This window comes from Oryctolagus cuniculus, chromosome 11 (genome assembly GCF_051225735.1).
Source record: "Oryctolagus cuniculus isolate XC-2025 breed Fujian yellow rabbit chromosome 11, ASM5122573v1, whole genome shotgun sequence".
In the NCBI taxonomy this organism is placed as follows: domain Eukaryota; kingdom Metazoa; phylum Chordata; class Mammalia; order Lagomorpha; family Leporidae; genus Oryctolagus; species Oryctolagus cuniculus.
The window spans coordinates 60388674-60458713 of NC_142877.1; the positions used below are offsets into that span (position 1 = coordinate 60388674).

General features: G+C 53.9%; 2 long non-coding RNA genes and 1 pseudogene across 2 annotated transcripts; all 3 read left to right on the top strand.

The window, feature by feature from the left end:
- Window positions 1-18138: 18138 nt before the first annotated feature.
- On the top strand, window positions 18139-20917 carry LOC149123496 (uncharacterized). Its single transcript, XR_016216834.1, has 2 exons — window positions 18139-18268; window positions 20709-20917. It is a non-coding gene; the product is annotated as an uncharacterized LOC149123496 (long non-coding RNA).
- Window positions 20918-40352: 19435 nt separating this feature from the next.
- On the top strand, window positions 40353-53983 carry LOC138844373 (uncharacterized). The gene is made up of 3 exons (XR_016216833.1): window positions 40353-40596; window positions 44439-44561; window positions 53847-53983. It is a non-coding gene; the product is annotated as an uncharacterized LOC138844373 (long non-coding RNA).
- A 3-nt stretch (window positions 53984-53986) lies between these two features.
- On the top strand, window positions 53987-54861 carry LOC149123497 (small ribosomal subunit protein eS4-like; annotated as a pseudogene).
- The last annotated feature ends 15179 nt before the right edge of the window (window positions 54862-70040 follow it).

Sequence of the window (70040 nt, forward strand, 5' to 3'; positions counted from 1 at the left end):
TAACTGCTACAGCAAAAGCCCGCCTCTCAGCTCAGGGTGAGTGAACGGGGCCCCTAAGGGAGGCGCTTCAACTCTGAGGACGGTCAGGCTGCCCTCCCTCCCTGGGCAGTCTCCCAGCACACCCTCCTGGACCCCAGACTCCCACTGACAGGACTGCCCTGCTCACGGCTGCAGGTGAGGGCTTCGTGTTCGTTACTGGAGGGGATAGCCCCACAAAGGCAAGCTTCGCGTCCGCATCGGGTCTGTTTCTTTTCTTTTCTTTCTTTCTTTCTTTTCTTTTTTTAAGATTTATTTATTTGAAAGAGTTACAGAGAGAGGTAGATCCAGAGAGAGAGAGAGAGGAGGGAGGTCAAAAAAAAAAAAAAAAAAAAAAGGAGAGGAGGGAGATCTTCCATTCAGTGGTTCATTCCCCAGTTGGCCGCAACGGCTGGAGCTGTACTGATCCAAAGCCAGGACCCAGGAACTTCTTCTGGGTCTCCCACGCGGGTGCAGGGGCCCAAGGTCTTGGGCCATCTTCTACTGCTTTCCCAGGCCATAGCAGAGAGCTGGATCAGAAGAGGAGCAGTTGGGACTTGAACTGGCACCCCTATGGGATACTGGTGCTGCAGGCTGGGGCTTTAACCCGCTGTGCCACAGCGCCAGCTGGGTCTGTTTCAATCAGCTGGTTATTGTCCACAGGTGACATGTGCTGTCTTGCAACCAAGGAGGCTGTCCAGGTGTCGGCTGGCAAGAGCGACAGGGAGTGACATTGTACCGGGTGACTTCTGAGCCACCTCCAGACCCAGGAACCCAGTCTGCCAAGGAAGGGGCTTTCAGCAAGGTAGGGGGCCCAGGGGGCAGGGGTGTAGAGGCTGCTGGTGGCCTTCCTGCTGCGGTTCCCATGGCCCGGCGTGCATCGGGTCTTCCCAGTGGTCACAGGACACGCAGGTCACAGCTTAGCTCACCGCGTACGACCAAAGCCGTCCTCCAGTGGATACTCCCTCCCGAGGACAGGTGAGGTCAGGGAACACACGTGCCTCTGTGCCTCAAAGTGCCACGTCTGCCTATCCCTGCTCTTCCTGCATCCATCCACAAAGCCTTTTTATATAACACCATTTTAATGGAAATGTGTTTTCCAAAATGAAAGTGGCTGTTACAGAAGATCTGAATGAGGCTTACATAACTCTAAACACTGAGTTTGCGTAGATCCTAACTCATTAACAGAAGGGCGGATGGAGGAGTTCTGACATATTTACCTCCCATTATTACAACAATAGGATCGGCCTGTGCCGCAGCTCACTAGGCTAATCCTCCGCCTGTGGCGCCAGCACCCCGGGTTCTAGTCCCAGTTGGGGCACTGGATTCTGTCCCAGTTGCTCCTCTTCCAGGCCAGCTCTCTGCTGTGGCCTGGGAGGGCAGTGGAGGATGGCCCAAGTCCTTGGGCCCTGCACCCGCATGGGAGACCAGGAGGAAGCACCTGGCTCCTGGCTTCGGATCGGTGCAGTGCGCCGGCCATAGCAGCCATTTGGGGAGTGAACCAACGGAAAAGGAAGACCTTTCTGTCTCTCTCTATCATTGTCTAACTCTGCCTGTCAAAAAACAAAACAAAACCACAATAGGATCCTTCAGCTAAATAGTTAATAGTCGGTTCGCTTCGGGGGTCTTTCTGGACCCTGCCCCTGCCTTCTTGAGTTGCAGCAGGAGGAGCGTGGACAGGGACAAAGGGCTGCAGACTGAGATGGACATGCTGCCCAGTGCACCCCATCCAGGGACACCCCTGCCCTTTTCTAGTTTACAACATACTTTCAGTCTCATGTGATCTCTCACTTCTGTGAGGTTAACCAGGTAGATATTATGTCCATTTTGTAGATGAGTAAAGAGAGTCTGGAACGATTAACTGTGGTGCAGCGGGGTAAGCCACTGCCTGTGATGCCAGCATCCCATATGAGCAACGATTTGAGTCATGGCTGCTCCACTTCCAATCTAGCTCCCTGCTAATGCGCTTGGGGAAGCAGTGGAAGATGGCCAAGTGCTTGGGCCCCTGCCACCCATAGGTCCTTATAAGAGGAGGAGGCAGGGCCAGATCTCATTTTTAGACTCTGGACTAGGGCTCTTGACACCTTAGCATATTTCCCTTGCTGTCTATAGGATGGAGGAGATGCTACAACCTACTCAGTGTCTTTTCTTGCTAAAAACAAACAAACATGAAAAACTATGACTGCATCACCTCCTCTGGGGAGTCCTCCCGGGTACCCACTCTCACATCAGATTTTTAGCACCTCCCACATATTCTCTCCAAGTGGTTGGCACCTTGTCTTGGAACTGTTTGCTTACTGGCTTGCCAACCAGAAGATAGATGGTAACTAGGGCTGTCTTAGTTATCATTGGGTCTCTTGAACCTAACGTGTGCCTGACTTGGAAGAGGTGGCCTTTATATGTTTGCTGCATGCATCTGGATTTTATGTCTTAGCCACTGTTCTTTCTATCCCCATAGCAAGAAACATTATATTGTAAGATAACTGAAACAAAAGGTTCATGGGGATTGTCCTTGCTATGTGTATGCACTCTAATGGTTTCTTTCTTTCTTTTTTAAAAGATCTATTTATTTAAAAGCCATAGTGATAGAGACAGAGATACCGAGAAACAGACACACACACACCCACGCACACACACACACATGCATGTACATGTACACATCTTCCATCCTCTGGTTTACTCCCCCAGATGCTTCCAACAGCCAGGGCTGGGCCAAGCCAAAGCCAGGAGGCCAGAACTCCATTCGTGTATCTTACTCAGGTGGCCCAAGTCCTTGGACTATCCTCTGCTGCCTTCCCAGGCACATTAGCAGGAAGCTGGATCAGAAGCAGAGTAGGAGCCGGCGCCGTGGTGTAGTGGGTAAAGCCACCTCCTCCTGCAGTGCTGGCATCCCATATGGGCACCAGTCTGAGTCCTGTATTTCCAATCCAGCTCCCTGCTAATGTGACTGGGAGAGCAGTAGAAGGTGGACAACCTTGAGCCCCTGCAGCCATGTGGGAGACCTGGAAGAAGCTCCTGGCTCCTGACTTTGGATCGGCTCAACTCTCGACAGTGCAGCCATTTGGGGAATGAACCAGTGGATGGAAGACCTCTCTTTCTCTCTCTGCCTTTCTGTAGCACTGCCTTTCAAATAAAAAACAATTTTAAAAATTAAAAAAAGAGGCAGAATAGCCAAAACTAGGGGATTTGGGAACTGGAGACAGGTCCTGAACTCAGGTGCTGCAATCAGAAATGGAGCATCTTGACTGCTACTCGAAATATTCACCCCTCTATGGACTTTTTGAAGACCCTTTGTATGTATGGATTTAATTTTTTCCTTTTGCACCAAAATAAACTTACCTTTAGTTCTATTTTCCAGAAACTTCTTGAAGTGCCCTCATATTCCAGTTCATTTTTTTTAAGGTGCTGACCATGACACGCTAAGTTGATTTTGTGACCACCACTGGGCTGGGATCTCCTGTGTGCTGTGGGTGGCATCTGTGTATAGAATTCTGGTTCATCCTTGGAAGACGCAGAGAATTGACCCTCTTGTTCTGAGGTCAGAGAAAGATTTGTGTGTCCCAGCAGAACCCTTCCAAAGCCAGACGCACAGGGCGTGAAGAGTATCAGCAACAGTGTGTGAAAGAGGGAGGTGGAGGTGCGGATGAGGGATGGTCCCCAAGAGGGCAGGGAAGGACCCGTGGGTCTGTAAACACAAAGGCAGTGGTGGCTTTATTGGAACCTGGAACCCCCAAAACACAGGCAGGCAGCTTGATGCCATGGGCTTCTCACTGCCTGGCTCCCAGATCACTGGTGGGAGCAGATCTTCATTACGGAAGGCTCTCTGGGATCCTACTGGGCCTCTTTACAACACTTAAGGTGTCCAGGGAGGTGGGAGGCAAATGGATATTCTTTTTTTTTTTTTTTTTTTTTTTTGAAAGACAGAGTTACAGAGAGAAAGGTCTTCCATCTACTGGTTCACTCCCCAGGTAGCTGCAATGGCCAGAGCTGTGCTGATCCGGAGCCAGGAGCCAGGAGCCAGGAGCCAGGAGATTCCTCCAGGTCTCCCACGCAGGTGCAGGGGCCCAAGGAGTTGAGCCATTTTCTACTGCTTTCCCAGGCCATAACAGAGAGCTGGATTGGAAGAGGAGCAGCCGGGACTAGAACCTGCACCCATATGGGATGCCAACGCCTCAGGCCAGGACTTTAACCCACTGCACCACAGCTCCTGCAACGACAAATGGATATTCTAACTTCTGCCTGCAACAGCTCCCTAGTTAACTTCCAGTCTGCAGACCCATTTTATTCACTTCAGGGGTGATGGTTGAAGGCAGGTTTCTCTAGGCCCAAACTCTCAAGAGAAAGCCCCCTGACTCTCTCCTGGTCACTCATCTGCCCCCCCCCCCCCCCCCCCCCCCCCCCGGCCTATGTGTCTCCAGGGCTGGTGGGAGGCCTTTTGAAAACAGCAGCACTGCCCATATCCCCAGGTGCTGGACAGGGGGCTGGTGGAGACAGGGTCGCCCGGAGTGGCTGTGCCTTCCTGTCTGCAGGGCCACCTGATGCAAGGCTGGGCAAAGTGCAACAGAGCTGGAGGGATTGACTCCAGGAGAGACGTGTGCCTGCTCCAAGACCCTGCCCCATAGGGCCTGCCCTTCCCCCTAGACCTTTCCGGACCTTCTCTGATGTCACTGAAGTGTTAGATTGCAGGGGGTTAACCAAATTCTAAGTGGGACACACCTACTTTCTTGGTTTATCTGATTGTCCCAGTAGCCTCAGTTCCCCTTTGTACTGTCACAGAGAAGGTGGGGTCTCATTGCCAGGGTTCCGGAGCCCTGTACCCTCTTGTCACAGTGAACTCCTGTCCTGGCTTCCCAGGGCAAGGTCCTGGACAGAGGTGGGCTGGGCTGAGGGCTGGGGAGGGGGAGGGGCTTCTCTGTAGAGAGTCCTGGGAAACCTCAGCCAAGCTTCAGAGCATGTGTTCACCATCCCAACGGTACGCTTTTAGGCACATGACCTCTCCACTCTGCTTCCGTGTTAAAGTGCAGGTAACAACAGTATCTATGGAGCAGGTTACTTACTGCGAGGACTCAGTGAGGTATTGCGCAGTGTTCGGTGCCTGAAACAAGGGGAGCACCCAGTAAATTTCACTCTGACCGTCATCAACCTGTCCTCCAAACCTGTGCATCCGTCAGCCTCTGCAACCCCAGCTGGAAACCTGGGGTCCCCACACCTCTTCCTCCCCATCGTGGGCCCCTCCCTCCATCCTGAGGGCCCATGGCTCCGCCCCTCCCAAGTATTTGTTAGCCTTTTTTTTCCCTCTCTCTCTATTCCTGCTGCTGTCTCTGGGCAAGCTGGGGACTGGCTCCTCTCAGCCTCTCTCACTGTATAGCCCCCCAATCCACACCACACCCAGCTCCCCTAGAAAACGCGGATTTGATTCTGTCTCATCCCTATCCTGTCTCCAAGGAATGATTCATTCAGGGGTTTCCCCCGACCCCTGCCTGCCTGCCCGTCCTAGCTGGGCACACACAGGACTTGAGACTGGCTCCTGTCGGTCCTCTACGCTCTCCACTCTCACCAGCGCTGCTGCCAGGAGGCACCGAGTGCCTGGGAGCCGGCCCGTGCCTTTGCAGTCTTTGCACGAGCAGTGCCCGCAGGCTGGCCTGGCTTGGCAGGGCACCTCCTGGGCCCCCCAGACACAGCTCAAGCACTGCTCCTCCTCTGAGCCTCCCAGGCCCCGTTCGGGTGTAGCTGCTTCTCCGGCTGTTCCCCGTTGCAGTGTAAGCCCCTCCAGGGCAGGCGCCGTCTTGTTTTCTGTGCACCCCCGATGCCACTCACAGAGCCTGGCACACAGCCTGCCCACAGGAGCCAGGCCCTGCGCATGCCTGCCCTGGGCAATTTCTCTACCACCCAGGGTGCCGGCATTCCAGACCTGGAGTGGGGCCTGCTCTGTGCCCTGCCTGCCACCCCCCAAGAGTCAGATCTACAAGAAAACAGGACGGAAGCCAACCAAGGCTTGGTAAAACACATCTCGCCCAGGGAATCCTGCGGTAGCCCACCAAGCCGGCAAGGGCTGCTGGGCGGGGGAACCCACGCCTTCCCACCCCGACAGTGAAGGCAGGGGAGTGGGCCAGGATGCCCACGCATCTCCCCCAAGGTCCTGGGTGGCCACGTGACCCGCGTCTCCCGGGGGCCACCTAGCCCAGGCACCAGCCCTTCTCCTAAATAGGGAAGCGACAGGGACAGATCGGGTTTCGCCGTCGATATTTACAGGTTCCCTGGCCGAAGCCAAACCTCTCTCCTCCTCCCTCGCTCCTCCCTGTCTCCGGGCCCCAGGAAAGGAAAGAAGGGGCCCCTTCTGCGCCCTATTCCCAGTTCTCCGGACGCTGGCTGCAGCCCCTCCCACCGCCGCCACCGCCCCTCTGGGGCGCTCGGAGGTCACAGCATTCCGAAGCCCAGGAGGCCCTCGGAGATCTGGGGCCGCTGTCGGGGCGGGGAGGCAAGGCACCCCTGACTCGGGGCTGGAGACCTTGAGGCCTTGCAGCCATGAAAACTCTGGTTCCTCCCGGGACCTGCCGGGGTCCGGCTTCGTTTTGGCCTTGCTAACTCTGGAGGGAGGCCCTGCAGTGCCTACTGCGTGTAGGGGCCGGCCCTGGGGCTGGGTGCCCAGGCTCCTTGTCCCCAGTCCTCCCTGCCCCTCGGGCCCAGGCCACATCCCTTTGCCGCTGGAAGTCGCTGGCTGGGAGTCAGCAGGGCATGCCGGCCTGAAGGGCTTGGACTCCCAGCTCTTGGCCTGTGAAATGAGCAGGGCAGTGAGAAGACTGGGCAGGGCAATCCAGGGCCAAGTCCACAGCTAAGGGAGTCCCCTCTGAAGCCTGGATCCCTGACCTCTGAAAGCTGTGCTTTGGCTGGGCCCCAGGACAGGGAACCTGATGGAGGGGACTGGTCTCCTTCCAGGCTGGGCAGACAGACACTCCCCAAGCAGCTCATTCCGGTCCAGTGCAAACTCAGTTAGAAAGCCCTGTCTGGACGGGAGCTGGCCCTGGTCAGCGGAAGGAGCCCTGGCTCCTTTCTGGGGTTCAGGCAGGAGTGAAAGGGTTGGAAACTGAGCCACAGCTGGCTTGCCTTGTGAGGAACAAGGGTGCGTAGACAGCAGAATGGAGAAACCAGAGGTTGGCCAAGACTTGTAATATTTAGGATGGAGGGGTGTCTGCATGTTTTGTGGAATGCGATTCACTCATTTGCGTATTTATTGAGCTCATCCTAAGGAAATACACGCACCATTTGCATCAGACCCTGTCCTGAGACTCCAGTGGATAAGAGGGTCCTAGCCCTCATGGAGGCGACCGTCCAGTGGCTGAGCCCAAGTGCGGGACAGTGACAATGCAGTGCGTGCACTAAAGGCTACAGTGGGGGGAATTAAGAGGCACACCCAGATTAGGTGGGGAGGAAGTGTTACCTAACCCGAGTTCATCAGCTGTGGGGAGAGTGGAGAAGGGGAAGGCAGCTTTCCAGGGAGACCGTAGGTTCTGGAAATGTACAGTTCAGCACGTCCACCTGCATGATGGCTGCTGCAGGAACAGGAGATGGAGAAACTGCACTGGAGGGAGAAAGCGGGGTGAGCTGAGAAATACTGCCCATCCCGGGGGGCTGGGGCTGGGGCGTCCCCTGCTCCTTTGAGCCCACACAGTAGACCCTGCAGGCACGCTGTAGCGGAGGATGTGGCTCCCGAGTCAGAGCTGCCATACAGAATCAATATTTACTTTATCCAGATCATGTGTACACATAGCTGAAAAATCAAATGGTGCTAAAAGGCTTGTAACAAAAACAGAAGTCCCTGGGCCTTTCTCCCAACCCTTATCCAAGTCCCCCGGGGCAACTGCTTTCAACTCTGAGCTGTTTCTTCTGGCATTTCCTTCCTGATTTCTAAATAATACATGCACTCCCATTCTGGACTCATCTATCTAGTGTGTTGACTTCTAGTTTGGGTCCTGGAGGATTCTAATTCTCGGCTCACCTCTTCCCCTCCTCCAGCCCGTCATCGTTAAGTCCATGTCCAGCGATTTCACCATCGCATTTGTAAATACTGTTTGTTCTGGGGGCAAGTGCTGTGGTTACATTTTTTTTCCTAATACGATTTTTCTCTTGTATATTCTGTTTACATTTCCTTTATTGAACAACTTCAAAAAAATTTTTTTCCTGGAGTAATCGCCTCGCTTTTGTATATGCTTGGTTTCCTTTGCATCTCTGGATTCCTCTTCCCACACCCTTCCAAGGTTCTGTAAAAGGCCTTTAAGTGCGATTTTGCATATGGCCAAACCTGTCATAAAATCTTTTTTTTTTTTTTGGACAGGCAGAGTTAGACAGTGAGAGAGAGATAGGTAGAGAAAGGTCTTCCTTCCATTGGTTCACCCCCCAAATGGCTGCTATGGCCGGCACACTGCGTTGATCCGAAGCCAGGGTACTTATCCTGGTCTCCCATGCAGGTGCAGGGCCCAAGGACTTGGGCCATCCTCCACTGCCTTCCTGGGCCACAGCAGAGAGCTGGACTGGAAGAGGAGCAACTGGGACAGAATCCGGCACCCTGACTGGGACTAGAACCCAGTGTGCCTGCGCCGCAAGGCGGAGAATTAGCCAAGTGAGCCTCAGTGCCGGCCTGAAATAAAATCTTATGAGTTCCTTTTTTTCTTTTTTCTTTTTTTGCCTCGGAGGCATGTGTCCTGGGCTGCTCCATCCTGGCACTGTACCCTGGATACACTGCACACTGTGCACCTGTCATTGAGGGCTTCTCATTCTCAATAGTCAACATTTCCCTTTGCCTTTTTCCTGTCTCCTTGAGCCAGTGTTTTCTTCTTTCTTGGTTTACTCCCTTGTTTTGCTGAAGTGCATTTGCCAGTAGCTCCCTGCGCAAGAATGTTAGCAGAGAATGTTCTAGAAGCATCTGTGGGCTTACAGTGGCTTTATTCCACCCTCACATTTGATTGATAGTGTTGGCTGGGTATGGAATTTTTACTTGAAATTGCGTCCCTTCAGACTTTTGAAGACTTTGCTCCTTTGTTGGCTGGCTTTTAATTTTGCCTTTGAGAAGAGTGTGTTCTTCCCATTTTGGTTCTGAATTCATCTCCATGCCCACTTTCAGGCGTGTTTTCTTTTGTCCCTGATAAATTGAAATGTCACAGTGTATTGGCATGGGTCATTTCTTTATTCCTTTTTCTGGGCACTTGATAGGTCCTTTGTAATTTTTTAAAAAGATTTATTTATTTATTTGAAAGTCAGAGTTACACAGAAAGGGAGGAGGAGAGGCAGAGAAAGAGAGAGAGAGAGAGATCTTCCTTCTGCTGGTTCACTCCCCAACGGCTGGAGCTGTGCTTATCTGAAGCCAGGAGCCTCCTCCAGGTCTCCCAAGCAGGTGCAGGGGCCCAAGGACTTGGGTCATCTTCTGCTGCTATCCCAGGCCATAGCAGAGAGCTGGATCAGAAATGGAGCAGCCAGGACTCAAACCAGCACCCATATGGGATGCTAGCACTGAAGAAGGCGCTTTACCTGCTACCTCACCACGCCAGCCCAGTCCTTTGTAATTTTTTTTTTTTTGACAGGTAGAGTGGACAGTGAGAGAGAGACAGAGAGAAAGGTCTTCCTTTGCTGTTGGTTCACCCTCTAATGGCTGCCGCGGCTGGTGCACTGTGGCCGGCGCACCGCGCTGATCCAATGGCAGGAGCCAGGAGCCAGGTGCTTTTCCTGGTCTCCCATGGGGTGCAGGGCCCAAGCACTTGGGCCATCCTCCACTGCACTCCCTGGCCACAGCAGAGAGCTGGCCTGGAAGAGAGGCAACCGGGACAGAATCCGGTGCCCCGACCGGGACTAGAACCTGGTATGCTGGCGCCGCAAGGCGGAGGATTAGCCTAGTGAGCCGCGGCGCCGGCTCCTTTGTAATTTAAGATAGTGGTTCTCAAGTGTGGGCCCCAGACCAGTGGCATTGGTATCACCTGTGGGCACATTTTGGGGATGCAGATTCGGAGGGTGGGCATTTGCACTTGAGGCACCTGAACCCCAAATGGCAGAGCCACAGCATCTGAGTCCCAGCCCTGCTCCGCACTCCGGCCACCTGCTGACGAACACCTGGGAGGCAGCAGGGGATGACGGCTCTAGGAGCTGGGGTCCTCACATCCATGTGGGAGACCTGGATTGAGTTTTGGGCTACTGGCTTCAGCCTGGTCCAGCCCTGGCTGTTGTGGGCATTTGAGGGGTGAGTCAGCAGATGGGAAATATCTTCCTGTGGACCTTTTTTAAAAAAAAATTCATTAAAATTTACAATCTTTAAAAAATGCAAATTCTGGGGTCCCACTTGATACTTACTCTGGTGCTAAGTCCCAGCAATCTGCACTTAAACAAGCCCTCCGTGCAGTTGAGACATCCACGCCTGGGCTTGTGTCCTGGGTCTGCCTCCACTTCTGCTTCTAGCTTCCTGCTAGTGTGCACCAGGAGGGCGATAGGGATGGCTCAAGTACCTGAGTCCCCGCCACCCATGTGGGAGATTCAGGTTAGCTTCTGGGCTCTTGACTTTGGCTTGTGCCAGCTCCGGATGTTGCAGGCATTTGAAGAATTAAATAGTTGATTGAATATCTCTGCCTGTCAGTCTTTCTTGGTCTCTCTGCAAATAAAATAAAACTAAAAAACAAAACAAAAAACCCCACAGCCTCCAGGCCTTCTGACGTGTGCCATAGCTTCAGCACCTGTGTCCTAGCAATGTATGACCCTTAGTCTGGGAATTTCTTTGCGATTTCTCCCCAGCCATTTTCTCTGTTCATTCTTTCTGCAGCTCCTATTGTTTGGATACTGGGCTCCTTACACTGATCTTCTAAAAATTTTTTTAATCATTTCTCTTTTATTAATCATTTCTTTGTTCCATTTTCTGGGAAATATCTTCTATGTTGTATCCTAATAACAGAACCATTTTCTTTCTTTGATTTCTAAAATTTTCAAGGTTGCTTTTTATAGTCTCGGTTTTTCCTTGTTTTTAACAATTTTTACATATTTTTGTATATTTGAGGGGTAGAGAGAGAGAGGGAGGGACAGACAGAAAGAAAGAAAGCTCTCATTTGCTGATTCAGCCCCCCAAATGCCTGCAACTGAGCATCTGTGGGACTTAGCTGGGCTGACCCCAGGAGCTGGGAACTCAGTCCAAGTCTCCCAGGTGGGTGGTAGAAACCCGATGACCTGAGCCACCACTGCTGCCTCCCAGGGTCTGCACTGGCAGGAAGCTGGAGACAGGAGTCGGAGCTGGAAGCCAAATGCAGGCACTCTGAGATGGGACACAGGTGTCTTACTTTAACTAGGTGAAGTGCTCACGCCTCCTTTCTTTTTAAAAGTGGTTTCGTAGTCTCTGGATGCAGGCCGTGTCTTGCCTCTCTGAGGCTATTAATCAGAAAGTTCCCTCTCCCTGCATTGTCTCTGTTTCTTCTGGTCTCGTGTCTTCTGCACTCGTCAGCTGTCTGGTGATCTGTGGCTGTGCCCCATACTTGAGAGGGAGGCACTTGAGAGCCAGTTGGAAGCTCCCAGTGCAGGCTCATGGTAGGTAGGGCGTTTGGTGGACTGGACTCTTCACTGAGACACCAATGATCAGGGTCAATAGGCCTTTTGCTCTTGCAATGTTAGATTTTTCCAGAATAAGACCCTCTATCACACCCCCTCGGAAGTCCAGAATCTGTGTCGTATCCCAGACCCATCTTCCTGTCTTCTGCACGAGCAGGGACGAAGCACAGTACAGCTCCCAGCTGTGCTGGGTCTGGCGGGCCCTGATGGCGTAATTGCTCTTTAAACAGATCTCCCAGCCATTTCCCAGGCCTGAGCCCCCGCCTCTGACTTAATTGCTACTTCCAGTTGCTGAGCTTTTCTGGGCTGTGGGAGAAGAATCAGCTCACTCCTGTAGGAATGTGCCCTGGGGTGCTTCTGTCTCCCCTTTCCAGGTCGCGGGTCATGTTCCACCACTGACCCCGGTGAGAGGGGTCAGGATTCTTTTTTTTTTTTTTAATATTAATTTTACTTAATTGAAAGACAGAGTTATAGACAGAGAGGGGGAGAGAGAGAGAGAGAGAGAGAGAGAGAGAGAGAGAGAGAGAGAGGTCCTGCATCTGCTGGTTCAATCCCCAAATGGCTGCCATGGCCAGAGCTGAGCCAATCCAAAGCCAGCAGCCAGGAGCTTCTTCCAGGTCTCCCAGCTGGGCGCAGGGGCCCAAGACTCAGGCCACCTTCTACTGCTTTCCCAGGCCATAGTAACAAGCTGGATCGGAAAAGAAGCAGCCAGGACTCGAACCAGTGCCCATATGGGATGCTGGCGCTGCAGGCCAGGGCTTTAACCCACCGTGCCACAGCGCCGGCCCCAGGGGTCAGGATTCTAGATGGACCCCGAGTGTAGGTAAAGATGGAATTTGGGTTTGGTTTCTTATTTTCCTTGTTGTTTGGAGGATGCTTTTTGAGAAAGAAGTGTGGGGGATTTATGCCACCATCTTGTGACCCCAAGTCAGAGCTGCGTCTGGGAGGTAGAAATACTGATGCCTCTGTCAGACTCCCTTGCTCCTGCTGTTAGGAGGAAGGGGGAGGGAGCAGAACTTCTGGAGCTTAGAGAAGCCACTGCGGGGGGCTGGCATTTGGTTGAGCTGTCAAGCCCTCCACCCAGACACCTGCATCCCACATCAGAGAACTAGTCTGGTCCCCGGCTCTGACTCCTGGGACTGCATCTTCCTGCCAGTGCAGAACCTGGGAGGCAGCAGTGAGAGCGCAAGTCATCGGGCTCACGCCAACTACGTGGGAGACCTGGACCGAGTTCATGGCTCCCCTGTGGGCATCTGGGGAGTGAACCAGCAGATGGGTGTGCTCATTCGCGGGATCTCTCCCCCCGCACCCCATCTCTAAACTAAATGCATAAATTTGGAGGTCCCCCAAAGAAGGAAAGGATAACTGGGCCTGAGAGACGCCTGTGAGGGGAGACAGTGAGATACAGTGGTGCCAGCGGCAGCAGGGAGAGTGGGAGGGAATGGGATGTTTCGGAGGCAGAGGGAGGGGCAGTGAAGTATCGGGCTTTGGAGCAGGCCTTTCACCTTGAGGCAGAAGATGATCAGACAGTAAGGTTGCTGATCAGATGTGCCTTCCGTGCAGGCACTGCAGGCTTGGGCGTGTGGGGAGCTAGGAGAAAGAAGGAAAGGCCTGCTGGTCAGAGACAGGAGGCCTTGAGCCATCGACTCAGTACCTCCTAGGGTGCATGTTAACCAGAAGCTGCAGTCAGAAGTGGAGCCAGGACCTGAACTCAGCACTTCCACATTCCAAACTGCTTCTTAACCAATGCCCAAACCAGAGCCGGTCATCTAGGTGAGCAGCTGTTTTGGCACCAAGCAAAGGTAAAATTTTAACAAGGGAAGGGGGGGGGGTGCTGGTGGCACAGAAAGTTAAACCGCTACAGGCGACACTGGCCCTAGCAGCCGCTGTGGCCATCTGCAAAGTGAACCAGTCATGGAATCTCTCTCTGTCTCTCCTCTCTCTTTCACTCTGCCTTTCAAGTAAATAAATAAATCTTTAAAGCAAATAAATAAATAAAAAGGGAGGATGGTTCCTTTAGCCCAGGTCAATATTTCCTGAACCGACCTCCAGATTATACAGAATCACTGTTCAGTCACCTGGAATATGAAATGCACAGTTTGGCGCCCAATAACCCAGCTCTCAAAACCTCACCTGCTGTCCCCGAGGTCCGTGGGCTGTTTCACGTCTGCCTCTGTATGGCTATTTTACTGTGGGATGTGTGCTGTCGTGCCCTGCTCTGGCCGTGCACGACAGGAGTGGCTGCCGCAGAGTGTGTGTGGATCAGCCAGGGGTCCGTGGTTATAGGCCACAGAAACCACCTCTCGCTACCTAAGCACAGAGGCAATTTATTGGAACGTTATTGGGCCACTCACGGATTCAATGGCTGCTTTCTACAATTTTCCATGCTGGTAAAGCCTTGGTTTCATTCTGGAATTTACCCACCCTGTACTTCAGGAAGCAGACCCTCTCCTCAGCCAGGGGGCCCCGTGGTGCTGCGTCTCAGCCTGCCAGGGTGCTTCTTGGCTCCTTGCCAGTGACTGGTTAGGTATAGGCGTGTGACGCACCCTGGAAGAAGCCTGCCCAGGCCAGGGAATCTGGACTCACAGGGGAGCTGATTTGGAGCTCTGATTTTGGCATATATGCTGCCAAAGCCAGCACAGCTCTGATTTTACTGAAGGCAGAGTTAAGCCCCTCTGCCTCTGAAAAGTGATAGACTCGCTTATTGTTTAAACTGCTTTGCCAAGAACTGGCGTTGTGCTGTAGCATATGGGTGCTGGTTCATGTCCCGGCTGCTCCACTTCGAATCCAGCTCCCTGCTAATGGCCTGGGAAAAGTAGCAGAAGGTGGCCCAAGTACTTGGGTCCCTGTACCCATGTGGGAGACCCGGATGAAACTCCTGGCTCCTGGCCTCGGCTTAGTTCAGCCCTGGCTGTTGTGGCCATCTGGGGAGTGAACCAGATGAAAGATCTCTCTTTCTGTTTCTCCCTCTCTCTTCATAACACTTTCAAATGAACAAATAAATCTTGAAAAACAACAAAAACCATTTTGCCTTGATCTTCCGTGCTCTCAATGGAAAAGTTCTAACTGCCACATCAAAGATATCTGTGGCTGGCGCCGTGGCTCAATAGGCTAATCCTCCGCCTTGCGGCGCCGGCACACCGGGTTCTAGTCCCGGTCAGGGCGCCAGATTCTGTCCTGGTTACCCCCCTTCCAGGCCAGCTCTCTGCTATGGCCCGGGAGTGCAGTGGAGGATGGCCCAAGTGCTTGGGCCCTGCACCCCATGGGAGACCAGGAGAAGCACCTGGCTCCTGCCTTTGGATCAGCGCGGTGCGCCGGCCATGGCGGCCATTAGAGGGTGAACCAACGGCAAAAGGAAGACCTTTCTCTCTGTCTCTCTCTCTCTCACTGTCCACTCTGCCTATCAAAAAAAAAAAAAAAAAAAAAAGCTATCTGTGTCCTGGGTAGTTGGGGGTTGGGTGGGGGAAGCACAAGAAAATAAGCTGATGGCTAAAGGATGGAACCAATGAAAGAATTTACAAAATAAAGGAGGCTGATGCACTTTTTATTTTTAGAGACAAAGAATTGATCGGAAGTGCTAGTGGGATGGGAACTAACTCAGGGAGAAGGCAGCCACTGCTCATTAAGCAGACGCCTACTATATACCAGGCACCATGGAAGTGGCTGGGGAACAGCGATGGACAGCGATGGGTGGGTGCCTGTCCTTCGATCTGCATGAGGTGGGACGACACAGAGCACACAAGCAAAACAGGAACTGGGTAGGCTCCTGCAAGGTGATCGGAGGGGGCGGTTACCTCTGATGGAGGGAGGTGAAGAAAGCGTCCCTGAAGAGGAGACCCAAAGGGTGGGACGGGAGCAGCCACATGGACAGCCCCATGAAGATTCCAGATGTCTCAGCCGCGGTTGGCTCTGTCACGTCTACAGCAGTGGAAGTCCAGTGTCCCTTCAGGGAAGGGACAGAGATGGCAGCGGAGTTGGCCTTGCTGGCCCCTGCAGGCCAGGAGAGACAGAGCAGAGCCGTATGTATTTCCCAAGCCTGGCATGGAATTCACCTCCCCTGTGGCAGGACAGACGGGAACACAAGGGTCACCTTGTTTCTGCAGGCTCAGAAAGTCTGCATGGAGTGTGTGGAGGGACAGACTGTGGGTGGGAGGGAAGATACTTGGGGCCAGCAAATGAGCCACAACCCTGGTCTCCGAGTCCCCAGCTGGCCCTGGCTGCCCTGACCCATCCAGGCTGGAGCTCCAACCTGCTTCCCTTCTTCCCAGCTCACGCAGTGAACAGACGCTGTGGAAGTTCACGACTTTGTGACGGCTACTGCCATGCCTTTGTGTGGGATGCAAAGGCGAGACTGGCTTTGAGGAGCTTGCTGGTCCAGGATTCACAAACACTGCTTCCGAAACAATCAGGAAACACCTTCGCAGTAGAAAGTCAAGGACACCCAACAGAGCTCTGTAGCTCGGGCAGTCACGTGCGGTCAGGAGCCCGCCATGGGCACAGTGCATTGGTTAATGTGCAGTCCGCTGCGTTGCTCACAACTCCCCACCTGCTACCAGCGTCCTTGCGTTCTTTCCTCACTCACTACTCCCGCCTTTCCCCCAGATCCCTTTGGGGGTGATTCATCAAACTGGAGGCTGACGCCTGATTTCCACTTGTCCTGTGGGGATGGGAAGCGGGGGAGGGGTCAGCCAGCTGGACTGAGATTCCTCTGCCCAAGGATGACGGCGCCACAGTGGAGTTTTTCCCAGGAAGCCTGAGGTCCTGGCTTTGGGGGTCTTGCACTTGAACAAATGAGAAAATACCCTGTGCCCGGGTGTGCTGGAGACCCAGCCCGCTCCTCATTCACTCCACACGGGGGATTTTAATGATCCATTTTATGATTTCTGGAAAGGAGGCTCAAAGAGGCAACGTCATTGCTTGTCCTCATCAAAGTAACAGCTACAGGGGGTGGAGCCAAGCGACCGACTACAGCACCCCTTGGGTGCCCTGCAGTGCCCAGTGCCAACTTGGCTGTCCAGCCCTTTTCCTTCTCCCTGCCACAGCACATTAAGAACTGAGCTACAGGCCATTTTGAGCAAGGACCAACCTCCCATCCCCACCCTCCTCCATGGAGAAGGTTTCCAGGAGAGTCGCTGCCACTTGGGCGACTTTTCCTCAATGTTCCCCAGGCGCAGAGCACAGCTTTTAGATGTGCCAGGTGTCTCTCTGTTCCTCTAATTAACACCAGAGTCAGCTTTTAGCCAGAGCCCTGCCTATGGCTGGAGTCCCCAAGCCTGTGGCTCCCAGGCCGGAGGACAAAGCCAGGGCTGCGCGGGGTGGGGTTTCCTGTGACGCGGGCCCTCTGCCTCCACCCGGATCCACCCGGTTCACGGTGGAGGCCAGGGTGGCAGCGCGTGCGTGCGCGATTCAGGCTAGAACAGATCCTCTCTGCCTGCCTAGGTTCTCTTCCAAAATACTGTCAGCACTGCCAGTTGGAAAATATTTTTCTCCCTCCCTTTGTCTTCTTTCTTATTAAAAAAAAAAAAAAAAGAAGCCATCTGGTGTCAAATTCACTCCTGGCACATCATAAAGGGTAGCACTAAAAATGTCCCTGCAAAACTAAAAGCAAAACCACAGCAGTGCACATGGGATTTCATCCCAGCAGCCTGGAATTGCAGAGTTGCTAGGGGCCTCAGAGATCAAACCCTTTCTGCACGCGGGGAGGAAACTGAGGCCCGGAGGGGGCGAGGCCAGTTTTTGAAACACGTTTCCTGAGCGCCCACTACGTTCAGGGCGCTCTTCAGGCTCGGGAGATCGGTCAGGAAGGGATCAGAGTCCTTCCCGCCTGGCTGCTTTCGGTGGGAGGCGCCTGCCTCGCCCCGGGTTCTCACTCTCGCGTTGGCGGGAGCCCGGGCCGGCTGCGGGGGCTGTCCCGCCCAGGCCTTAGGCCCGCCCCGGCCTCGGCCCGCCCGCTCCCGCTCAGGGCTGCCAACGGCTGGAAGGCTACGTCTGCAGCCGCCCCTGCGCGGCCCCCTCGTGCCGCTGCGCTCTCCCGCGCTTGCTTCGCCGCTGCTGGGGCTCCGCATTCCTCAGGGTTGAGCAACAACTTTCCCTCGGCGGGCGGGCGGCTAGGTCGCCCCCGCGCGCAGGGCCCCTGATGGGGCGCGGCCTGGGGTCTGCGGGGCCTCCGGCGCCACCTACCCCCTCCCACCCCCGCCGCGGAGCGCCGCCGCCAGCCCCTCCCCTGGGAGCCAAAGCAGGGGTGGGGGGTGGGGAGCGGACGCCTGCCAGGGCAGCCTCTCCTGTGACTGCCACAGCATTGCCTAAGAATTAAGTGGGTGCAGAGGCCTGAGCCTGACCTTGACCTCAGAGTTGGACGCTGACCGCCCAGTCCATTGCCCTGTGGAGGCTGAGCAGCAATGTTGGTTTTGCTTTTTTTTTTTTTTTTTAATATGTTTATTTGAGAGGCAGAGACACAGAGAGCTGTCACCTGCTGGTTCACTCCCCGATGCTTTGCAACTCAATCCTGTGGGTGGTAGGGACCCGGGGACCGATGACTCGAGCTAGCACGGCTGCCTCTTCAGTGTGCATTAGCAGGAAGCTGGAGTGGAGGGATCGGGAACTGGCATCTTAAGGGCCATGCCACGCGCCTGCCCCTTTCAGCTTCTTACTGCATCCAGAGATGCTTTGACCACGTAAAGAGGTGGGTTTGTAGTAACTCGGAAAACAGAGCCTAACCTAGTTCTTGGTCTGGTTCTGAATGTTTACCTCGATCTTAGTAATACAAGCCTTTTTGTCCTTCAAGCACTGTCTTGCCTGCTGAACTCAGCAGCGGATGGGCGGCATTATCGCTGTATCCTGGGAAGAGGTGGGTATTTATTCCTGTGCTGATTTCCTAAGTGAGAAAGGCCAGCAGGTGGGGAGTCAGAGGGGAGTGAGCCCCTCTCCGTGCATGCTCCGTGCACACACTCAGTGCACCTCAAGCTTCCCGTCGCTCCTGGGTCCAGTGCAGCCCTTCCTGGGCTCTGTCGTGACAGGAGCTGGCCCCACCTTAGTCCTGAGCCGGTAGGGTGCAGTGGAGTCGGACAAGCCGACTGAGATGTAGACCTGCTGAAATGTACACTCCGGCAGGCAGGGGCTCCCAGCTGTTGATGGGTGTATAGGTGGCTCGGAAGATAATGCATATAGTAAGTGCTCACTGAAGAGGTGCTGCGTGGATGAAGGAATACGGTGACGGGCTTCGGGCTCCTAACTGGTGATGACACAGCCACTCCTGCTGCTTTACTTTCTGCCTGAAGTCTGCTCTCTTCCTTCCTGCCTCTCTTTTAAAAAAAGGTGTATGTAGTTATTTGAAAAGCAGAGAGAGAAAGAAAGATTTTCCACCCACCAGTTCACTCCACAAATGGCTACCAACATCCAGAGCTGAACCTGCTCAAAGCCAGGAGCCAGAACTTTCATCCGGTCTCCCACATGGATGGCAGGGGTCCAGGCACTTGGGCCATCCTCTGCGGCCATCCCAGGCACTTTAGCAGCAAGCTGGACTGGAAGTAAAGGTTGCAATACTGAGTTCCAGTACCCTTCACCCAGCTTCCCCTGAAATTAACATCTTACCTAACCTTAGTGAATTTGAGATGAAGACATTCACATTGGTGCAATACTATTAAGGAAACTACAGACTTTATTTGGGTGTCACATTTTTCTTTATATCTTTTTTTTTTTTAAATTATTTATTTTGAGAAGCAGAGTTACAACGAGAGGGACAGAGAGAGAGGTCTTCCATCTGCTGGTTCACTCCCCAAATGGCCCTAATGGCAAGAGCTGAGCACCTGATCTGAAACCAGGAGCCAGGAGCTTCTTCTAGATCTCCCACGTAGGCCCAAGAAATTGGGCCATCTTCTGCTGCTTTCCCAGGCACTTTAACAGGGAGCTGGATTGGAAGTGGAGCAGCCCAGACTGGAATGGACATCGATATGGGATGCCAGCACTGCAGGTGGCAGCTTTACCCACTACACCACAGCACTGGCCCCAAGGTGTCACTTTTTTTTTTTTTTTGGACTCATGTCCTTTTTCTGTTCCAGGATCCAATTTGAGATATAACATTGCTTTTAGGGTTTGAAGCCTTCCAGGATGCAATCCAGATCTCGTTGTGTAAGGTCTTTCTCCTTGGCCATGAGACAGGAAGCAGAGTTCCTGGCACTGGACCGAGCTCCCTGACCTGGGGGCCTAGAAAACACCTTGATGCCTGGATTTCCTGAGAGTGCTATTAAGGGATTCTGTCTGTTGGCTCTGGTAGCACCTGGAACAGCTTCAGCTCTCAAGGCTTGCCCTGGGTCCCCGCTTGCCATCTCCGCCTCCAACTGTGTAGACCACTGAGAGGCGGAGGAGTGATCTGACCCAAGTCTGCATTTCCTTGTGGGACCTGCCTCTTCTGTGCGCCCCTCATCACCTGGCTGCCACTCCTTGATCTCTAGGGGGCAGCCCCCCCCCCAATCCCCAGCAGTTTGCTGTTCTCTTGTCTCCGCTCTAGAATCATTGTCTGGCCCTGAGACCCTCCGGGGAGCACTCTCTATGTTGCTCTGCAGTGCAAGTGAGCAAGCCCTGGCACTGGAGATGAGTGAGGGCAGGGACAACCCATCCATTCAGCCAGTGAGGATTTATTGAGTGCTGCTCGGTCACAAGATGAACAATTATGGTCCCCGCTCTCCAGGAGCGCATGGTCTGGAGGGACAAACAAGTAGTGCAAACAAATCACTGCGGGCGTTGTGGGACAGGGCCTCTGGGAGCTAATGTGTGTGCACACATGCGTGGGGGTGCAGAGGGCCGGAGCCTGTTGCTGGGACTGTGTAGGAGCACTGGGGCAGCTTTGCAGAGGAGATTGCGCGTAAGCTGGGACTTGAGGTGCTTAGAGGAGGTGACAGGTACACAGGAAGCGCCTGGGAGAGGAGAGAGGAAAGGGCATTCCCAGAAGAATCTGTAGCAAAGGTGCAGGGGCGTTTGTGAGCCGGGCAGGTAAGGGACCCAGGGCGGGAGGGATGAGTTGGCCAGGGTGGTGGGTGTTTGGTGCAGTGGTTAAGACACAGCTTAGTATGCCTGTATTGCGCATCAGTGCCTGGGTTCCAGCCTCGCTCTGCTTCTGATTCCAGCTTCCTGCTAATGTGCCCCCTGGGAGGCAGCAGGTGATGGCTCAAGTAGATGGGTCCCTGCCCAGATGGAAGACCTACGTTGAGTTCCTGGCTCTTGGCTTTGGTCCGGCCCAGCCCCGGCTGCTAGGGGCATTTGGAGAGTGAACCAGCAAATGCAAGATCTCCCGCTCTCTGTCTCTCAAATAAATGCAAATCAATAAATAAGAAAACAATTTTGGAAAGAGCCAGGCAGGTGGAGCAATCAGGTCTGAGGTGCTGTCGCAAGGAGCTTGACCTGAGCAGCTGGGGGCAGTGAGCCAACCTGTCCCTTCGGATGGTCACGTGGGCAGCTCTGGTTGTCCTGATGGGGGCCCCTGGTGGGCATCTGCTGTGAGACTCCAGGCAAGAGGTGATGGAGTCTAACTGGAGGCATGAACTTGGGGCAGAGGGGACAGATTCCAGAGAGAAATTCAGGATGCAGGGCTTAGTGATTCCGGAGTGGCGGTGGGTGTGGAGGTGTCAGTGCTGAGAGTGACTTTAGCGTCTTGGCTGCAGGATAGAGAGAAGAGAGACAGAAGGGGACATGGAAGAAGTGGAGCTGTCGCCCCTCACCACACACATGAGCATCTTGGGGGGTGGGCTGGGGGTGTCACACAGATGGGCTCACTGCCCAGAGAAGGACTTTCCTAGGGAGGGGGCTGCAGAATAGTTCAGCTGAGGCTTGTAGCTCCAGAGCATTGGTGGGGCAGAGGGGTGGTGGGTGGGGAATGGAGAGGAGGCGGCGGGGGTTAGGAGCCTGGGAACGGAGGAGGAGGAGCCGTTTGGCTCTCAGGAGCTGAGGGGATGAGAGGAAGGACTTGAGTTCTTCCGGGCACAAAAGTCAGAGCAGAATTCGGAGCCCTTTTCTGATCCAGAAACCAATGGGCTGGAGACCAAGAAGGTCAGGGGGTTCCCAGGAGCAGAGGTGGTGAGCAGGTGCAGGAGTCCCCGCTGGCCATTTCAGGGTCTTGGAGAATCTGCAAGGGGGCGGGCTTTCACCTGGAGGGGCCCAGGCTTGAAGACGCCTGTGTGGGCAGCTCCAGGAGCTAGGAAGAGGCCTCCAGGGGGCTTACGGTAGCTGCCCCTCAAGAACCTTCGATACTTGGCCACTGTGAGGTAGTGTGGACGATCAGAGATTCCTGCCCACCCACAGACTGACAAAGCAGTCCCCCAGTGTCACCGCTGTGGGTAGAAGCCGAGACTCCTGGGTCAGGGAGAGAGAGGCATGCTCTTTGCTTATATAAAGAGCAGTGCAACTGCATCAGCCCCAGTTTCCACAAGGCTTCCCAGAGAAGGCTGGGTGACCACTGGACAAACAGTGGATTACATTTCAGGAGAGGAACCTGCATTTACAGAACATGAATTTTTCATGATGTGCTCTGCAGAGAGACGTTACAGTCCTCATAGGTGGCTTCCAAGGCTGATAATCTGGGACAAAGGACAGTGTTGCCTCACTTGCAAGATGTGCGCAAAGGAAACAGAATCACGGGAAACACGTCCGTGCAAAGCAGACACATGTCCCCACCTCTCCTGCAGCGAAGTGTAGCCATGTCACTAGACTGTCATCTACTAAGTGAACCTTTGGTGTGGCAGATTTGGAAAACCCCAAAGGCTGGCATGCAGCCTGGGCACCTTCTTCCCATCTTTTTTTCCTGATGGCTGGGATGTAGACATGACGCTGGAGCTTGAGCAGCTGCGTTGGGCCAGGAGTAGTCCGTTAAGGACCAAGGATGGCACAGCAGTGAGAGGCAAGGCAGAATTGACAAAATTGGTCTGTACCAATTATCTTTAGATTTCTTTCTATGAAAAAAAAAAAGAAACTTCCATCTTGTTTTAACCTTTTTTGTTTTGTTTGATCCATGCTCCTGAACTTGATTCTAGCAGATGCAGGGATAGCAGGGTCAGTGCGGGGAGATGTCACCGTACAGAGAAGGCTCAGGGGTCCTGAGGCCCTGCCCCCCACCTCCGCCGCAGCAATGGCGGGGGAGGGGAGGAGGGAGTTGTTTCTGGTTTTTCACCACCCATTGGGGATGCCCATTCACAAGGGGCCCCTGCCAGCCACGCGACCCAGCACCATCCGTTTGAAGGCAGCAAGCAACAAGCTGGCTCCATTCACAAACCCTGTCGTCCTTTGAAAACCAATCACCGTGCAAAGCGTGACTGGGTGGTGGCTAGCGTCGGCCCATCTGTCACGCCCTTTCAGAGAGCCCGCCGACGGCGTGGGCCGAGCCAGCCACCCTCCTTTGTCCCCTGGGGGACGTGCACTGTACAGAGATCGCGGTGCCTGCTGAATTATTCAGAGCTGCCCTGAGTGTCGGCGTTATTATAAACACGCAGACCTCTCCAGGCGCAAACTCCCACACCCCCAAGACTTTGCACCGGCCGCTGCTTCCCGCCTGTGATTTCCCCAGGCCCTGATAGCTCCATGTGCCTGTGACCGGTTCCTACCTGCCTCTGGGAGGAAGGAAGGCCTCCGTGCCCTTCACCCAGTGCCCCCCAGGCCCCGCGTCTTTGCTCAATGACTGTCCTCACGTGACACCACCCCAGCAGTCCCGCCTCTGTCTCCTCCCGTGTCTCCCTGGCTTCCGGCACCCACGTGGGTGCCATCAGACGCTCCACGGGCCTGCCTTCCTCTGCTGGAGGTAACAGGCTCCTCCCCAAGTTCTAGCCCCGGCTCCATCCTCTGCCCTTTTCCAAGAGCCCCTTGTCCCCAGTACCCCCTGGCCTTGACCTGGAGAACCCCGCCAGCTGGCCGTGCAGCAGAGACGCTGGTGCGGGCTTGAGAGGAATGAAATGCAGTGATATTTCAGGCCTGACAGACCTATTTCTGGCAGCCTCAGAATTGAAGGGCGAGGCTTTGTCCTGCAGCTGCTGCCAGGAGCCCTCCGAGTTTTTCTAAAGATGTGAAGAAAGCTTCCAGGGTTGCGGCTCAGATCGCTGGGGCTATGTCTCCTGCTGCTGCTCTCACTGTACCTTTCTGTGTGAAATTTTAGAGCTTTCAGATGAAGGCAACACAGCAGCCAGTGCAAAGCTCACAGAATCCCCTGGTGGGGGACAGTGTCCCCATTTCCCTCTCTGATTGTGGCTTTGGGGAGGAAGAGCGCTCGCAGGGCGCGGCCCTTCTGGCTCCCCTTGAAGTGGCCGCCTCTTGGATTCCTGCCCAACGCCGGCCTCCTCAGGCTGCCAGCCCCCCTCCTCCCCTCCCCAAGCTCAAGGAGGGAGTCCAGCCACCGAGATTGGTGGGGCCGGGTGTGGGCTGTCTCCATGTGCTGGTCTTAAGTGGACGGATGTGGCAGAGAGGAGCAGACCCACCCTGGGTCCCCCGGCGAGGGCTTGGTCTCTAGCACCCCAGCGAGAAAAGCCAGCCTGCTGGTTCCCACCTTGGAAGTGGGGAGCCATCTGCGAAGAGAGGCCACGTGGGGCGCTCAGGCACACCTGGGAGTGATACCTGGCTCTGCCCGGCCCCTGCAGTGCCCCCCACCCCCAGCCAGCCATTCACCCTTTCTGGACTTCTTCCCCACCTGTACAATGTGGGGGGTGGTAGTGGTGGTGATAGTGCACCTGCTGTTGAGGTCTTTGTAACGCATGAGAGGAAGCAGGGACTCCGATGGTGCTGCCATGCACCGGCTGAGGCCCTGCTCACTGTGGGCGGGGAGTGCAGGGGAGAGAGGAGGCAGTGTAGTTGATGGCACCAGCTTCCAGTCCCGGCTCCCTCACTTCTCCCGGCTTTGTGTGATGAACAGTTTACCCGGCTCCCTCGCGTGCCTGCTTCTTCATCCGTCAAAACCATGATATAATAAAGACTGATCTCAGAGGGCAGTGGCCGGGGCTGAATGAGCGCCTGTGGATACAAACAGGCACGCAGCGCCTGGCACGCAGTAGGTGTTGGTTGCTAACATCCCCTCTTCCCGTCTGCTCCTCCTGTTTCTGTTAAAAAGAGGGGAGTTTCAGATCCAGCCTCCGGTTTACAGAAAATGCAGGGAGAAGACAAGCAGAGTGAGGGATGCCAGGGGAGTCCATCGGCAAAATCCACGGTTTGGGAAATTCTATAGGGCAAGTAACCCAGAATGCTCACCGAGTGAGTGGTGAGAGAGAGGAAGAAGGACAAGAGGGACAAGCAAATGAGATGCAAACATCTTGTTTGGACCCTAATGTAAGCAAACAGACTGAGAAATAAAAGGGACAATTGGAACGGCCTTGGGGGCGATAGTCAAGATGCCTCTTGGGAGTGCCTGGTTTGAGACCTGGCTCTGCTTCCGATCCAGCTTCCTGCCAGTGCGCACCCTGGGAGCCAGCAGATCACGGCTCAAGTAGCTGAGTCCCTGCTGCCTCCATGGAAGACCCACATCACGTTCCTGGCTCTGGGCGTTTGCCTGGCTCAGCCCCAGCTGTTGTGGGGATTTGGGAAGAGAGCTAGCAGCACTCTTTATTTGTCTGTCTCTCAATAAAATTAAAACAAAGAGATAATCAGGAAGACGTTGCTATTGACCGGATATTTGATAATGCTAAGTAATCACTCTTCATTTTTCAGTGTATTGCAGTTGTGTTACACAAGGACACAGATTGAGAAAACGAGATTCAGTGAGGTGGTGGGGCCAGCGCTGAGGCACAGTGGGTTAAAACCCCAGCCTGCAACGCCAGTATCCCATATGGGTGCCGGTTCTAGTCCCGGCTGCTCCACTTCCAAACCAGCTCTCTGCTATGGTCTGGGAAAGCAGAAGAAGATGACCCAAGTCCTTGGGCACTTGCACCCGCATGGGAGACCCAGAAGCAGCTCCTGGCTCCTGGCTTCGGATCAGCTCAGCTCTGGTCGTTGAGGTCATTTGGGAAGTGAACCAGCAGATGGAAGACCTCTCTTTCTCTCTGTCTCAATCTCTCTCTGTAACTCTTTCTTTCAAATAAATAAAATAATTATTTAAAAAAGAAAGAGAGAGAGAGATTCATTGAGATGGTAATGGAGATTTGTTTTAAAGTCATTCAGTGGGATGAAGTGGGGACACAGATGGAGCAAGATCAACTGTGTGGATGGCTAACACTTAGAGGTAGGTGTTGTTACGGAGGGTGGGGCATTGTTATATCATTCTCTCTGCTCTTGAACATGCCTGAATATTTCCATGAAACTTAAAAAAAAGAAAAGGCAGCAGTCCTGTGTAGATTGGTGGCGCCTCGCCCGACTGTCTCCCCCTGGCTCCCTCCCAGCTCCTCCCTCCTGTCAGTGCCTGCCTGTCGCCCGCCTGGACACTTGCCCCTTTCCGTCTCCCAGCCTCGGTCCCTCTCCCTCCCAGTCTCCTGCCCACTCTGCTGCCACAGCTCTCCCTGGAACACAAGTCAGGTCACGTTACTTTCTTGCTTCCCAACCTTGTGGTGGCTCCCTCTTGCCGACAGTCTGTTAGGACGCACAATCGTTTTTTATGCTAAGAAGGCCTTCACAGTTTAGGCTCAGCCCTCTGGGCCAGTTCTGCCCGCCCCGTAGGAGCCACGCACTTTCATGCCTCTGGGGCCCCCTCTGTCTTCTCTATTTGCCAAGTCTTCTGCCTGACCCTTAGCTTCCTCTCCCGTAGACTAAATTGTGTTTTGAAGCTCTGTTCAAATGCCACTCTGCCTTGATGGTTTCTGGAAGACTTTCTGCTGCTCACCGTCGAGCTCTGCCTCGCTGCCTCTGGCATATGGTGGGATCTCACTTCCTGGCTGTCTGTTGCGGAGGGGACCATGTGACTGGTTTTAGCCAATGGATTCAGAGTACAAGTCCCACATTTCACTTGTGGGCCAAGAATTCAAGAATTCATTCAATTCTAATTCCAAACCATTCCTAGGCGCTCTTCCCAGTCTGCCTCAGAGATGGGGGACAGCCAGGCAAAGGTTGGGTTCTGGAGTGAGATGCAGGGGTGAGGGCAGAGTCTTCTGTCCACCCTGATTGTGTAGTGAGTGTGGGGTACAGGAATTGAAGGAGGGGCCGGGGATGTGGCACAGGAGGTTACGCTACTGCTACCATATTGGAGCGCCAGTTCATGTCCTGGCTACTCCAGTTCCAATCCAGCTTCTTGCTAATGCGCGCTCTCTCTCTCTCTCTCTTTCTCTCTCTGCCTTTCAAATAATTTTTTTTTTTTTAATTTAAAGAACTCTGAGGGCTTGTTCCTTTTTCAGCATAGCCTGGCGCAGTCTGCCCACGTTGGCCCTTCTGGGGCAGCCCCTGGTGCTCTGTCTGTGCTGCTGAGTCTGGCCCTGCATCTGGACCCTGTCGGCAATGCTCCCTGTAGGTCGGGAATCCTCTGTTACGGTCATCGCAGTCTGCCCCCCAGCACCACGCACGCTGCACGCACGCTGCCTGCAGGTGGAGGCACGCTGTCGCGGGAGGAAGAATGTGCAGGGGCTGAGGCGGGAGTCACGGGGGTGGAGACAGCGATGGAGGTGGGCCCAGCGCCTGCCTTCATCTTCTCCGTGGGCAGCATGCCCGGCTGACCTATGCCAGTGGTGACGACACCTGGGCACCCACACCTGCTCTGGCTGGTGGGAGGTAGGGCCAAGGCTCGTTCTGTCCCTGAAAGACAGAGAAATGCAGCGAGGCTGTTCTAGTCCCGGTTTTCCTGGGAGCAGAGCCTGGCATGGGATTCGAATGCTAATTGTTTATGTGGGAGGGATCCCGGGGAGCAGGGGAGAGGCAGAAAGGACAGGAAGAGAAGCTCATGTCTCCCCCTCCCAGGGACATCACCGGCGTCGCTCGCCGTGGCTGAGGGCTGGCATCTGTCCAGTGACGTCCGCTGGCTGCCGGTCGCCCCGCCCTTTACTGGACCTAGACGTAGCCTGGTGACTCCCTGGTGACAAGACTCCTACGGGCACTTTTCCGCCCAGGTCCCTGGCTGCTGGGTCCCTGCAGCGCTTCCTTCTTCTTCTGCCCTGGTTTCTATGCTGCCTCTCCGTCCAGTGCTCATCCAGCCTCCCGCTGCTGCCGCATGGGTTCCTCATCCTCCTCTTCCTCTCCCGGTCGTCGAAGATCTCCCGGATTCTATTCTAGTCTTCTACCCGCTCTCACCGGGCGAGCCATTGCCCGAAGTGGTTTCCACTGTTACTGTGGCGGTGCCAGCTCCCAGATCCGTACTCGCAGCTTCCTCTCCTCACTGCTGCAGGCACTCATCCAGCAAATATTGATTAAGCAGTTTACATTTGCCAGGCTTTGGGATAAAGTGGTAAATAGGAACTCACCTTCTTGGAGTGCTGACTGACGCAGTGATGGTGGACAAAATCCAAACTAAACAAATAAGTAAACGAGGCATTTTTAGCTGCTGGTGTTGTGGTACTCCGGTTCAGCCACCACCTTCAATGGCAGCATCCCTTATCAATTGCTCTAATTCCCCAGTTCCCTGCTGATATACCTGGGAAAGCAGCAGAAGGTGGTGTGGGTGCTTGGGTCTGTGCCACCCACATGGGAGACCTGATAGAGGTCCTGGCTTCGGCCTGGACTAGCCCTGGCTGCTGTGGTCGTCTAGGGGAGTGAACTGGCAGATGGAAATTTTCTTTCTTTCTCTGTCTCTCCCTTCCTCTGTCTCTTTCACTCTACCTTTCAAATAAGTAAACTAAATCTTTAAAAAAACCCAGACATTTTTAGATTGCGATCAGTACAAGGCAGACGACACACAGAGTGACGGTGTGTGCACGTGTGCGTGCGTGCACTCTCAGAGAGTCCTCTTTGAGTGGGTGACGTTGGAGCAGAGATGGTGTAGCGGCTCCTGTCCTTGGTGGCTGTGCCCTGATAGAGCTCACGGAGGCACAGAGACTTTACCAGTGTGTTGGAAGGAGACAAGGAAGGCCAGAAGGAGGGAGCGAAGTGTGGCTGGAGCAGTGTAAGCACTGGGAGTGTGCTGGCAGATGGAATGAGAAAACACACAGGTACTTAAAGAGATTCTGGGAAAAATGGCGTTAAAAGAAAATTTCATGTTGGTGCAAAAAACTGAAATCTATGCATAGTTTTTTCACAGCACGCATTTTTCGTGAACTTCTTGCAGGCCCTCCCTTAGCAGGGTCAGGTCAAGTAAGGTGCAGTGCACTCTCTTTTAACAAGCTCCCCAGTGATGCCGACGTCAGCTTTTGCACAGATTTGAGAACGGCTGAGTAGATGGAGAAGACAATGGATGAGACAAGAAGCTCCACTTCAAAGATATACTTAAAAAGGACTTTTTTTTTTTTTGGGGGGGGGGGGGCTGGCCTAATCCTCTGCCCACAGTGCTGGCATCCCATATGGGTGTCTGCTCAATCCTGGCTGCTCCACTTCTGATCCAGCTCTCTGCTATGGCCTGGGAAAGCAGCAGAAGATGGTCCAAGTCCTTGGACCCCTGCACCCAAGTGGGAGAATCAGAGGAAGCTCCTGGCTCCTGGCTTTGGATTGGCCTAGCTCCGGCTATTGGCCATTTGGAGAGAGAACCAGCAGATGGAAGACTTTTCTTTCTGTCTCTCCCTCTCACTGTCTGTAACTTGACCTCTCAAATAAAAAAATAATAATAATAAAATAAAAAAAGGATTTTGGGAGGGCCGGCATTGCGGCTTAGTGAAAGCTACCGCCTGCAATGCCAGCATCCCATATGGGCATTAGTTCTAGTCCTAGTTCTTCTACTTCTGATCTGGTTTCCTGTTAATGCACCTGGGAAAACATCAGAGGATGGCCCAAGTACTTGGGCCCCTGCCACCCACGTGGGAGATCCGGAAGAAGCTCCTGGCTCCTGGCTTTGTCCTGGCCCAGTCCTGGCCTTTGTGGCCACCTGGGGAGTGAACCAGCATGTGGAAGATCCCCCCCACCCCCGACTCTGTTTCTCCACCTTTCTCTGTAACTCTTTCAAATAAATAAATAAATCTTTAAAAAAGTATTTTAGGGGACAGGCATTTGGTGCCATGGTTAAGATGCCACCCGCATCCCACATCGCAGTGTGGGTGTGGGTCCCAGCTCTGCTTCCTATTCCAGCTTCCTGCCACTATGTACCCTGGGAGGTAACAGGCTCTGACTCAAGTAAGTGGTCCCTGCCACCCATGTGGGAGATCTGGATCAAGTTCCGGGTACCTGGCGGCTTTGGCCTGGTCCAGCCCTGGCTGTTGCAGGTGTTTGGAAAGTGTACCAGCAGATTAAAGATCTCTCTCTCTCTCTCCCCCTTCCTCCCTCCCTCCCTTTTAAATAAATAAATAGAATAAAAAGTTTTTGAAAAGTATAAAATGCAAACATTTAAAATATGACCACAACCTCCTAAGTACCCACCACTCAGCTTCAGGGGCATCAGCTGTATTTTGCAAAGGAGCGTGAGAGCAGAAGCAGTAGCCAGCAAAGTAGGAGGGAAGCAGGGCAGTGTCAGCGGAGCAGTCACAGAGACAGCTCAGCAGTGACAGCCAAAGGGAAGCAGCCCGTAGGCTGCACAGGAGGCACGCCCCTGCGGCATCACTTCCCGGGGTACCCCCCAGGTACCAGCAGGAACGCCGGCGGCTCATGCCCCAGCTTCCCTGCACCAGCTGCTCCTCCTGTTTCCTCTGTCAAAGAGTCTTCCGTGGCTCCTGTGCAGGACGAAAGCAGGTACTGAGACTTGAGCTCAGATCCCGGGCGTTTACTTGGGAGGTGATCCTGGGAAGCAAGAATAGGAGCCCAGAGAGGGAGGAGAAGCCAGCAGGAGCCAGATGCTGAGCTGGGTGGCCCTGTGGATAACTGGGGCTCAAGCCAGCCAGGCCCGGAGGACCTGGGAAGAAGGTCCCTGAGTTTGTCCCATAGCCACACAGGGGCTAGGGCACTCATTCAGGCGAGATCAGCTGCATTCAGAGTGGGATGGCCGAAGACCAGGGCACCCACTCAGTGGGTGCTGGGGACAGGGACCTTCCTGCCCCTGGGCTGCCCTGTCCACGGCTGAGGCTTTGCCTGAGGACAGACAGCAGCCACGTGGTGGCCCATGGGGAACAATGCCCTCCGTGCGTGGGGACCATGTGCCACAGCTCCATCATGTGACACTGCTATCCCTTTATTATCCAGGCCAGAAACATGGGAGTCATTTTAAAAATTATTTTTATTTTAAAAAGATGTATTTACTTATTTGAGAGGCAGAGTGACAGAGAGAAGAGAAATCTTCCATCCACTGATTCACCTCCAAAATGCTTGCAATAGTCAGGACTGGGTTAGGCTGCAGCTGGGAGCCTGGAACTCCATCCGGGTTTCCCAAATGGGTGGCAGGGACCTAAGTACCTGAGCCATCATCTGCTGCTTCTCAGGGCCTTAGCAGGAGCTGAATTGGAAGCAGAGGGGTGGGGTCTCGAGCCTTCACTCATATTTGGGATGTGGACATCTCAAGCAGCAGCTTAATGTGCTGTGTCCCAACATCCACCCCGGGAGTCATCTTTAATGCCTCCCTAGCTACCCCTTCTCCCTTGTCTGCCTGTCCAAATTTGCCGTAGGTGGTAGCTTAACTCACTGCGCCACAATGCCAGCCCCAGGAATCTGAAGTCTTTAAATTTTTTTTGTTTAAATATTTATTTATTTATTTGAAAAGCAGAGAGAGAGAGAGAGAGATCTTCCATACACTGGTTTGTTTACTCCCCAGATGGCTGAAACAGCCAGGGCTGGGCTAGGCCGAAGCCTGGAGCAGGAGCTTCGTTCGGGGTTTCCCACATCAGTGCAGGGGCCCAAGCACTTGGGCCATCTCCTGCTTCTTTCCCAGGTGCATTAGCAGGGAGCTGGATTGGAAGTAGAGCAGCTGGGACTCGAACCGTCGCCCATATGGGATACTGGCATTGCAGACGAAGGCATAACCTGCTGTGTCACAGCCCTGAGAAACCTGAATTCTTAACAAATACCTCTGATGATTAGCATGCAGATGGCTGGGGAATCCCCCCCCCCCCCTTTATTTTGACAGGCAGAGTGGACAGTGAGAGAGAGACAGACAGAGAGAAAGGTCTTCCTTTGCTGTTGGTTCACTCTCCAATGGCCGCCACGGCCAGCGTGCTGCGGCCAGCGCACTGCGCTGATCCAAAGCCAGGAGCCAGGCACTTCTCCTGGTCTCCCATGCGGGTGCAGGGCCCAAGCACTTGGGACATCCTCCACTGTATTCCCAGGCCACAGCAGAGAGCTGGCCTGGAAGAGGGGCAACCGGGACAGAACCCGGTGCCCCGACTGGGACTAGAACCCCGTGTGCCGGCGCCGCAGGCAGAGGAGTAGCCTAGTGAGCCGCGGTGCCGGCCTGGGAATCCCATTTTGAGAAACAATGAATTTAGAGAAATTATTAAATTCCTTAAGGACAGGCAGCCGACTTCTTTTGTCTCTGTAGCATCTATGCCCTGTGTGGGGCACCTGTCTGTCAGGCCCGAAACACATGGGTTTCCAGAGCCCAGTGGACTTAGCAAGCATTTGGGCTGTGATTCCAGGGCCTGACCTGCCCCAAGGTCCTGCTACCCTGCTGCTTGATTCATTTTAAAGTTTCCTTTCAGATTTATTTGAAAGGCAGAGAGGCCGAGACACAGATCCTTCATCCACTGGTTCACTTCCCAAATGTGTGCAACAGCCGACACTGGGGGCCTGGAACTCAGTCCGGGTCTCCCGCATCGGTGGCAGGGTCCACAATGTCTGAGTATCACGTGCTGCTTCCGAGTGTGCCCTATTGGAAGGGGAGCTGGGGTCTGAACCCAGGCATTGCAGTATGGCCGTGGGCGTATTCACACCTGCACCGAATGCCTACCTCTGCTCCTCGATTCTGGTAGGTCCTGTTTTGTGCCTTCTCTGGCTCCTTTGTTCAGCCACTGAGCAGGCACTGAGTATGCCTGAGCTTTTCCGTCGGTGCCCCTGGGACAGGTAGGGACTTCTGGGCACATCCGTGGGCAGTGCCAGGGAGCGTGTTTACCAGGCTTTTCCATGTTTATTTTTTCCTCCATCACATCTCAGGACAAGGAGTGCTCTGGGAGCTTGAGGGAAGCATTACACTCTTTTGGCACCTTGAGTGACTCATGTGTCTCGGCTCCACACGCCCTCCTTCAAAGGCCTGGGGATTGTCAAGGTCAGGATATTTAAAGTCACATTCCTGGGAGTGCTGCAGACCCTGCCAGTTCAGCTCGGGGCAAGGGAAGCGCCCAGAGGGCACTTGTTGGTGTCAGTGCTCAGTTTATGGAGACTCGGACAGCACAGACCGGGTACGGGGTGGCCTCATACTGTTGAGTTCCAGCTACTGCTGGCCACGTGGCTGTGGATTGCTCCTGGTTCAATTTAAATATTTACTTATTTAAATATTTAATTCAGTAAGTACTGTACACCAGGAAGAATACGAAGACGTGTAGATGCAACCCTACCCGCAAACTAGGAAGCCACACAGAAGCCCTGCAGAGAGACTGACGAAGCACAGTCACGCTCCCGGGCAGGGCTTCATAAGCAGTGGAGACGATGGTGGGGCTTCGGGAAATCTTCCGAAAGTGCGGTTCTGAGCTGAATTTAAGTAGAAGTGACCCAGGCCAACTTCTGCTTCTGGCCAAATGGAATAACAGAGCTGGAATCCACCCTCCTTCCTGAAGCAATTCAAAAGTTCACAAAATATTAAGAAGCTATGGTTTTGGCTGCTAGACGATGCTCCCCGAGAGGAGGAAAGCAGCTGAGAGAAGCCCTGGGCTTGCTCCCGTCGACTGCCTTGAGTTTGCAGGCCGTGGTGCAAAGTGGAGGAACCCAGGCAGAGTGCAGCAGGCTCTGAGTTGAGCAGACAGATCAGGGAGGCCAGGGCAGCTGGACTTTGCAGGGCAATGGACCACAGAGGAGAGGGACACAGAGAGAGGGAGGCGGAGAATGGGGCAAGGAAGAGATCCGGAAATCTGCAAAGGGTCCCCTCAAGTCTTCAGCTGAGCGCTGATCAGAGCACGCGTGTGAGGGAAGTACCTGAGTCTGGGGAAACATCCATCCGAAAGGAACAGAGGAAACGGTCCCTGGGGCTCACACAAGGTGAGGAATAGTGCATGTTCCCACCAGACAACGTGGAAATCCCATATATCACAAGGCCCCAGAGTTCTCAGAATGGTACCCTAACAGTAATGGGGAAAAGCTATCCGTAGGGGCTGGCACTGTGGCTTAGCAGGAAAGCCGCCGCCAGTTTGAGTCCCGGCTGCTCTTCTTCCGATCCAGCTCTCTGCTATGGCCTGAGAATGCAGTGGAGGATGGCCCAAGTCCTTGGGCCCCTGCACCCATGTGGGAGACCCGGAAGAAGCTCCTAGCTCCTGGCTTCAGATGGGCACAGCTCCGGCCATTGCGGCCAATTAGGGAGTAAACCAGTGGATGGAAGACCTCTCTCTGCTTCTCCCTCTCTCTCTGTGTAACTCTTCCAAATAAATAAATAAACCCTAAAAAAAAAGATCTACCTGTAGCCTAATGGACAGACTGGTTCCAACTAATGAAGCTGAAAAGCAAGCCTTGAAAGGTCACACTGTTTCCAAGCAGCTCAATGGGTCCCCGAACAAAAGAACACGAAAACATCCAGTACCCAGCAAGGTGAAATTCACAACGTCTACTATCCACTCAAAAATTCCAGGCACACAAATAATCTGGAAAACGTGACCCATAACAAGGAAACGAAATCAATCAATAGAAACAGGCCTGGAAATGACATAGATGTTAGAAAAAGGACATTAGTAGACAAGTACTATTATTATATGTTCCAGAAAGGATAAGAAAGATTAGGCATGTTAAGTACACACGTTTCTTATGTTAATAAATAGAAAACATATAAAAAGATAGAAATGAATCTCTTGGGATGAAAGCCATGTGAAATGTAAGATAACTGTGTGAAGGGTAAGGACTATAATGTAGGGGCTTGGGCCACTGCTTGGGTTGCCTGCATCCCCTGTAGTAGCTGGGATTGCATTCCCTCTCTTCTTCGGACCCAGCTTCCTGCTAATGCACCTGGGAGACAGCAGGTGATGGCTCAAGTGCTTGGATTCCTGCCATGCATGTGGGAGACCTGGATGGAGTTCCTGTCTCCTTGCTTCAGCTTGGCCCAGCCCCAGCTGTTGTGGGAATGAACCCAACCTTGGATATTTCGGGGAATGTGCCAACAGATGGAAGGTCTCTCTCTGTCTCTCTTTCTCTCTCTGTCTCTCCCTCTCTTCCAAATAAATAAATAGATTTAAAAATATACTGGGGGGTGGGGTGGGTGTGATGCTGTGATGTAATGGGCAAAGCTGCCACCTGCACGGCTGGCATCCCATATGGGTGCCAGATCCAGTCGTGGCTGCTCTACTTCTGATCCAACTCTCTGCCATGGCCTAGGAAAGTGATAGAAAATGGCCCAAACCCTTGGGCTTCTGCACCCATGTGGGAGACCCGGATGAAGCTCCTGGCTTCAGATCAGTGCAGCTCCAGCTGTTGCGGCCATCTGGGGAGTGACTCAGTGGATGGAAGACTTTCGCTCTCTCTGCCTCTGCCTCTCTGTAACTCTGCCTTTTATATAAATAAATAAATCTTTAAAAATACACTGTGTGAAATTAATATCAGATTAGACATTGCAGAAGAAAAAACGGGGGCTGGCACTGTGGTGCAGCAGGTTAAAGCCCTAACCTGAAGCACCGGCATCCCATATGGGCACCGGTTCTAGTCCCGGCTGCTCCTCTTTTGATCCAGTTCTCTGCTGTGGCCAGGGAAAGCAGTAGAAGATGGCCCAAGTGCTTGGGACCCTGTACCCACGTGGGAGACCTGGAAGAAGCTCCTGGCTCCTGGCTTCAGATTGGCGCAGCTCTGGCCATTGTGGCCAATTGGGGAGTGAACCAGCGGATGGAAGATCTCTCTGCCTCTGCCTCTCTCTGTAGCTCTGTCTTTCAAATAAATAAAATAAATCTTAAAAAAAAAAGAAACAAAGGAACTTGAAGATATAGAGACTATCCAAAATTAAACACAGAAAAATACATTGAGGAAAATAATAAAGCATCAATTATCTGTAGGAAAAGTTCAGGTAGCCTAAAATTTATGTAATTGGAGCCCCTGCAAAGGGGGATGGGGTAGGAAAATACTTGCAGACGTAAATGGTCAAATATATTCCAAATTTGATGAAAACGTAAGTCCACAAATCCAAGAGGTTTGGTGAACACTTAGCACAGAAACTGAAGAACTACTCCAGGACAAGCCATAATCAAATTGCTTAAAAACAGTGCCAGAAAGAATATCTTAAAAGTATCCAAAGAGGCCAGCACCTCGGCTCACTAGGCTAATCCTCCGCCTGCGGCGCTGGCACCCTGGGTTCTAGTCCCGGTTGGGACACCGGATTCTGTCCTGGTTGCTCCTCTTCCAGTCCAGCTCTCTGCTGTGGTCTGGGAAGGCACTGGAGGATGGCCCACGTGCTTGGACCCTGCATCCGCATGGGAGACCAGGAAGAAGCATCTGACTCCTGGGTTTGGATCAGTGCAGCGCTGGCCATAGTGGCCATTAGAGGAGTGAACCAGAGGAAAGGAAGACCTTTCTCTCTGTCCTGGTTGCTCCTCTTCCAGTCCAGCACTCTGCTGGGGCCAGGGAGTGCAATGGAGGATGGCCCAAGTGCTTGGGCCCTGCATCCGCGTGGGAGACCAGGAGAAGTGCCTGGCTCCTGGCTTTGGATCAGTGTGGTGCGCCGGCCGCAGCGTGCCGGCCGCAATGGCCATTGGGGGCGTGAATCAACGGAAAAAGAAGACCTTTCTCTCTGTCTCTCTCTCTCACTGTCTACTCTGTCAAAAAAAAAAAAAAAGTACAACTTTTGGATTATAGCTTCCCCCCATGACCACCCTCCCACCCGTAAACCATCCCATCTCCTACTCCCTCTCCCATCCTATTCTTCGTTAAGATTCATTTTTAATTATCTTTATATACAGGTCAACTTTATACTGAGTAAAGATTTCAACAGTTTGCACCCACAAAGACATACAAATTATAAAGTACTGTTTAAAGATTAGTTTTACTGTCAATTCTCATAGTACAACACATTAAAGACAGAGATCCTACATGAGGAGTAGGTATACAGTGACTCTTGTTGATTTAACAATTGACACTCTTGTTTATGACGTCAGTAATCGCCTGAAGCTCTTGCCATGAGCTGCCAAGGCTATGGAAGCCTCTTGAGTTCACAAACTCCGATCTCATTTAGACAAGGCCATAATTAAACTGGAAGTTCTCTCCTCCCTTTCCCTTCAGAGAAAGGTACCTCCTTCTTTGATGGCCTGTTCTTTCCACCAAGATCTCACAGGGGTCTTTCATTTAGGTGTTTTTTTTTTTCCATAGTGTCTTGGCTTTCCATGCCTGAGATACTCTCATGGGCTTTTTAGCCAGATCTGAATGCCTTAAGGACTGATTCTGAGGCCAGAGTGCTGTTTAGTGCATTTGTCATTCTATGAGTCTGCTGTGTATGATGCTTCCCATACAACAGACTTCTTTTTGAAAACCAGGAGATAATGTAGCAATGCCTTTCAAGTACTGAAAGAAAAAATGGTCATCCTAGAATTCTATACCCAACAGGAGAAGCTTTCAAAAATGAAGATGAAATAAAACTTTTCCAGGAAGGAAAAGAGGAATTCATCACCATCAGATATGCACTATGAGAAGTATTAGTAGAATTCATTCAAATAGAAGAAAAATTGCATGATATAGAAGTCTGGACCTAAACAAAGCAGTTAACAGCCCAAGTAACTTGATGTTGCATGTAGTAAATGAAGAAGAAATGACAGCTGCAATATCACAAATATTCAATCCTTAATCAATTAATGGATGCAGGCAATGATCAATAATGACTGATGGGGTGGGCACTGTGGTGTGGTGGGTTAAGCCACCACTTGGGATGCCCACATGCCATATTGGAGTGCCCATTTCAGTCCTGGTACCTCTGCTTCCGATCCAGGTTCCAATTCAGCCTCCTGCTAATGTACCCTGGGAAGGCAACAGATGATGGCTCAAGGGCTTGGGCCCCTGACACTCATGAAGGGGACCCCAAGGGAGCTCCAATTTCTTGGATTTGGCCTGGCTCAGCCCTGGCTGCTGTGAACCAGCAGATAAATGATCTCTTTCTCTCTCTAAAATAAATAAATAGTCGCCTCTCATGGTGCCTTTAAAAGATTTTATTTTAAATGGCTGATAATATCACGAAAGAGAGACAAGCAGCTATTGTACACTCTGACGGAGGCGCCCTTTACCACCTGTGTGAAGCAGTATTTTCGAAAAGTGAGAACAAAAAGAATTCTCGATAGTAACCAAAATTGGATTTGGCCTCTAGATCGAGCTACAGGCTGTGCAAAGGACAGGAAACATACTAAACAGCACTGCTACATGTTAATAAAAAAAATCTGGACTTGGCGATTGTGTAGAATAAATATCTAGATGGTTTTCTCCCTCCAAAAAACCAAAAAAGTGCAAGGAGAGAAAGAGATGGGGGAGGAGCTACAAGCTACCAGAGACTCCAGATAGACATCAGTTGGCCACAGCGTACAGATCTTACGTAGATTCCTGGATCAAATATTCTCCAAGCAGAAAAACAATGATAAGACATTCACGGTCCTGTGGGCACTGACACATATCTTATAATATTAAAGAATTATTGGAGGGAAAAGTGCTACCGAGGCCAAGAGCGGGCAAGACCCACCCCCCAGGGCGAGGGGCCCTAGTGTCAGGGGCGCATTCCTGCTGCTCAGCCCACCTCTTACTCCCCCCGCGGCTGGGGCTGGCTGTGCAGCTCTGGTTTCTGGACAGGAAAATGCAGATACTGACATACGGAGCCTGTTGCCGTCAACCTCGGCTGGCCTTCCTGGGTGCAGGGGCCACATGGGGCGTGGACAGCAGAAGCCTTGTGGAAGGTTTTCAAGGCCGTCAGAAACGGGGAGTTGGGGGGGGCGGTGGAAAGGACCCAGCGGCTTGGGTGGGACGGAGGCATGGAGAATCTGGGGTCTCGTCCCACCTTCCCAGCTCTGCCCTGGGTTAGAAGACCAAGAAGGGGGAGAGGCTTCACGAAGGAGAGGAAAGCAGAGGAGAAGAGAGAAAGAACACAAGGAGGCGCTGAAGGTAATCTTGGGGTTGCTCAGTTGCCTGAGTCACCAACTGACCCGGGCCCCTAAACAGAACGGAAAATGCCACGTCTGCCCCCTCCTTACCCGCAGCTCAGGTCAGAGACAAGCAGGGCTGTAGAGGCTAAAGGGGATGCTCCGGCCATGGAGACGAAGGAGTGGCTCGGCCAGGGGACCTGACCCCCGGTTTATCCATGGTCATCCAGGTCAAGGGCACACCGTGGTGCCTCTGTCCCTGGTGTCCTGTGGTGCCAGAGTCAGGGAGAAATAACAATAGTCTCACTAGTTAACACCATGATTCCAGGCTCTATTTTTTAAAAAATATTTATTTATTTACTTGAAAGAGTTACACAGAAAGAGAGAGAGAGAGAGAGAGAGAGAGAGAGAGAGAGAAAGGTCTTCCATCCACTAGTTCACTCCCCAATTGACCACAATGGCTGGAGCTGCACCAATCTGAAGCTAGGAGCCAGGAGCTTCTTCCAGGTCTCCCACGCCAGTGCAGGGGCCCAAAGACTTGGGCCATCCTCCACTGCTTTCCCAGGTCATAGCAGAGAGCTGGGTTGGAAGTAGAACAGCAGGAACTCGAACTGGTGCCCATATGGGATGCTGGCACTGAAGGCAGCGGCCTTACCTGTTATGCCACAGTGCCGGCCCCATCCGGACCCTATTCTAAGTGCTCTCCTTGCTAACTCATTTCATCTCCCCAAACAGCCCTTTGCAAAAGGTCCTGCTCTTAAACCCATCCAATAGGTGAGCTAGCCAAGTTCAGAGATGTTAAGTCACATTCTTAAGATCACACAGCCACCAAGTGGCCCAGCAGGAATCCGGTCTCAGAAGAGTCCAGCTCTGGAGCCCCTGCTCTTCACAGCCACCCAGGAAGGCAGTGGCGCCCTGGGCCCAGGCCGCTGACCTCATTCCCTCCCCTGGATGGGGTGTTATAAAGGCTCCTCTTTCTCCTCCCAGAGCAGCAGCAGACGCCCAGGGCGAGAACTGAGGCCGCTCAGTGCTCTGGAGGAGACCCTGGAGCTGCACGGGGACGCCCCCACCCCCCAGCTCCTACCCCCCACCCTGCACGAGAGGCTGTGAAGGCCCCGAGGCCGGGGAAGCCACTGCCAAAGACAACAGCCTGCCTGTCCCAAGCTGTTCTCAGGCCATGCGGCCTGGGCTGGCGGGTCTAATTCTTATCGGCTCTGCAAGGAATGCGCTCTGAGAGGCAGGACCAGGGGCCCGGGGAGGTGGGGGCAGGGCAGGGATGGGGGAGCCCCTGAAGGCCCGGATGTGAAGCCCAGTCCGGCTCTTGGTGGGCAGCTGGGTCCCCTCCCCAGGTTCTGGCAGAACATTCTCGAACGATTCAGCCTGAAATAGCATAAGAACTTCTTTCCTATATTTTTTTTCCTCCAGGCTTTTGGATGAAATTATATTTTACAAATGACTCATTATTATATTTATAGCTTCTCTCAAATGATTCAAATTGTGGCGTGTCGCCTCCCTGTCTCTCGGCTCCCCTCCCCAGCCCGACAGGAAGAAGTGCTGTTTACTGTACGGCCAGGTGTGGCTAGCGCGAGTGGCTTTGCCGCTCCCTATAATTACGGCTGCCCGAGCCCTGATGAGCGCCCCAGCGCACTGAGTCATGCGCAGCCTTTGTTCCGGCACGTCGTTGGGAGACGCATGCCACAGTCCCCGCGCCAGGGAGCTGCTCCCGCGGTGGCGGCGGCAGGCGCGCGCGTGCGATGGGCTGGTGAGGGCGAGGGTGGAGGCGCCCCCACCCCGTGCGAAGGCCCCCGTGGGTGAGGGCCCAGCAGCTGGCAGGACCCCCGCCTGAAGAACCAAGAGGGCTTCGGGGGGTGCGCATGGCGGCTGCTAGAACCCAGGCTGTGTGAGTATCCGCTCGTGGACTCGCCTCGGTTTCTCGTAGGGAGCCACTCTGGCTCCTTCGGGAATGGGGGGTTCTCAGCCAACCTCAGCTCCCCCTGCCCTCCCACCCTGGTGCCCCTCGAGCTCCTGATGAAGGTGTGGTGCAGTTGGCTGTGAGAGGAGGCCCGGTTTGCAATAATCAGGTGCCCATGGGGTCCAATTCCCCTTGGTCTGCCCTGCCTGCGTACTGAAAAGAAAAGTGAAATCCCACAGAATGGGGAAGAACATCCTGGAACTTGCGACATTCTCAGAGTCCTTCAACACCCACCTCCCACCGTGTCCTTGAACCTGGGCTGTGAGGATTGGCAGATGCTCCCCTGGCTGTGGGACAGGCCCGCAGCAGGGACAGGCCACCCGGAGCGCTGAGGCCCAGAGGAGAGAGGCCAGCGGTTCAGGAAATCTCCCTGCACTCCTTCCTGGGCTTTGAGGGGGAAACTGGCTCCTGCGCGTCCCAGACTCGGCAGTGGCCACGCTGGGCCAGGTTGCAGCCAGGAGCTATACGTGTGCCTGGGTTGTGTCCCCAGGCTCCCCTACTCCCCCCCGCCTGGGGTTCCTTTGGATCTCCTTCCATTTCCTCTTCTTGGCACTGGCTGTGTGAGTGGGAAGGGGACTGGGTGTGGACAAGCATCACGTAATTATTGGTGAAATCAGAACGAAGCCCTAACCGGATGACTTGCATGTAGGCTCGGCTGGGGCGCTGAGAGGTTGCAGAGGATGGTCGTGAGGGCGGCCTGGCCAGGGACCTGGAGTCCTGGGACCCCGCCTTCTAGGGGGTTCCGACAAGGGAGGGAGGGGCCGCTGACCAGGGGAGAGGAAGGCAGAGCGTTGTGGCGACACAGGGAGGAAGGGGGTGGGGCTTACCTGGACCGGGGGACCTGAGCTTCCTCCTTAGCCTGGCGGAAGGACACTTTCTGGAGAGAAGTGTTACTGCCAACCTCCCGTGGAAGCAGAGCCAGGCCAGCGAAGCCAGCGGGAGGCCAGACTGAGGGGCGGCCAACACCGGCAGCCAGAGCCACGCTTTTAACCTTGTGTGGCCTCATAGCCACCCTACCAGCGCTGGCGCCTTTCCCCTTGCCAGCGGAGGGTCAGCATCTTCGAGAGCGCTGAATGATCGCCGAGGTGCCGGTTTTGAACCCCGGGCTCATTGGACACAGCTCGTCTCTGCTCTTCTTCCTTCCTCCCCCCTTCTCCCAAAGTACTGCTCCTGCTTGGAACCCCGACTCCGCACAGCAAGGAGGCAATGCCAGGGAAGCAACCTTGGCATGAAGCCGGATAGGAAGCTGGAATAAGGGCGTAGAGCAAATGGGGTTTCCTGGTAGAGGTCAGACTGCAAAGGGCCTTGCTTCATCCCACCTTTGAACAGGCTGGGTCAGGGATGCCGGCCCACGAGCCAGCTATGATTTCTAGGTTGGGCTTACTGAGCTCTTTGCTGGCCTTACTTGCTTACGTGTGACAACGTGCAACCCGAGATAACAAGACCAGCTTGCACACACTCCCCCGATGTATGCACCTCTGTGATCTCGCTGGGGGACTGGCTCTTATCTTCCCGTTTTCTTTATAAGGAGATTGAGTCAGCCTGAACCTCTTGCCCAAGGCTGCACAGCTGGTTCGTGGCTAATGGAGGTTTAGAAGGGAGGTCTGCAGGCGACTGACTGTTCCAGCGGAAACTGCTCTCTGGTTCTTCTGCTTTCTGGCAGTTTGAAAGGAGAGCAAAGGGCTGTGATACTAGGAGGGGGGTCAGCACAAAGATAACCCCACGTCTGAGAACGCGTAAGGCTGATCTCAGCTCGGGGACTCAGTGCACAGGTGTTCACAGGTGTGCTGTGCACCACGGTTGCCGAGGGGAAAGGGAAAGCCCCGTTTGTTGAAATTCCCTCTTGAGGTGGGAGTGGGTGCTGCTGGCTTAAACTTTTACTTAGTAATTTTAATGATTAGAGAGATGGGGAGAGAGCGTTCTTATCTCCCTGTTCACTTCCCAAATGCCCACAACACGCAGGGCTGAGCAGAGGCCACAGCTGGAAACCAGAAACTCAACCTGGGGCTCCCACATGCTTGGCAGGGACCCGAGCACTTGAGTCATCATTGCTGCCTCCCAGAGTCTGCATTAGCAGGAGGCTGGAGCAGGGACTCAAACTCACAGGTGCCCTGATCTGGGATGTGGGTGTCTTTTTAAGCACTAATGCCTGCCCCAAGACTCCTGAATCCAAAATATAAAATGTACCACGGTGCCCACTTATTTATTTATTTATTTATTTATTTTTATTTTTATTTTTTGACAGGCAGAGTGGACAGTGAGAGAGAGAGACAGAGAGAAAGGTCTTCCTTTGCCGTTGGTTCACCCTCCAATGGCCGCTGCGGCCGGCGCACCGCGCTGATCCGGTGGCAGGAGCCAGGAGTCAGGTGCTTTTCCTGGTCTCCCATAGGGTGCAGGGCCCAAGCACTTGGGCCATCCTCCACTGCACTCCCTGGCCACAGCACAGAGCTGGCCTGGAAGAGGGGCAACCGGGACAGAATCCGGCGCCCCAACCGGGACTAGAACCCGGTGTGCCGGCAGCACCGCTAGGCGGAGGATTAGCCTAGTGAGCCGCGGGGTGCCCACTTTGAAGCCTGCAGCTCTGGGCTATTCATTTGCACTGCTGTGCAGCCTGCACCCCCCACCCCTGCTTTCTCATCTTCCCAAACTCAACTCCACATCCATGACAGAGTAGCTCACTCCTCTTCCTTCTCTCCTCTGCACAGTTCCTGGCACCTACTCTTGTACATCCTGTCTCTAGGAATCCTGTTGCTCTAGGGACCTCCTGCAAGGGGAACCGTGCAGTGCCCCCGCCTGTCCTTGTGTGCCTGTCCTGTGCTGACTTGTATTTCATTGGCTCACCATTCTCAGCCACAGCTGGCAGTGCTCCACGTGCAAAGAGGAGTGGGGGAAAAAAGAAAGAACACAGGAGGGGCCGGCACTATGGTGCAGCGGGTAAAACCACCGCCTGCAGTGCCGATATCCCATATGGGTGCCGATTTGCGTCCCGGCTGTTCCACTTCCCATCCAACTCTGTGTTGTGGCCTGGGAAAGCAGTGGAAGATGGCCCAAGTCCTTGGGCCCCTGCACCCACGTGGGAGACCCGGAAGAAGCTCCTGGCTCCTGGCTTCGGATTGGCGCAGCTCCGGCCATTGTGGTCAATTGGGGAGTGAACCAGTGGATGGAAGACCTCTCTCTCTCTGCCTCTCCTCTCTCTGTGTAACTCTGACTTTCAAATAAAAAACAACAACAACAACAACAACAACAACAACAAAAACAAAAAACAAAAAACGAACGAACGAATTCAGGAGCAATGTGGGGTGGATTTCTTCGCTGCCAGGGTTCCAGCTGTAAGGGGGTGGTGGTGATTTGGGGGGTGGATTAGAACACAATGTTGGCCGGCGCCGCGGCTCACTAGGCTAATCCTCCACCTTGCGACGCTGGCACACCGGGTTCTAGTCCCGGTGGGGGCGCCGGATTCTCTCCTGGTTACCCCTCTTCCAGGCCAGCTCTCTGCTGTGGCCAGGGAGTGCAGTGGAGGATGGCCCAAGTGCTTGGGCCCTGCACCCCATGGGAGACCAGGAGAAGTACCTGGCTCCTGTCTTCAGATCAGCACAGTGCGCTGGCCGCAGCGCGCCAGCTGCAGCGGCCATTGGAGGGTGAACCAACGGCAAAGGAAGACCTTTCTCTCTGTCTCTCTCTCTCACTGTCCACTCTGCCTGTCAAAAAAAAAATTAAAAAAAAAAGACAATGTTACACAGAAATCAAAATGTTGTGGCTTCTCATTCCAGGGGGAGGGTCCAGCATCTCTCCTGGGGTGGACGCCACTCATCTGAGGGTTGTGCTGCCATGAACCAGGAAGGGGGAAGCTCCTGGAGACAACGCAGAGACCCTCTGGGTGTTCCATAAGCGAGGTAATTTGTTCTGCAAGAGAACTCCACAGGCGCCTAGTGGAGTTTGGGTACAAGGGCTGGAGAAGAAAAGGGAAGCCTAAGGGGGCCTTGGACGACAGTGAGAGGTTTTCGGAGGTAGGGAATGGCTGATCGGACGTCTACAAGATTCTCATTTGCTTGCTCGATTCCCCTCTGTGACCCCCCAAACTCGAGCAAGAGTCTGCGGCTGTGTCAGTCGGGGGGTGGCCAGCAGCTGTGGGATTTGGGGTGCAGATGGAGGCCGAGGGGTGGAAAGCAGGCAACCCAAGCCGCAGGTCTCCAGAGGAGGCACAGCCTTGAGGATCCCGGGCTCACAGGCAGAGCGGGGTTGCGGGAAGGGTTTTAGGGGGACACAATGGTGAGTCCCCGGAGGTGGGGGCACGGGGCCTGCTCGTGGCTGGAACCTTGCACAGCACACACTCTGGCAGCTCGGAGTGTGTGGAGCTTCTCTTTTCCAGCAGAATCTGTGTCAGGGACAGCCTGGGTCAGCAGGAGGTGCCCTCCGCCCGGCTCGCTGCCTGCCAGACTCCCACATAGTGGGAAAGAACTCTTTTTGCAGAGGGACAGAGATGGGGCTAGAACAAATCCAAGGGTAGAACCTGTCTTGAATTTTCAAAGCAACATTGTTGGGGCAGGCGCTGTGGTGTAGCAGGTTAAGCCACTGCCTGTGATGCCGGCTTTCCATATGGGTGCCCTGCTTCTGATCCAGCTCCCTGCTAATGTGCCTGGGAAAGCAGTGGAAGATGGCCCAAGCTCTTGAGTCACTGTCACCCATGTGGGAGACCTGGATGGAGTTCCTTGCTTTGATCTAGCCCAGCCCTGGCTGTTAGGGCCATTTGGGGGAAGTGAACCAGCAGATGGAAGACCTGTCTCCCTCTCTCTGTAATTCTGCCTTTCAGAAAACAAAAACAAACAAAAACAAAAACAAACAAACAAACAAAAAACTTAAAAAACACAAACTCAACATTGTTTTCAAAATCTGAAAGCAGGAATGTGAGGCTGTGACCCACTCTGATGGAAACATATGCTAAGGAGGCGGAGGGGTGGCTCCTAGACACAGCAGGAACCCCAAGGACAGTCGGACTGTTCCCACCCGGTGACCCCAGAGGAGGCTGGTGTGGAAAAGGAGTGGAGCGTGGTGTTGCTGTGAGTGCGGGGTAATCCCCTGGCCAGGTCCTGGCTGAGCACAGGCTGGGGGATGGAGCCCTGCCTGGAATCACTGATGCGTCCGAGATCTCTGGACCCGTCTGCTTGGTGGGGGAGACCGCGGCGAGGCCGGCTGAGGACACTTCCCGCCGGTGCGCGCCAGCCTTGGCCCGTGGACCCAAGGCTCTGGGCCTGCCTGGCTGGATCCCATTTTTGTCCAGCCCAACATCCCTTTGTTAATGAGGTCCCAGGGTGGAAAAAAAAAAGGGGGGGGGGCCTGGCGCGGCTCACACTCAAGGAGATTTGCCAAACGTGTTAGTTGCCGCTAAAAGCTTGTAAACCGGGGTGCAGGATGCCGAGAGGCCTGGGCTGGCCCGGAGGATGAGCTGTGTAGAAGTTCCACAAGCTCCCTGCTGGCTGGTAGGGAAGAATGTCCCCGCGGTGTCAGAGGCGAGCCTGCGCTGGGGCCCGGGCCAGCTCTCCCCGTCACGGGCCCCTCTGCTCCGGAGGAGCTGAGTGCTCCCTTGTATTTGGGTAGCTCGGGAAAGACCAGAGGCCCGTTCAGGGAAAGGCCTGAACACACCGTCATCAGGGCCCGGGTCGGAGCCTCGGCTGCAGACGCTGGAGTGCGTGCACGCGCACACATGCACGCGTTCTCAGTTATGAGAGCGTGGGGCCCTCGGCCTGTGGGCGCCAGGGTGCTGGGCGGGCCTCTCGCGCCAGTGAGCATAGCCACTCACTTTACTGGAAGGCTAATTTGAAACAGAGTGCGATTTGGCAGGGCAGAGGTGCGTGTGTTCTTCTGAGGCCCCCATTTCCTGAAAAGGCACAGCGTCGGCGACGAGCTGATGTTGCTCGTTCACCCATGGCGCTCCTGGGTATGCTTTGGGGAAAAAAAAAGGCCTCAGAGATCCAGTGCTGGCTTTCTCTGAAGGTAACAGAGTTTGTGGCTTGCAGGCTGTTTTCGGTCTGGGGCCATAATTTGTTTGTTCATTTCACATGTTCCTTCCCCGCAGGCTTGCTGCCAGCGCTGCCTTAGCACGTTGCTTGTGAGTGGCCGGGGGAAGCCAGAAATAGGAGTGATCAGGAAAACACTGGGAGAGAGGCCGGGGCTGGTATCGTGGAGGAGGGTGCACATCTACAGACGGGAAGCCGCGAGGATGCGTGAGCCCCCGGCTACAGGAGACACCAAGACGCCCCAGGCAGGCCTCTGTGCTGGGCTCAGGGGCCCAGGATCCCGTCTAGAAGCAGTTGAGTTGCTTGGGAAGGCCTAAGTCTGGATTCAGCCAGGCAGGCCCCTGAGCCCGGAAGCATAGGGCAGCCGAGACCTGGCTGGGGTGGCCGGCATATCAGAAAGGGAACAAAGAGAAAGCAGGTTGCCCAGGGTGCCGCGCGGGGCCTGAACTCAGTTATAAATGTTGGTGGCCATAGCCTCAGAGGGAGGGGCCCAGGAGGCTGCCAACATTGATCTCATGTCCTGGACAGGCCTGGAAGTTACTTCTGACGCCCACCACCCAATCACCAGAGAGCCGGTGCCTTCTGCAGGACACGGGGCACACGGAGCTGGGTTTGGGGGCTACACGGCTGGGGAAACAGACTGGGAGGGGACATATGTGCTGATGGAACGAAGTCTTTTGCAGCCTCGTGCTCTGGCAGACACAGAGGCCAGCAGGACGTCAGGGCCCGGGGAAGTGCGGGGGCTGTCTTATTCACACTGTAGCCCTAGTGCGTAGCTGGCAGCCAAGGCTCACAGCTACATAACGAAATCACCAGGTAACCGACAGGAAGCACAGAGTGCATCTTCCTGGATCCCATGGTGACGTTTTCAGGGACGGTGGAGGGCAGTGAGGGGCTGTTCCCGAAGTGAGCTCTGCAGAAAGCCCCTTGCAGCACTGCAGGAGGCGGGATGTAAGGAGGCCCGGCTGACCTTGCAGGGCCCAGCTGGAACGAGAGGGGGGCTGGGACCGCGGCTGCGGGCCGAGGTCATGGCGAAATGATGCATTAGCAACTTGGCTAACTGCATCGTGTTTTTCCTGCCTGTGATGGCACCAGGCTTAGGCCTCATCCCCGACAGATGACTGGAGGAGGAGGGAAATAAACGGGAGTTTAGACGTGGTCTCTGCGGAGCTGGGACCCCTGGATCTGGCTAATTTGAGAAGCCATGTGTTTCCTCCATTGGACGATTTCAGAGCCATCCTTGGGATTTATGGGAGGGACGGGGGCTCGAAGGGACTCTGGCTTCTCCTTTCAGCTCTTTTTCCTTGAGAAAGGCCCTTTCCTTCTGGGCTTGGTTTGGACGTGACTGTTAACCCTGGAAGTGCTCCAGTATTCCTCCAGCCACAGGGGGACGGCTGAGATGAACTCTTCGGTTTCTCAGGGGGGATATAAGTATTTCCCTCTCCTTCTGAAGCTGTCAGAGTTAACTCACAGGGCGTGGGCCGCTTGCAGCTACACTCCCCCTCTCTAACCCTTAAAAGATCCAGGCTGGGCGGGGGGTGAGTCTGGCCCAGGGGTTAGGGTACGGCTTGGGCAACCCGCATCCTATGTCAGAGTGCCTGGTTCAAACCCTGGCTCCTCTGCTTAGGATCCTGCTCCCTGGAATTGCACACCCGGGAGGCAGCAGGTGATGGCTCAAGTACTTGGGACCCTGCCGCCCATGTGGGAGACCCAGCTTGGGTTCCTGGCGCCTGGCTTCAGCCTGGCTCAGCCCCAGCTGTTGTGAGGATTTGGGAGTGAAAAAGCAGATGGGAGATCTCTGTCTCTCTGCCTATAAGTAAATAAAAACTTTAAAAAAAAATCATGCTGGTTCCTAGGCCTCCCACTCACACATTTCGACCCTTGGCTCTGTCCCCACAGAGACCGCGAGCCAGGTTCTCGGGGCCACAAATGGCTGACTTCCACCATGCCCTTTCCAACCAAATGGTTTCTTAAATTGCTCTCTCTCTCTGCCGGCTGTTCTGGGACACAGACGCCAGTGTGGGGGTTCCCGGCTCTTCCTTTTTCCCTAGGAACAGGCGGGAAAAGCCTCCCGGGTTTCTGCCCGCCGCCGCCGGGGAAGCGGCGACCGGGCTTTGTGCGCCCTCGGCGGCCGCGGGGCGTTGCGGGCACCTCCGCCACGGCGTGCGGGGCCCGGGCAGGAGCGGCGGGAACGCGCCCCCGCACAGGGCCCCGGGGAGCTGCCCGCGCCAGCCCCGCCCGCCGCGCCGGGCCGCTGGGAAGGGCCGGGAGGCGACGGGGAGGGGGCCGGGGAGGAGGGAGCGTTCCTGCAAATCACATGATTTTCCCGCTTATATAAATCACAGCTTGTTTTTCTCAACCCGCTGCAGACTTAAAGGTGCAGCGTCTCCTTTCTCTCCCAAGGGCCGGGCTTCCCCTGGGGGCTCCGGACGCCCCCGATCTGGGCTGGAGGGTGTTGGGGGGGGGTCCCTGCAGCCCCCATACCTGGGAGTTTCCTTTTAGCTCGGGACCAGTGCAGGGGAAGGAACGCTGTGTTCACAGCAGCCGGCAGGGCGGCTTGGGGTCAGCGATCTCACTGGACACTGTGTTCCCTGAGAGTTGCCGGCTCCTAGGCCCGTGGAGGCTTGGGCCAAACTGGCTGGTGCCGCGGTCTGTGGTGGCCCAAACCGGGTTTCTAAGGCCCATGCTTACTCTTTTATTTTATTTTTTAATATTTATTTATTTTATTCAAAAGGCAGAGTTAGAGAGGGAGGGAGTGTGGGAGAGAGGAGAGAGATCTTCCATTGGCTAGTTCACTCCCCAAATGGCCACAGGGGCTGGAGATGGCCAATCCGAAGATGCGCCAATCCGAAGCCAGGAGCCAGGAGCTTCTTCTGGGTCTCCCACGTGGGTGCAGGGGCCCGAGGTCTTGGGCCATCTTCTACTGCTTTCCCAGGCCAGAGCAGAGAGCTGGATCTTAAGAGGAGCAGCTGGGACATGAACCAGTGCCCATCTGGGATTCTGGCGCCACAGGCAGAGGCTTAGCCCACTACGCCACAGTGCTGGCCCCATGACCTGCTACTCTTGGTCTTGGTGGGCTGCACTGGGGTGATGAGCTGCAGTCAGAGACATGTGCTATGGAGATTAATCAGCACCTTCAGTTTTAGCGCCTGTCCAGGCTGAGCGACAAGGCCAGGCACAGTTACTTGCCTTGTGAACAGTACGGGTGATGAGCCTAGTAGGCTTTGGGAAGAGGAGGCGGGGGGGGGGGGGCAGCAGTAGTGCTTGCGCTGATCAGGAATTGGGGGGTGAGGGAGAGGTAGATGAGACGGGAAGGCTATGGAGGGCAGCCGCAGGCAGCCTGGGGTGCAGGGCTGAGTGTGGATGGATCCAGTGGCGGCAGTGCTGTCCAGCAAAGGCGGCGGCGGGGCGGGGGCTGGTGAGCAGGGACAGTGTGGGGGGGGTGTTAAGGACAGCAAGTCTGGCAGTGGTGTGCGGGATCACCTGGAAGCCCCAGACCAGTGGGAGGCTCCGCCAGGAACCAGGCTGGCAAAGGCACGGTGCTGGGGCGTGCAGAGAGGCAGAGACAAACCTCAAGGAGGGAGGTTTGGAAGAGTAAATGGAGATGACTGAGGGGAGAAGTCGCCTATGGTGATGTGGATGGGGCGTGGGGAGGCGGTGTCCTCCACGTGCAGGGGGTGTGGGGTCGTGGAGTAAGGGCTCCTTTGCCAGGAACTCAATCTGAGCGTCCTGGAGCCGTTACCTACTGCCTCCCAGGGTGTGCATTAGCAGGCGGCTGGGATGGAGAGCGGGGCTGGGACTCGAACCTGAGCTCACCGATATGGGAAGTGGGTGCCCCAAGTGGCAGCAAACTCCCACCCGGAGGGGCTCCTTTCAGAGGTGCTGTTTGTGAAGATGGGGGTGGGGTGGGGTGGGAGGGACTCTCTGCCGGGAGGGGCCTGGGGCTCTGGAGACCAGGAGAGGCGCTGGACGAGATGACAGACAGGGAGAGAGGGAAGGAAGCCAGGGGGCACCCCCCCGCCCCACCACATGGGAGAAGGAGCGGCCAGCCGGCTGCAGAGGCCCCGTGCTCCCCAGAGGCAGGCCAGCCTGGCTGAGTGGTGCCTCTGCCTGAGCCCAGCCAAGTTGCTTATCCTCCCTGGATCTTAGTTTTCTCACCTCTAAAATGGGGGTAACAACACCGGTGTCACATCCTCTGAGGGTTCAGAGAAGTTTTCAGTGCACGCTGCTGGGTGCCCAGCAAGTGCTTCACACCATCTCCTCCCTCTCCACGTCCCCCTTCCTACCCCACCCTTCCCTTCCTTCAGTGCCCAGTGCCTGAATACAGTTTTTGTCTTTATACTTTTTTTAGGTTTATGTATTTATTTTTTTAAGATTTTATTTATTTATTTGAAAGTCAGAATTACACAGAGAGGAGGGGCAGAGGCAGAGAGAGAGATCTTCCATCCAATGGTTCACTCCCCAGATGGCCACAATGGCCGGAGCTGTGCTGATCCGAAGCCAGGAGCCAGGAGCTTCTTCCTGGTCTCCCACACGGGTGCAGGGGCCCAAAGACTTGGGCCATATTCCACTGCTTTCCCAGGCCATAGCAGAGAGCTGGACAGGAAGTGGAGCAGCCAGGTCTCGAACCGGAGCCCATATGGGATGCCGGCGTTTCAGGCCGGGGCCTTAACCCACTGTGCCACAGTGCCGACCCCTTTAAGTTTATTTATTTAAAAGACACAGAGAGACAGACAGAAAACCTCTACATGCTGGTTCACTCCCCAAATGCCCCCAACAGCCAGGGCTGGACCAGACAGAAGCCAGGAGCCCAGAACTCAATCCAGGTCTCCCATGGGGTGGGAGGGACCCATGTGCTTGAGCCCTCACCCGCTGCCTCCCAGGGTGGGCATCAGAGGGAAGCCGGATTGGAAGCGGAGCCGAGACTCTAACCCATCAAGCCGACATGGGAGACATGGGATGCAGGGGGTCCAGGCATCATCTTTATCCCTGTGCCAAAAACTAGCCCAAGTTTCTGTCTTTCAGTCGTAACTGAAGGGCCAGCACCTGGGACAGTGGTGAAGAAGCCTGTGGCTCACGTGGTAGCGTCTGGGTTTGAGTTCCAGCCCAGCTCCCAATTCCAGCTTCCTGCTGATGGGCATCCTGGGAGGAAGGGACCTGGCTCCTGCCCTGGTCCTGCTCTGGCTCTTGCAGGTATTTGGGGAGTGAACTGGCTGATGGGAGCACTCTCTGTTGTCTCTCTGCATCTAAATAAATTTATTTTAAAAATTAAGAAAAAGAAAGTAACCGAGGTGCCAGCATAGTGGCTCAGCGGGTTCAGCCACTGCCTGCAATGCCGGCTTCCCATATGAGCGCTGGTTCAAATCCTGGCTGCTCCACTTTCTGTGCAACTCCCTGCTAATGTGCCTGGGAAAGCAGCAGAAGATGGCCCACGTGCTTGGACCCCTGTACCCACATGAGAGCCCTGGGGGGAGCTCCTGGCTCCTAGCTTAGGCCTGGCTCAGCCCTTGCCATTGCAGCCATTTGGAGAGTGAACTAGCGAATGGAAGATCAATCTCTCTCTCTCTTTCTTTAACTCAAATTAATCAAATATAAAATCTCTACAAAAACTGTCGCCGAGCTGTTGTTTTTCTTCCTTCTCCTCTTCCTAACCTCCGCTTTCTCTTCCCCCTGGAAGACACACAGTCTTGCTTGTGTGACTGGTTATTTGAACTGGAATGCCCTCTACCAGGAAGGAAGGAACTAATAAACTTGTGTCCGGAGGGTCTCCTAGCTGCAGATGGCTCTTACCTCACAGGCTTCTCCCAGCTCTGCCAGGTTCCTAAGGGCAGGTGTTATCAGATCTTTTCTGTTCTCACAGCTGAAGAAATGGAAGGTTTTTTTTTTTTCTTTAAATAAATGGTTTTACTGGTCTATGCAGGAACCACAGGCCTCTCAGGGTTCCTTAGTTCAAAAATTTCTGAACTTCTATCTGTAGGCCTTCAGTTTTAAAAAGGACTTTAACCCAGTGGCCAGATAAAGTCAACACAGGCAACACGGTTCTGGGGGCGGTGGATGGGGAGGTGCTGGGTGGCGGTGGCGGTAGCTTAGCTCTGTCCCCACTCGCAGGCTCAGAACCAGGGTCACCGGGCACTCACAGCCTCTGTCTCCACGCTCAGCTTGGTTCTCTTCCTTTTCAGCCACAAGCCTCTTGAACACAAAGCTCAGTCCAAGCCCAGATTAAGGCTTCCCGGCCCCCTGGGTGTGGCCACCGTGTGGGCCAAGTGTTGACCCTGGCCATGGCGCCGACCTCTCGGCTCTGCTCAGCTTTCAGCCTGTGGAGTGCAAATCAGCTGAGCAGGGCCGGCAAGGTGCGGAGGCCGAGGCCAGAGGTGCAGTCTTTGAAAGAGTTTGCTGAAAACCAAATTTTTAGGTGAAAGAACTTCAGTTTCTGGCTTTTAGAACAATGATTTGAATAAAGCAAATACGGTAGTACTTAAAAACGATTGTGGAAAGTGGAGTTAAAAGATAAGTTCAGGGACTGGTGTTTTTAATAAAAGGTTTGTTTATTTGAAAAGTGAGAGCAGAGAGAAGAGAAAGAGAGAGAGAGATTTTTCCTTTTGCTGGTTCACTCTCCAAATAGCTGCAACAGCTGGGGCTGGGTTAGGCTGAAGCCAGGAGCCAGGAACTCCATCTGGGTCTCCCACACAGGTGGCAGAGACTCAAGTACTTGAGCCATCATCTGCTGCTTCCCATGATGGGAGGTGGAGCAGCCAGGATGGATGGGGAGCTGCAGAGGGAAGGGATGCTGGTTTGGAGGCCCAGGCCCCCGTCAGAGTGCCCGGATTCAAGTCCCGCCTCTGGCTCCCGAGTCCAGCTTCCTGCCAATGCAGACCATGTGATGGCTTGAGTAGTTGAGTCCCCTGCCGCCTACGTGGGAGACCAAGTGAGTTCCGGGCTCCTGACTCTGGCCTTGGGCCCAGACCTGGCTGTCAGAGGCATCTGGGGGGAGTGAATCAGTGCATGTGAGTTCTCCGTCTGTCTGTCTCTCCCTCTGTGTCACTCTTCCTCCAGAATAAATACATGTAAAAAAAAAATAAAAGATAAGTTTATTTTGGTGTAGAAAATTCTGAAATCTTTGCAAAGTTTTCCCATAATATGCGTTTTTCCGTTGGCTTTTTACAGACTCCTTTGTGTCGGTGAGATGCGATGCGGCACTGTCACGCGTGCTGATGCATATGTAAGATGGAGCCGTAGGAGTGGAAGTCGGTTAAAGGATATACCCTGTGCATTCTTAAAGATGTTACTCTGCGCCGTCTGAGACACACGGCAAGACCGAAGGATAAAAACAGCTCCCCAAGCCGCACTGCTCGGCAGCTTAGGCTGCTTCCATTCCTAGTGCGGCCGTGGCTCCAGGGCCCAAGCAGCATCTGAAGCGAGGAGCAGCTCTGGAGCACTGGATGCTGGGTACCTTGACCGGTGTGTCTGCTCCTCGGCCATCCGCCAGTCCCCGCGAGCTGGGAGGATGGCTCCCTCTCGCCATTTTCCCAAGGAACAGGCTGGAGGATGTGCTGACCCGAGAGGAAGATAAATGTGCATGTTCTTTAAGATTGATGGCAAAGTCCAAGCTGCTACACCCTCCCTGCTGGCTTTGTGGATGTCGTCAGCACCGATGAGACCGGACGGGATTTCTGTCTGATCTACGCCGCCATGGATTGCTTTGCTGTTCATTGTATTGCACCTGAAGCGGCCACAGACAAGATGCGCAAAGCGGGAGAGACCTTTGTGGGCACGAAAGGAATCCCTCATCTGGTGACCCAGGATGCTGGTACCACCCGCTGCCCTGATCCCCTCATCCGGGTGCGTGACACCATTCGGATGGGCTTGGAGACTGGCAAGATTATGGTTTCAAGTTTGACACTGGTAACCTGTGCGTAGTGACGGCGGGTGCCAAGCTGGGAAGAACTGGTATGATGACCAACAGAGAGAGACATCCTGGCTCTTGTTCATGTCAGGATGCCAACAGGCGTGGGTGTTGTGGTGCAGCAGGTTAGGCTGCTGCCTGCGATGCCAGCATCTCCCATGAGTGCCAGTTCAAGTCCTGCTGCTCCACTTCCAATCTGGCTCCCTGCTAACGTGTCAGCAAGAGCAACAGAAGATGGCCCAAGTGCTTGGGTCCCTGCACCCATGGGGGAGGCCCAGATGGAGTTCCAGGCTCCCATCTTCAGCCTGGCCCAGCCCTGGCTGTTCTGGCCATTTGCGGGATGAACCGGTGGATGGAAGGTCTCTCTCTTTCTCTCTCTCAGTTTCTCTCTCTCTCTCTGTAGCTCTTCCTTTCCAAATCAATCAATCAATCAATCTTAAAAAAAAAAAAAAGATGCCAATGCATCAGCTTTGCCACTTGGCTCTCCAACATTTTCGTTATTGGCAAAGGCAACAAACCATGGATTTCTCCTGGAGACAGGGAATGCACCTCAGCACTGCTTGGGGGAGAGAGAGAGAGAGAGAGAGAGAGAGAGAGAGAGAGACTGGCTGCACACAGAGCAGGGGGTGAAATGGCCTCTAGGCGACATGTTGGAAAAGTCTTTGTACTTAATTAAAGACAATACAGTGTGAAGAAAAAGAGACACCGCCTGGGACGCGTGCGTCCTGTACACACATAAAACGGCCACGAGGTCCACCCGGGAAAGGCCCCTCTGCCAGCCCTGACCGCGCCTCCACCCCGAGGCGGCCACAGCCCAAATCCGGGCGCCGTCATGTCCCTGCAGTGACCTGAATGCTATTATGTTTTACACCAATGGCCTTTGGCTTTATACATTCTTCTGAAACATGCATCATTTCCTCAAGAGTGTATTTCTGGGATTCCTCCATGTTGATACTGTTTTTGAACGGATTAATTTTTTTAAAAAGATTTATTTATTTGAAAGACGGAGTTACAGAGAAGCAGAGGCAGAGAGAGAGAGAGAGAGAGAGAGAGAGAGAGAGAGAGATCTTCCATCCACTGGTTCACTAAGCAGCTGCAACGGCCAGAGCTGGGCCGATCTGAAGCCAGGAGCCAGGAGCCAGGAGCTTCCTCTGTGTCTGCCACGCGGGTGTAGGGGCCCAAGGTCTTGGGCCATCTTCTACTGCTTTCCCAGGCCATAGCTGAGAGCTGGATTGGACGTGGAGCAGCCGGGACTCAAATTGGCGCCCATTTGGGATGCCGGCACTGCAGGCCGTGGCTTTACCCGCTCCGCCACCGCGCCAGCCCTCCATTTTTACTATTGGATAATACCAAGCGATTGGAACAGACCCCAGCTTAGGTCTCCATTTCCTGCTGGTGAATGAGCACTGGAGCTGTTCCGGGTGTTTTGCTGTCACAAACGCCGTGGCTGGGGACGACACTCGTGTCCACGTGTGGGTGTTTGTCTCGGAGTAGACTTGCCGGCCCCTAGGATGTGAGACTTCAATGCGGTGAGAGCCGTTCCCTGCGCACTCTCACTGCGGGCGGCCTCACTCACTGCGGGCGGCGTCACACAGCCTCAGCACGCTGGGCTGCTCTGGCTGTGTCTGCGATATCACCGGCGTGAAGTGCTTCCTCTGACCACTATGAGGCCGGCCATCTTCTTCGGTGCCTTTAGGCCAAATGTGCTTCCTCTCGTGGGCATTGCCCTCGCCGGTTCTGTCCGTCGGAGTACTTGCTCTTACTGACGATAGGATTTTGTTACGTGTTGTGCTCTGTGGCTTGCTATCAGTGAAATGTTTTGCAATATCTTTTTCCGTCTATTGGTTATCTTTGCATTTTTTTTTTGATACATAGACTTCTTTTAAATTTGAGAAGCCAAAAGAGACGCACAGAAAGAAAGCTAAAGAGAGACAGTTCATCTGTTGGTTCACTTTCCAAATGCCGCAGCAGCCAGGTCTGGGCCAAGTTGAAGCCAGCAGCCTGGCGTTCAATCCGGATTGCCTGTGTGGGTGGCAGAGACTCAAATGCTTGAGGCGCTGCCATTGTCTCCCAGGGTGCCCGTTAGCAGGAAGCTCGAGTCAGGAGTTGAACTCTCATCTGGGGCGTGGGTGTCTTTTTTGTTTTTTAATTTATTTTTTAATTTTTCTGGTTTCCAAGTTTTACTCGAGAACTCATACAAAATATTCCAGAGGCGTTTTGATCGCCACCTTCCTCTTCTCCGTGCTGGTTGAGCTGGAGGTGGCGGAATTCTAGCTCTCTCTCCAGATCAGACAAGCAGACACGCACAGGACAGACTGACAGCTGCCATCCTGCTGAGAGCACACGCAAGCCACGCGCTGTGCAGGGAGCGATCCGGGGACTGGCTCCAGCTGGAGGTGACCCATGGGGGGGTCCTTGGGTGGCAGGAAATGACGTTTGTTTCTCTGGTTAAAAAAGGCCCAGCTTTCTTGTAGCTTTAGAGCCAGCACAAATACAGGCGGCAGGGGAGCAGGGCGTGGGTTTCATTCTGTTCAGGGCGCCCAGTGACATAGCCCCAGGCTCCCTGGACAGCTTTCGCCCCTAGTTCTGAAGGACCTGGCTGTGGGTGTTAGGCATGGAGATTGATGCCTTGAAGTGAGTGATTTGTGCTCCGAGGGCTCCCCGGCCTATCAGGAAGAGTCCCCTTCTCCATGCCCTGGTCTTCAAGGCCCAGCAGGTCTGCAGGCTTTGCTTGCCGTCTGCCCCCTCCCTCCCCCGCGCCCCAGACTGTCTCCTACAGGGAGCTGCTTCTGTTCACAAAGATTTCAATTGTTTGAGCCATGATGATAGAGCCTGGCTTCCAGGAACATAACTGGTTGGTCATGGTTGGGGTTCATGGTCCCCTTGGATTTTTTGGGAGGGCTTTCGTTTTGTTTTGCTGTTTATTTATTTAATTTATTTGAAGAGGGGGGAGAGAGGGAGAGAGAAACTCCCACATGCTGGTTCACTCCCCAACACTGGGATCCATGAACTCAGTCCAGATCTCCAACGTGGGTAGCAGGGACCCAAGTACCTGAGCCATCACCACTGCCTCCCAGGGTGCTGAGAGTCGGGAATCCGAGCCGGGAAACGAGCCCAGGCGCTCAGACGTGGGAGGCAGGTGTATGAACCACGAGGCTGAATGCCTGCCTCTTGTTTCGCTTTTATGTATATTTCTTCTCTTCTTAAACAAACACCATCAACACACCTAAAAAGATGAACAAGAACCCCGTGGAACCGCTTAGACCGTTAGTCAACATTCAAATTTCTGGTCCTTTCGGTTGGGCTTGAAGAGAGTCTCTCTCACTGATTTTTAAAAAGTTTTTGGAGTTGCTCCTCCTCCTTGCTGTGTTTCCTCTTCTGAAGCAAAATGTGGGGAGCGCTAGACAATTGGCAGGTGTCTGTTGGTCAGCATGGGGGAGACTCCACTTTTCAGGGACAGGGAATAAAGGAAAAGGAATAGCCAAGCGAACTTGATCCAAATTAAGACCTGGCCTACTTTAAACTGGTATTTGGGGTCCATCTGGTGGCCAGGACGGTTTTAACACAATCCGGCTCTCCCTGCTGCCCTTTTGTGGCCAGAGGTAGTTTGACACTCTGGGAATCTTTTTCCTGCTTTGAGTACAGCACAAATTAAAGATACAGATCATAAAGGAAGGGAAAAAGCAGTTCGTGTTTACTTAACTCCCACAAAGCAGAGGGGTTCTGACGTCGCAGGTGCTGTCTGCTGCCCCCAGGATATTTAAGGAAACCTTAGATATGAAGTTCTAATGAGGTAGGCATAGGACATCCTCAATAAAGAAAAAAAATCTTGTTCTTGTTCCTGGATTGTGGCATTTGAGAGCTGGAAAAGATCTTGGAAATTATTCAGCACAATGTTACTGGTGTGCTATGCGCCTCTGTGCTAAGCTGCACATGTGAATGAGGTGTCCCTGTCTTTGAGGAGTTAAAAAGGGGAAGAGGGAAAGACAGACGAGTAAACAGGTAGACGCCAGGCGGTGTGGTAGGCGGGCAGGCACGCTGAGCACAGAAGCCCGGTCCCCCGCACCTGGCGAGAAGGTGGGCAGGTGAGTGAGAGTGGGCCCTCCCCGGGAAGCAGGCTCCGAGGCAGGACCAGGCCTGTGGGTTGTGATGCCAGGGGCACAGCAGGTACCTCAGCAGATCCCTGCTGAGTGAGTGAAGGCGTGAGGGCGGTGGGAATGGCGAGAGCAGCCGAGGAGGTCATTGGGGCCAGACTGTAAAACTAAGGAATTTGAATGTGAGGGGGCACTGGAGGGGGCACAAAAAAGGGTTTCAAATAGCAGGGTTCCAGAATCAGATTTATATTTGAATTTTTTTTTTTTTTTTTCAGACAGAGAGTGCACTCCCACCTGCTGGCTCATTCCCCAAACACCCTCAAGGGTCCTGGGACGCAAACAGGGGTGGGGGCTGGGAGCTCCTCGGAGCAGGAACCCCACCGTCTGATCCACCACCTCAGCTTCTCAGGGTCTGTATTAGCACGGAGCTGGACGCAGACTGGTTCCTAGCAGGTGTCTTAACTGCTGGGCCACACACCAGCCCCAGATGTCTATTTCAGGAATCCTTTTGGTAGTGGTGAGCAGGCTGAGGCACGGGGACACGGAGGACGGAACGGGTTGGCGTGCGGCTGAGAATGCCCCATCCGGAAAGGCAGGCGGCCAGGCGGGAGAAGCAGGGTCCCGGCGCGGTGTGGGAGGCGCAGGCAGGACACAGCGGAGCGGCGCGGCGTCGGGCAGGTGTCCGTGCCCGCGTGGCAGGCAGGCATGGTGTGTGGAGGCTGTTACCCGCCGCTAGCTCGCAGCTGGCAGAGAAGCGGAGGGGCCACCGGACGAGGGCGCGGCCGGCCAGGTTTCTGTCTCGCCATCAGAGGCTGCTGCGTGGCCGCGGCCGGGGGCGAGCCTCGCCGCGGTGCTCTGGACACGCGCCATCGCCACCGCCATGACCGCCTCAGGACGGCCGTCGGCTACGGCAAAGTGGAAGCCAGGGGGCTGTGGTAAGGCAGGCGGCACAGAGCGGGTCACTGCCGAGCCGCGGCAGCCCTGGGGCCGGCTGGGGGGCTACGTCTGCGGGGCGGGGGCCGAGGGAGGGCGGTGTCTGGGTGGTGGCCGGGGTCCCGCCTTCCTCGCCTCCTCCGAGGCGCGCGGCCGTCGGTTGCCACGGCAACTGTAAACCGGCCAGCGCCTGAGGCGTGATTGTGGCTGTGCGCATGCGTTAGAATCGGGTGTACCGGGGGTGCGGGGAGGTGGGGCGGTGGGTTCGGGTCTGCTAGCTCTTGCGTCCGGAGTCTTTCCCTGCCCAGACGCTGCCGGGTGGAGCCGGACCCCGGCTCGGAGAGGGCGGTGCCCGTCGCCACCCTCCCTCCCCCACGTTGTCACCTCCCTTCCCAGCGCGCCCCACGGCCGCCCCAGCCTGGCACTCGGGGTCTCCAGCTTCCCAGACCCCGGTTTGGCTCTCACAGCTCCTCGCTCTCTGCAAGCCAGACCCCTCCCTCTGTCCTGTCACCAATCCTCTGTCCACCTTTTAAGGCCCACATAGAATAGCTCTTCGTTCAACACTCCCTGAGTCTTCCAAACTATTAAAAAAACTTCGCTTCCACCCCACCCCCTACTTTTTTTGTCTTCTGTAGCGCTTACCACATTCTCTGTCCTTTTTTCTTTAAATTTATTTATTTGAAAAGTAGAGTGATGGAGCAAGCGAGAGCACTTCTGCGTGTCCATTCACTGGCCCACTGTCTGCAACAGCTGGGACCGGCCAGGCAGAGGCCAGGTGGCCGGGTCCATCCAGGCCTCCCATGTGGGTGGCAGGCACCCGCGTGGTCGGGCCCAGGGACGTTAGCAGGGAGCTGGGACGGGAACCAGGCATCCCAGGGGGCAGTTTAACCGCTTGCACCACACCACCTACCCCACATTCTCTGTCCTTTTGTCATAACTTTTGAGTCCATTTTATTTCCTCGGACCCTGTTGACGTGGAAGGGTCTGATCTTACTTCCCTGGTCTTCTTACAAGAATCTAACAGAATGTTCTGGATGTGGGTGAGGGGCTTCCAAAGCTTCATGGGAAATGGAGTTAAAGGTGTTCATTTCGGTGCAAAATTTTGAAGGTCATGCATAGCTTCTTCATTATTACATTTTTCATGAAGTTTTCAAAGACCCCTTGTACAGGTGCCCAATGAGTGTTAGCAAAGAATTTATTATAGAGAGATCCTTAACAGGGAGCTCAAATGGGGAAAGCCCCCATTAACGTGGTTTTCCAATGAGCTATGGAGGGTCACAGAGAAACGTGCTAAGAAGTGTGGGGTGGGGGTGTGTGCGTGGGTGCCTGTCACGGGGCAGTGGCTTAAGCTGCCCACTCAGGATGCCCCTATCCTGTATCAAGAGTGCCCGTCTGGGCCGGCGCTGCGGCTCAATAGGGTAATCCTCCGCCTAGCGGCGCCGGCACACCGGGTTCTAGTCCAGGTCGGGGTGCCGGATTCTGTCCCGGTTGCTCCTCTTCCAGGCCAGCTCTCTGCTGTGGCCAGGGAGTGCAGTGGAGGATGGCCCAAGTGCTTGGGCCCTGCACCCCATGGGAGACCAGGAGAAGCACCTGGCTCCTGCCTTCGGATCAGTGCGGTGTGCCGGCCGCGGCGGCTATTGGAGGGTGAACCAGCGGCAAAGGAAGACCTTTCTCTCTGTCTCTCTCTCTCACTGTCCACTCTGCCTGTCAAAAAAAAAAAAAAAAAGTGCCCGTCTGAGGTCCGACTGCTCTCCTTCCAACCCAGCCCCCTGCTGATGTGCCTCTGAGGCAGTGAAGTGGCCTGAGGGCTTAGGTCCCTGCCACCTTGCGGCTGGGCCAGGTGAAGCTCCTGGCTCCCGGCTTGCTCCTTGGCTTCTGGGGCCAGGCTGGGGCTCTCCTGGCCCAGGCCCAGCCCAGGCCCCAGCCTCGGCCCCTGTCCCAGCCCCAGCCCCAGCAGCTGCACGGATCTGGGACTGAACCAGTGAATAGAAGCTCTCTCTCCCTCTCTCTTGTGTCACTCTACCTTTCAGATAAATAGATACATCAGTAAGTAGTCTTTTAAAGAAAGAGGTGCAGGGAAGAACTGGGGTTCCTGGGGCAGAGTCGGGGGTGCAGAGGACACGAGGCACAAGTGGGGTCTACCCAGGACTGGGGCGCCCAGCGCTGGGGTTGAAGATGGCCCACGTCGGGCAAGTATTTTGTTAGATTCTGCCTCCCCCCACCCCCACCCTGGACAGTAAGTGAGGACCTTTAGTGTTCTTTTCGTTAATGAGGAGGAGGGAGAGGAGCCGTCCGGAGGCCGCAGCCTCCGTGTGCTTTGACTCCTGAGTGGGGGCTGTGGGGGTCTCTCAGTGATAGTGGTGCCGGGATAGAGGCGTCTGTTGAGTACAAACATTGCCTGCACATTAAAGTGTTTTGTAGCTTGTGTATTTGAGAGAGGGAGAGTGAGCAAGCGAGAGAGCCCACTCCCGTCTGCTACTCACTCCTCACATACTTGCTGTGAAGGGGCTGGGCAGGGGCTGACTAGGAGCCAGGAACACAGCCCAGGTCTCCCTTGTGGGTGGCAGGGAGGCAGTTAGGCGAGCTGCCTCCCAGGGTCTCCAACTGATCCTGGATTCCCGCAGTCTGATGTTAAATTCCGCAGTGAGGAGGCCTGGCAGAGGGAGTCAGGATTATGAACCCGGCGGCAGCGAGATCATCCTGGATTATCCAGCTGGGCCTAATGTGATCACCGAGCCTTTAGGCGCAGGAGAGACTGAGGATGCGGGACAGGCTCGGAGGAGGGCTCAGACCGCAACTTCGAGACCCCTTGGAGAACCTGATGAAGGCCACGGATCGTCATTGAGTAATTCACACACGCAGAGAACACACAGAAACTCTGCAGTTTGTCTGTGAACCCCGACACACAACCTCACGGGTGCAGGGTAAAAGGTGTCGCGGGTGGTGCAAAGGAGAAAGCGCTGCTCCGAGGAGACCTGCGTGGCTTCCTGCTGAAGGCCTGCTGTTCCCTGCCAGGGCTGTCGCAGTGCTGGGGTCTCGGGGCGTTTGGCTGGGTTAACGTGGCGCTAATTCCATTTTAACCAGAGGACCATGCTGAAGGCTGACCTCTGGCGGGTGGGCTCCCTGGAAGGCAGCCATGCCGCTGGGTGGGCGAGCGAGCGGTCTTCGTCAGAGAGCTACTGGCTGCTGGCGGTCTGAGGGTCGCTCTGAAGCAGTACTGTCACTACGAGGGGTCGTTGATTTTATTTCCCAGAGACCGCATGCAAGAAGGATCAGATGCTCTTCCTTAGTAAATGGAATTCACTAAGTCGTGACAAGGCCTGTGGTGGAGATTACTGATGTTATAGAGATTTCCCGCTCGGCTATTTGCAAGAGAAATACAATATGAGCCACTTAGGTAATCCTTGCACTCACATTTGCAGCACCTGTGGCACAGTGGGTTAAGTCCCTGCATCCTGTATCACAGTGCTGCTTTGGTCCTGGCTCCTCTGCTTCCTATCCGGCTTCCTGAGAAGGCGGCAAATGATGGCCCAAGTACTTGGGTTCCTGCCACCCTTGTGGAAGACCCCGACTTCTCCTGGCTCCCAGCTTCAGCCTGGCCTGGGCTATTGCAGGCATCTGGGGAGTGAACCAGTGAACAGAAGCTCTCTCTCTCTTACTTTCTCTCTCTCTCTCTCTCCTGCCTTTCAAATAAATAAATAAACTTAAAGAAGTAAAAAGAGGGGCTGGCATCATGGTATGGTAGGTTAAACCACTGCCTGTGATACTGTATCCCATATGGGTGCTGATTTAAGTCTTGGCTGCTTTATTTCGGATCCAGCTTCCTGCTAACGTGCCTGGGAAAGTAGCAGAAGGTGGCCCAAGTACTTGGGCCCATGTACGCATATGGGAGACCCAGATGGAGTTTCAGGCGCTTGGCTTTGGCCTGTCTCAGCCCCAGCTGTTACAGCCGTTTTAGGAGTGAACCAGCGGATGGAAGATCCTTCTCTCTCTGTCTTTCCCCCTCTCTCTCTAACTCTTTCAAATAAATGAATAAATCTTAAAAAAGTAAAAAGAAGCAAGTGAAGTTAATCTAAGCAATGTTTTATTTAATAGAATCCACATAAAGTGGTATCATTTAGACAAGTAATCAATATATAAAATATCAATTAGATATGTTCCTTTTTTCATTCCATCTATGTCTTTGATATTTGGTGGGCAGTTAACATTTACAGCATATCTCAATTCTAACTAGCCATATTTCAATGCTTAATTGCCACATATAGCTAGTGGTGGCCATTTTATGATTCTTAATTTTTTAAAAGATTTTATTTACTTGAGAAGTAGAGAGAGAGAGAGAGAGAGAGAAAGAGAGGGAAAGGTCTTCCATCTACTGGTTCACTCTCTAAATGGCTGCAATGGCTGGAGCTGGGCCGATCCGAAGCCAGGAGCCAGGAGCTTCTTCCAGGTCTCCCATGTGGGTGCAGGGGCCCAAGGACTGGGACCATCCTCCACTGCTTTCCCAGGCCATACCAGAGAGTGGGATCAGAAGGGGAGCAGCCGGGGCTCAAACACACACGTCGGCCTAGGCTGTACCCCCACATCCTGTCCCACCAGGAGGTCCTTAGTGACAGTGCCACGCAGGGAGCTGCCACCTCCCGTGACAGAGACCTGCTCTTTAGGACACCTCCTGAAGGGCCTGTCCGAGGCGCTTCTACAACGGGCATTGTGTTTTCAGTAGATAGAAGGAGCACATTCTAAAAGAATGATGGGAAGTATAGTACAGTAAATACACAGACAGGAACATAGTCATTTATTATCATTATCAAGTGGTGTGTGCAGTGCATAAGGTATGTGCTATGCTTGTTTATGTCAACATCAGCACAAACACGGGAGTAATGCCTTACCTTAGCATATTTCAACAGTTAGGATGTCATCAGGTGCAGGAATTTTTCCCATTATAGTCATATGGTTCACACCAGTACCTGAGGTCCCTCATTAACCGAAACGCTGTTATGGGGTATGTCACTGTGTGGGTGTGTGGCTGAGCAGCCTAGTCGCTGCCCGGGACACCTTTGTCCCCAGTTAGAGTGCCTGGTGCCACTCTGCTTCTGATCCGGCCTCCTGCCTACGTGCACCCTGGCATGCAGCAGGTGAAGGCTCAAGGACTTGGGTCCCTGCCGCCAGTGTGGGAGACCCGGAATGAGTTCCAGGATTCTGGCTTCGACTTGGCCCAGCACTGGAGTTGGAGAGTGAACCAGCAGATAGAAGATCTCTCTCCATCTGTCTCTCTGTTCCTCTGCCTTCCAAATAAAATGGGGAAAAATATGCTTAAACAAAAAAATGGAAAAAAAGCAGTCTCAGCCCGCAATACTTTTTTGTGTAGAGAGATGGTTGATCATACACACAGTGACACTGCTGGCAATAACGTACGAAGGAAGAAACAAAAGAAGTCTCTAAAGATTATTTTTTAGCAGATTTTAATTTAAGCAGGTTGAACTGCAAAGACCTTACTTGATCTTCTCTATAATGGGACTTTAGTATGCGTCTGCTCATTTTTATTTGCCATTAAAATATAATTTTAGTATTGAAAAGGCCTTCCCAATCATTTACTTTTTCAAGTGAAGAAGCACAGTTTAGAAGATGGACAGAGGGATCTGGCGCTGTGACCCAGTAGGTTAATCCTCTGCTTGCAGTGCTGGCATCTCATATGGACACTGGTTTGAGTCCCGGCTGCTCCTCTTCCGATCCAGCTCTCTGCTACAGCATGGGAAAGCAGTAGAAGATGGCTCAGACACTTGGGCCCCTGCACCCATGTCAGAGACCCAGAGAAAGCTCCTGGCTCCTGGCTTCAGATTGGCGCAGCTCTGGCCATTGCGGCCATTTGGGGAATGAACTGGTGGATGGAAGACCCCTCTCTGTCTCTACCTCTCTCTGTCTGTGACTCTATCTCTCAAATGAATAGATGGCATCTTAAAAAAAAAAAAAAAAGATGGAGAGGAAAGAGTATTAAGTTATCTTTTTGGCCATCCTTCCATTGGGGTGACATTTCTGGCAGGAAGCTGAAGTTCTCTCTGTCATCCCTACCAGTGAATACTGATTGAGCTACTAAGACGTCAGATACTAAAATCATCACCGTTGGAGTGTTTGGCCTAGTGGTAAAGACGTCGCCTGGGGCACTTGCATCCCGTGGCAGTCTCTGTGTTTGCGTCCCCCCTCTGCTTCCTGTGCAGCTTCCTGTCGCTCCCCGTCTTCGTGGAGGAACGACACAGGACCCTGCGCTGTTCTTTCGTCTGCTCGGCCCTCCCCGGGTTTGCTGCTGGTTCTTCCCGGGTTGGCTACTATCCCTTCCACCTCCGTGGAAGGGCAGTTCCCCCTGGCCACATTCCCCACTTCCGCAGGGGAGCGGCACACCGCCGGCCGGCTTTCTCGGGGGCTGCACAGGTGTTATTCGGATAGATGTTCCCCTTAGATGTTCCTTGTGAATGCCTTCTCTCTCCTCCTTTATAATCCTCCTCCGCCAATCCTAACTCGGCTGCCCACACGCCGAGTACGCTGCTCTCCTCCAATCAGGAGCGGCTCCTGCAGCTTGTCAAGTTGGTGAGAGGCAGCTGGGTAGAAGCTGTTTTCTTCTATCCCAGCGCCATATTGTGGGAGAGCAGATGCATAGAATAAGTCTTAATTCCAGTAACTTAGTCTAGTCCAGATTGCTCCCCACACTTCCTGCTGAATGCGCACCCTGGGAGGCAGCAGGCGATGATGGCTCAAGTGCTTGGGTCACTGCCCCCTTTGTGGGAGACTTGGATTGAATTCCAGGCTCCTGGCTGTGGCAAGCACTTGGGGAGTGAACCAGAAAATTGAAGATCTCTGTCTCTGTTTCTATTTCTCTGCCTTCCAAGTGAAAAGATAAAAAAGAAACCCGTCAGTATTAACCCTACAACAACTCTGCAAGGCAGATCTTACTATTCTCCTTACAGGTAAGACACTCAGACTCACAGAGATTTAGAATGTGCCCACGGTCATAGAGCTCATTGACACAGAAGCAGAAGTGAAATTTACTCTTTTTAATCCAGAGCCTGTGCTGTTTGCACTCTGCCAGGCAGGCCAGGGCAGGAGAGGACCAGGAAGGGCCTGTGAAGTTCCCATGGATGAGTGGGGAGTCGACAAAGGGGGGGGGTAAAGGAGAGGGGGAGCAAGGGGGAGAGTGTGGCCTATGCAGGAGCGGTGGTGAGGCCAAGTCTCCACCCCCAGAGTTGAGGGTCTGGGGGCAGGAGGGCTTCTCTGTTTTCCCAGACACACTAACAGAGAGCTGGATTGTAAGTGGAGCAGCTGGGATTCAAACTGGTTCCCATCTGGGATGCCGGTGTCATAGGCAGTGGCTTAATCTGCTGTGCTGCGATGCTGGCCCCTAAGACACATTTTGCGGGAAAGAGAAACACAACACAACAGGGGCTGTGGTGCTGCGGGTTAAAGTTCTGGCCTGCAGTGCCAGCATCTCATATGGGTGGCGGTTCCTGGCTGCTCCACTTCTGATCCAGCTCTCTGCTATGGCCTGGGAAAGCAGTGGAGGATGGCCCAAGTTTTTGGGCCCCTGCCTCCTGGGTGGGAGAGCCTGAAGAGGCTCCTGGCTCCTGGCTTTGGATTGGCCCAGCTCTGGCTGTTGCAGCCATTTGGGGAGTGAACCAGTGGATAGAAGACCTTTCTCTCTGTCTCTCCCTCCCTCTGTCTGTAACTCTGTCTTTCAAATAAATAAAACAAATCTTAAAAAAAACAACAACAACAACAACAAAAAAAAAAACACACACACAAACAATACCAATGTCTGGACCATGACAAGGAGTGGTTGGGTATGGGTTTAAGCAGTTGGCCCCTGGGCTCACTGTCTTCAAGGGAGCCTGCTGCTGGGGTGGGGGGTGGGGGGAGTGGGCAGACCAGCCAGGGGACACGACGGGGGCTTGGGCTTGCCTTCTTCCAGGTTCTCTACTACATAATTCCAAAGCACAGTTGGAACAACAACAACAAGATAAAAAGAAAAGCAAAATCCAAACAGAAAATGCACATAGTTCCAAATCCACATAATATAAACTCATGGATGCAAGGTGCCTAAAGTTCCAGGAACTTCTCCTAAAGTTCTTTTGGGAAAAGCATCAATCTTGGGCCATGTGAGTATAGATACATATGATGCTTAAGGTTACATGTATATATATATAATATATATTTAATTATGTATTTAATTTATTTGAAAGGCAGAGGGAGAGAGAGAGAGATCAGAGAGAGATTGATTTTGCAATCCATTGGCTGGGCCAGTGGAGGTCAGGAGTGTACAACCTGAGGAAGCATGTCTGATAATACACAAAATGCTTATATAATATTTTGATTATTTGTAATTGCAAAATGTATAAAGTAACCTGAATGTGTACACGTAGGCTACAGAGTGGCGACATTACAGCCCCCACCCCCACGATGGAGTGTAGGCAGTTTTCATGCAGAGGTGCTCAGCCTTTACTGCTCAGCAAAACAAACCAAGAGCCGAAGAGAACATAGCCTGTTGCACTTCTGATCAACCCAAAGGGGGAACACCACACGTGTCTGCTCACTTTTCACAAAAAGTCACTTTGTAGGCAGCAGGAAGCTGCTGACACCCCTACCGAGCCTACCATCTTTCAGAACAACCAGAGGGTCCTGCCGGGAGAAACCCCCGCGCTGCTACAAGGACAGGGGTGTGGGCTTCCAGCCCCCCCCCCCCCCCCCCCCGCCAAGGAGACTATCCAGGGCTCCTGCATCGATAAGAAACATCTCTGTCCGAGGCTGGAGCCTGGTTGTCGTGGTGACCACGACCCCTGTCATCCCCCAGGACAGCCCCCACTGCATCCGCGAGTACAACTGCTTTGTGAAGCTCCTCGGGAACATGACTGTGCACCTGTCCCCCTGCTTCAGGGATGTCCAGATCGGCAATGTTGCCACCATGGGCAAGTGGCCTCTGAGCAAGACCGTGTGTATTAGCGCACCCAAGGTCCTCAAAGCCCCTAACACCAAATAGCTGCTCCAGAAATTCTGAGACTGGATGCCCACTCGCTCCCCCAAATGAAATGAAGTTATTTTCCCATTAAAAAAAAAAAAGCACTTTGGAAGGTCAGTGCAGAAGCTAATCAACTCTGTTAGGGTGGGGGCAGAACTGAAGGGCTACGGAGAGAAAAATGCCAAAGCTGAAGGGCTTTCCCTGGCCAAACCTAGGGTAATCTGAACAAAAATAAGAGTGGTGACATTAGTGGATTACCTCCCAGAGAATAAAAATCATCCCTGGGGCCAGCATTATGGAGACCCTGAGGACGGCCCATGATCCCAGAATCCCTCGTCAGAGCACCAGTTCAAGTCCCAGTGCTCCATTTTCCCCTGCTAAAGCCTGGGAAGACAGTGGAAGGGCCCAAGTACTTTGGTCCCTGCCACCTACATGGGAGACAAGAATGGAGTTCCTGGCTCCTGGCTTTGCCCTGGCCCAGCCCTGACTGTTGTGGCCATTTGGGGAGTGAACCAGCAGATGGAAGATCTCGCTTTCTCTGTGTCTTCCTCTTTGTAACTCTGCCTTTCAAATAAATAAAATCAAATCTTTAAAACAAAAAGAACCCCTGACTTTGTACCGATACCAAAAAGCATGTTAAGTACCTGACATTTGTTGGGTACATATTTGTGTGTAGTTTTAGCTTTTGGAGTCCTGTTCATGTTTTATATAGTTACAAAATAAAGCTAAACCAACACATTCAGGGGAGAAGTACGAAAGTAACAAATAACTGGACAGAAAATGGAAAAATCACAAAGAAAAACAAGTTGCTTAAGCAACACCTAGACACATGGCTTTGTTCTATATTTTCATCTACTTAAAAGCTTGAGAGGAGGGAGAGAGGGAAAGAAGGAGGAGGGGAGAGAGAGAGAGAGATAGAATTTCTGTCTACTGGTTCACTTGCCAAATGTCTGCAACAATCAGGACTGGGCCAGGTGGAAACCAGGGGCCGGGGACTCTATCCAGGCTCCCACTGGGTGGCAGGAGCCCAAGCACTTGAACCATCATCTGCTGCCTCCCGGGATGCATTAGCAGGAAGCTGGATTGGAAGTGGAGTAGCGGGGACTAGAACCAGGACTTGAACCAGCACCCTGATATGGGATGGAGGTTTTCAGGTGGTTTAACCCACAGAGCCACAACGACCACCTCTCAAATATTGTTTTTTAAAAAGCCATTTCCTATGAAAAAGAACCAGGGCTTCTTGCAAAGTCGACTGTTTCCATGGCTGGGCCAGGAAAAAGGCAACAGGGCCAAGGATGCTCGCTATGCTCTCGGGTAAAGCCGCATGAGAACAGCGTGGGGCTGTGTCACAGGGAGGCAGGAGCCCTGTGTCGGCTTTCCCTCTCCCAGACCTGCACTTGAGCAGATCATCTGAGCAGCAAAATGAGTAG